Source organism: Leucopleurus acutus (genome assembly GCF_964270905.1).
Source record: "Leucopleurus acutus genome assembly, chromosome: 5".
NCBI lineage: Eukaryota > Metazoa > Chordata > Mammalia > Artiodactyla > Delphinidae > Leucopleurus > Leucopleurus acutus.
The window spans coordinates 36199917-36272005 of record NC_139147.1 but is presented as its reverse complement, the minus strand read 5'-3'; positions in this window follow the sequence as shown (position 1 = coordinate 36272005).

The window sequence follows — 72089 nt, the reverse complement described above, 5'->3', positions numbered from 1 at the left end:
AGAGGATAATTTCAAATAATACATATGAATTTTTGCTTAAAATAAAATTATTGTTTTTCAAGTTGAATCAGAGATCAATGAGAGAAACAAAATCATAGGGATACATGTTAAGAGAATCATTGCATGGGATTGATATATGCAAATGTGAGAGAGGCAAGGTATGTCCAAAATCTGTAGGCCACATCAGCAATCACAGACCAGGACTCTCAGTCATAAGTTGGAGCTACTATCCACAGGGGGAATTTCTTCTTCTGCAGGGAAGCTTCAGCTCTGCTTTTTAAGGCTGTTAAACTAATTGAATCAGACCCATCCAGAATACCTGGAATAATCTCCTTTAAAGTCAGTTGACTGTAAAGTTTAGTCACATCAACAGAACACCTTCACAGCAAAATCTAGATTAGTTTTTGATTGAATAACTGGAGATTATAGCTTACGTAAGTTGATACATAACATTGACCATTACACAGGTTGATGAAAGTGATGGTGTTCATGTCAAATAGTACACAGTGATTAGGAAATGTAAACCAGTTATTTGACATGACAAATCAGAATGTCAAATCATATATAGAACCATCAAATAAATATCTCTTCCACCTAAGATATTATCCAGGTTTAGACAAACTCTTAGTTTTCATTTCGCCAGACTGCCAAGTCTGCCTAAGACTTCTGATACCAACTGCAAGTTGAGAGGTCCATAGGGCCACACTCACTTTGGAGCAACATATTGTTGACATTTGTTTTTCTCTTAAGCGTGTAGGTAGGTCAGCAACCCATTTCCCACTTGATTTCCCTACCTGTAATGACATCCAACTGGAAGCTCTTAATTATGTCCTGAGACTACTTGGGCATGTGACGAGTAAAATTTACCTGATGTCCTAGGGTGTCTCAAAGTTTTTTGTTTTGTTTTTTTTTTTTTTCAGTACGCGGGCCTCTCACTGTTGTGGCCTCTCCCGTTGTGGAGCACAGGCTCCGGACGCTCAGCGGCTCAGCAGGCTCAGCGGCCATGGCTCACTGCCCCAGCTGCTCCGCAGCATGTGGGATCTTCCCGGACTGGGGCACGAACCGTGTCCCCTGCATTGGCAGGCGGACTCTCAACCACTGAGCCACCAGAGAAGCCCTCAAAGTTTTGTTTTGAAACTTTCAGTGACAAACTTCTAACTAAGCAATACTGAACATTCCTGGTTGTCAATAAGAAGGTCTTCTTTGAATCAACCTTTTTGTTTTGAAAACTTTGTAAACTGTATTCCTCAACTATGGACATATTACTATCCTTAAACATTTTGATTTATTCAGCCTTGGTGACCTTTAAACAGGATCAAGTGACTATAAATCTTGTAATTATTTTCTACTAGGAATTGACTAGATCATTTTTACAGCAGAAAATAAGTTGTAATAGAAGTTGAAAAGAATGCTCTTCCCTTCTCTACCATTAATGAAAAAGGTAGGATTTGCACAGTAATCAGCAGAGTATGTCAGCAAACAAGCACTACAAGACCATTAATCCTTTACTATCCCAATGGAACTTTCAGGTCTGGTCATTGAACCTCACTCATAAGATGAAGAAGATTCAATATTGAAGATTGTGTAAGGCTGATGCACTTAGAAAATGACAGACCTGTGAATAGTTATTTTCTATGTTCCTTTCTTTACAAATTCACAGATATTATACAATATACTACTGTGACTTTATTATTAAGTATTTGAAAAGACTTAAAAAATTCCAGAGGTTAGGTTTGCTTTCACATACCACACAACATTATCATCTTAGGTGAAAGGTCATAGCATGTGGATATCTTTCTAAATATTCTGGATATTGTGTTCATCTAACCTTTCATAATTGACATTTTTCTATTTGACCCCAGTGGGAAATATGTCTTCTGCCTTTATACACTAATGTACCTGGAATTAATGTGCTTTGTCAATGACTGAACTGTGTTTTTGGTGATCAGTGTTTGTAAACATAGGCAGCATTAAGACTGCATTTTTAAAAACATATAATGCCACTTTATTTCTGGGTTAACGAGTATAGTACAGAAGTATAGTGGATGACAGAGTGATACTGCTTACAGAATATATGTTTTCATCTTATAGGAGGTAACAATTATATTGAAGAAAATTATCCAATACATAATTGAGACTGTAGAAAGAAAGAAAAGAATATGTTCATATTAAAATAGTGCATTGTTAGAGACCACAAGATAATTGTCAGAGAAAATAGTACATGCCCTACATTCCTTTTTTTTTTTTTTTTTTTCGATACGCGGACCTCTCACTGTTGTGGCCTCTCCCGTTGCAGAGCACAGGCTCTGGACACGCAGGCTCAGCAGCCATGCCTCACGGGCCCAACCGCTCCGCGGCATGTGGGATCTTCCCGGACCAGGACACGAACCCGTGTCCCCTGCATTGGCAGGTGGACTCTCAACCACTGCGCCACCAGGGAAGACCCTATATTCATTTTTTTAAACATCTTTATTGGAGTATAATTGCTTTACGATTGTGTGTTAGTTTCTGCTTTATAACAAAGTGAATCAGCTATATGTATACATATATCCTCTCCCTCTTGGACTTCCATGCCTCCCATCCCACTCATCTAGGTCATCACAGAGCACCGAGCTGAGCCCCCTATACAGCAGGTTCCCGATAGCTATCTATTTTACACATGGTAGTGTATTTACGTCTAATTTTAAAATCCTATGTCCTGCTTGACTCTCACCAGTAAGATTCCAGAGCTTGGATTCCACAATTCTATCCCCTCTATAACAACAGTTATAACAGGCAGTAAAAATAAACCCAGAAGAATTAAAACGTAGAAAGGGACCTGTATTACGCTACTGCTACTGTTGTGAAAAGGGTGGCGATGTTTATCATAATTATACTTATTCTGATGAAATGGCAAATGATGACTTTCATAAAAATATCAATCTTATTCTCCATTTTAATGTGAACATACATAATCTGCTGTTTTCTGTTTTTTATAATTGTTGTTATATTGTTCTCCAGGACTTGGATTTTCATCTTATTAATGATCACTTTCAATGGCCAAAAGTCTAATGTATTAATTATTTCTTTTCTATTGTTGTTCATACTTTTTGTATTCCATCAAAGGAAATTATGCCCAACCCAAGTTTACCAAGATTTTCTCCTAGGTATTTTAGAGTTTCAGCCACTACATGTAGATATTTTATCAAGATTTAGTTAATTTCTGGGCATAGCCTGTTAAGGATCAAGGTATTTCTCTCTATTAAAATCTATAGGGCTTCCCTGGTGGCACAGTGGTTGAGAGTCCGCCTGCCGATGCAGGGGACACGGGTTCCTGCCCCAGTCCGGGAAGATTCCACATGCCGTGGAGCAGCTAGGCCCGTAGCCGTGGCCACTGAGCCTGTGCGTCCGTAGCCTGTGCTCCACAAGGGAGAGGCCACAACAGTGAGAGGCCTGCATACCGCAAAAAAAACCAAAAAACAAACAAAAAAACTATAGTTGTTTCAGCGCCATTTGTTGAAAATAATTTTATTCCCCACTGCATTACATCAGTAACTTTGTCAAAGTCAATCTATCATATATGCATGGGTTTGATTTTAAACTCTTATTATTTCATTGATTTTTATGTGTTCTTAAAGTAAGCCTTGAAATCAGATAGCAAAATCTTACATCTTTTTCTTCTATATCAATTTTGTTTCAGCTATTATAGGCTACTTACATTTTCATAAATATTTTTGAGTCAGTTATCTATTATATGTCCCTGATGGAATTTGATTGGAAATATATTGAATTAACAAATCTACTGTAAAAAATTGATATCTTAGTCATATTGAGTTTTCTATTCTTTGAAAATTACCCATCTCTATTTATTTGGATCCTCTGTAATTTCAACCTGAATGTTGTAGTTTTAGTATTCAGCTCTTAAACATATTTTGTTCAATTTATCTTTAAATATTAAACATTATTATTTTTAGAACTTCATATTCCAAGCTTCTATTGCTAATTTATAGATTTTATTGATTTTGGTAAATTGGCCTTGTATCCTGTGATCATGCTAATTTAAAATATTAGTTGATGGAGTTTTCTTGAAGTCTTTTCCTTTACACATAATTATATGACCTGTGAATTAAAACATATTCTTTCTTTCCAATCTATATACACTTTTTTGTTGTTTTTGTCTTATTGCAATGGCAAGGAATTCCACAAAATGTTGAAGTGAAGAGAGTGGAAATGCATAGCTTAATCACTATCTTATAGGGAACATATAAGTAACTTTTTTAAGCATGATATAAAAATTAGGCAGATTCAATAATTTTATTTATTGGGATGAGGAAGACTTTTTTTTCTAATTGTAATATGCTTTTGGCATCATATCTTGCATCATATCATTATGCAAGACCTTTTTGCATAATTCAAGTTTAAGAAGATTTTCTTCTACGTTTTCTTCCAAAAGTTTCATAGTTATACCTTTCCCACTTAGGTCTATATTAAATCTTAAATGAATTTTTATGTATGTATGTTTTTGTATGCATGTATACAATTATTAAATGTATTTGTTTAAAATATTACCATTTTTCCATTCATATTATTCATACCTTTGTCCAAAATCTGTTATGTTCTGAGGATATATTTCTGGACTCTCAATTCTGTTCCATGTATCTATATGTCTGTTGTTATACCAGTACCACACAGTATTGATTACTGTAGTTTTACACTTTATAGTAAGTTTTGAAATCAGGAAGTGTAAGTCTGAAAAAAACCTGCTGATATGTTGATAGGGATTTCATTGAACATGTAGATCAAACTGAGGAGAATTTCATCTTAACAATATTGAGTTTTCTAATCCGTGAACATGGAATATGTCTCCACTTATTAAGATTTTAAGTTCTGTTAGTAATATTTTATAGTTTTTAGTATACGAGTCTTATACTTCTTTGGTTAAAGTTATTCTTAAGTATCTTATTCTTTGTGAAACTGTTATGACTGGAATTAATTTCTTAAATTCATTTTTAGATTTTATTGCTATTATATAAAAACAAATTCTATATATTAATCTTATATGTGGTAATATTGCTGAATTTGTTTAGTAGTTCTAGTACAGAATACCTTAGGATTTGCTTCATCTAGGATCAAGTTGTCTGTAAACAATGGCATTTTTACTTCTTTCTTCCCAATATGGATGCCTTTAATTCTTTCTTTCTTTTCCCTTTACCTTCACTCCCCTTTCTTACTACCAATTCCTTTGGCTATAGCCTTCTGTACAATGTTGAAGAGGAGTGACAAGCATCACTTGAATAGCTTCTCACCTTAGGGGACAAGCATTCAGTCTTTACTTTTAAGTATGATGTTACCTGTAGAATCTTCATAGATGTCCACTGTAAGGTTGAAAAACATCATCTGAATAACTACATTGTTGAGAGCTTTTCTTAAGAGTAGTTTTAAGTGTACAGCAAAATTGATTGGAAGGTACAGAGATTTCCCATTACCCCCCACCCCCCACACACACACATGCATAACCTCCCTTAATATCAACATTCTCCACCAGAGTAATATATTTGTTACAATTGATGAGCCTACATTGACACATCATTACCACCCAGAATCCTTTGTTTACATTATGGTTCACTCTTGGTGGTGTACATTCTATGAGTTTGAGCAAATGTATAATGACATGCATGCACCATTATAGTGTCATACAGAGTAGTTTCACTGCTCTACAAATTCTTGGGCTCCACCTATTCAGCCCTCCTTAACCTCTAACCCCTGGATTTTATTGTCTCCATAGTTTTCCCTTTTCTAGAATGTCATCTGGTTGGAATCATATGGTATGTTGATTTTTCAGACTGGCTTCTTTCATTTAATAATATGTATTTAAGATTCCCCCATTTTTTTTCATGACTTGATAGCTTTTTTTAAAGTGCTGAATAATATTCCATTGTGCAAATGTACCACCATTTATTTATCCATTTACCTAGTGAAGGACATCTTGGTTGCTTCCAACTTTTAGAAATCATTAAAAATTCTATAGTCATCTGTGTGCAGGTTTTCATGTGGACATAAGTTTTCACTCTTTGGGTAAATACCAAGGAGTAAGATTGCTTCTTCTTACAGTAAGAATATTTTAATTTTGTAAGAAACCACTAAATTATCTTCCATAGTGGCAGTATACAATTTTGCATTCTCACTAGCCGTGAATGAGAGTTTCTATTGCTCCCCATACTCACCAGTGTTTGGTTGTGATATGGATTTTAGCTATTCTAACAGTTTTTGGAGTGGTGAAGGGAGGGCATTTTTTGTATTTTATTCTATTAAGTTTTTTATTAATTTATTTTTGGATGTATACCAACCTTTAATTCTATAATCACTACAGAGATTAAAATATTTTTAATCTCTGTAGTGATTATAATGATATCCAATTTTCAGTTCTTTAATTTCTTAATTTTAATCCTCTCTCTCTTTTTCCTTTTTAGGTTTATTTACAGGTCAATACTTTTCAAAAAAATAACTTTTGGTTTTATTGATTTTTTTCCATTTATTTAATTGATTTCTATTACAATCTTTAATTTTTTTCATTGAAGTATAGTTGATTTACAGTGTTTCAGCTGCACAGCAAAGTGATTCAGTTATACATATACATATAATTTTTCAGATTCTTTTCCATTATAGGTCATTATAAGATATTGAATATAGTTCCCTGTACTGTATAGTAGGTCATTGTTGTTTATCTATTTTATATACAGTAGTGTGTATATGTTAATCCCAAACTTCTAATTTATCCCTCCCCCCTCCCCTTTGGTAACCATAATTTTGTTTTCTATGTCTGTGAGTCTATTTCTGTTTTGCAAATATATTCATTTGTATCATTTTTTTAGATTCCATATATAAGTGATACCATATGATATTTTTCTTTCTCTGTCTGACTTCTTTCACTTAGTATGATAATCTCTACTATAAGCTTTGTTATTTCCTTATGTATCCTTTGGGTAGATCCCTATGATGGAATTTTTGGTTAGTGAATTTAGATCTTTCCTATATTTTAAAAAGTGCTGAAAGTTAAAGTTTCCCTCTAAGTACTGTTTTACCTGCATTTCATAAATGTTGATATGCTGTGTTTTCATTATCCTTTAATTTTTTTCTATATCCCTTCCTTATTATTTCTTCCTTGACCCATGGTTTACTTAGAAGTGTTTATTTTCCCTCAAAATGTGTGTGTGCATTTTCCTAATTTTGTAGTGCCATCAATTTCTGATTGAATTCTGTTTTTATTAGAAAACATATTTTGTATGATTTCCATCCTTTTGAATTTACTAATACTTGTTTTATGGCAGAGCATATGTTTTATTCTGGAGAATATTCTATGTGACCTTAGAAAGAATGTTGATTCTTCTATTGTTTGGAGGAGTATTCTATGGATATAAGTTAGGTGAAGTGGGATAATTATGTTGGGCAAGTATTCTGTATCCTTGTTTATTTTCTGACAAATTGTTCTATCCATTATTAAGAGTGAGGTATTGAGGTCTCCAACTACTATTTTTTGAAATATCTATTTTCCCTTTGGTTATTTTAGTATGTACTTCATATAAAATTTGGGGCTCTGTTGTTGCCTATGTACCTGATTATAACGGTTATTTCTTTTTGATATATTGATCTTTTTATTATAAAATATGTCTCTGTGTATCTAATAACATATTTTGTCTTAAAGTTCATTTTATCTAATATTAGCATAGCCATTTTAGCCCTCTTTGCTACTCTTTTGAATGCTTTATCTTTTCTACCTCCTTTCTTTCAAACTATTTTTGTCTTTGACTCTAAAGCATATAGTTGGATGTTGGGAGGTTGGTTAGTATTTTTTTTTAATTATTAGTCAGAAAATCCCCGCCTTTTCATTGGGATGTTAACCCATTTATAACTAAAATTATTAATATTATAGAATTTATTTCTGCCATTTTGTGATTAGTTTCCTATATGACTGATGCTGATTTTGTTCCTCACCTGTGCGTACTTTTATGTTAAATAGATATTTTGTGGTGTACCTACTCAATTCTTCTGTTTTTTTAAATCATTATTAAGTTATTTTTTTCTTGGTTGCTCTACCAATTACAATATGTATCATAACTTACACAATTTTCTTCAGAATAATACCAACTTAATTCAATAAATTATAGAAACTGCTATAGTTCTAATACCTGTAGTCTGGTTTGACAGAGGTTTATTTTGTTTTCCTTTTTTTACTCTTTCATAACTTTAAATATGTTGTCCTGTTGTCTTCTGGCTTGAATATTTAGTCAAGAACACTTTCATCATTCTCTTTTGGTAATTTAGTCTTGAAATGTATTTTGGACTGTGAGAGAGTATGTGTTTCTGTGTGTGGGTGTCTGTGTTTGTGTATGTATTATGTTCTACTTGGAATTCATTAAATTTTCTGGATTTATATGGTTACCATGTTCATCAATTTTTTATAATTTTGGCCATTTTTCTCAAATGCTTATTCTTCCATTTCCTGGAATTCAAATTATGTGCAATATGATTATAAACATATATATATATATATATATATATATATATATTCTTTTCAGATTCTATTCCATTATAGGTTATTACAAACTATTGAATATAGTTCCCTATACTATACTGTAGGTTCTTGTTTATCTATTTTACATATAGTAATGTGTATCTGTTAATACCAAATTCCCAATTCATCCCTCCCCCCTTTCACCTTTGGTAACCATAAGTTTGTTTTCTATGTCCATGAGACTACTTCTGTTTTGTCAATAAGTTCATTTGTATCATATTTTTAGATTCCACATATAAGTGATATCATATGATATTTGTCTTTGTCTAACTTACTTCACTTAGTATAATAACCTCTAGGTCCATCCATGTTCCTATAAATGACATTACTTTATTCTTTTCTTATGGCTGAATAATATTCCATTGTGTGTGTGTGTGTGTGTATGTATGTGTATATATAGATATTTATAACATCATCTTCATCCATTCCTCTATGTGGATGGACATTTAGCTTGCTTCCATGTCTTGGCTATTGTAAATAGTGATGCTATGAACATTAGGGTGCATGTATCTTTTCAAATTAGAGTTTTCATCTTTGCTGGATATATGCTCAGGAATGGGATAGCTGGAGCATATGGTGACTCTATTTTTAGTTTTTGAAGGAAACTCCATAATGTTTCCCATAGTGGCTGCACCAATATGCATTCCTAGCAACAGTGTGGGAAGGTTCCCAATTCTCCACACCCTCTCCAGCACTTATTATTTACAAACTTTTTGATGATGGCCATTCAGATTGGTGTAAGGTGGTACCTCATGGTAGTTTTGATTTGTATTTCTCCAATACTTAGTGATGTTGAACATCTTTTCATGTGCCTGTTGGCCATCTGCCTGCTTTCTTTGGAGAAATGTGTTTTTAGGTCTTCTGCTCATTTTTTAATTGGGTTGTTTGGGGTTTTTTTGATATTGAGCTGTATAAGCTGTTTGTATATTTTGGAAATTAAGCCTTTGTTGGTCATATCATTTGCAAATATTTTCTCCCATTCTATAGGTTTTCTTTGTTTTGTTTATGGTTTCCTTTGCTGTGAAAACACTTTTAAGTTTAATTAGTTACCATGCATTTATTTTTGCTTTTGTTTACATTACTCTGGGAGACATCAAAAAAAATAATGCTGCAATTTATGTCAAAGAGTGTTTTGCTTATGTTTTCCTCTAGGAATTTTATAGTATCAGGTATTACATTTAGGTCTTTAATCCATTTTGAGTTTATTTTTGTATATGGTGTTAGAGAATGTTCTAATTTCATTCTTTTACATGTAGCTGTCCAATTTTCCCAGAACTATTTATTCGAGAGACTGTCTTTTCTCCATTGCATAGTCTTGCCTCCTTTGTGGTAGATTAATTGACCATAAGTACATGAGTTGATTTATGGCCTTTCTATTCTGTTGCACTGATCTATCTTTGTCTTTTTGTGCAAGTTCCAAACTGGTTTGATGACTGTAGCTTCGTAGTATAGCCTGAAGTCAGGGAGCATGATTCCTCCAGTTCCATCCTTCTTTCTTAAGATTGTTTTGGCTATTCACGATCTTTTGTCTTTCCATACAAATTTTTAAAACTTTTGTTCCAGTTTTTTGAAAAATACTATTGGGAAATTGATAAGGGTTGCACTGAATCTGTAGATCGCCTTGGGTAGTATGATTATTTTAACAATATTTATTCTTCAAATCCAAGAACATGGTATATGTTTCCATCTGTTTGTGTGGTCTTTAAATTTTTTCATCAGTGTCTTCTAGTTTTTGGAGTACAGGTATTTTGCCTCCTTAGGTAGGTAGGTTTATTTCTAGGTATTTTATGTCTTTTGATGCAATGGTAAATGGGATAGTTTCCTTAATTTCTCTTTCTGGTATTTTATTGTTGGTGTTTAGAAATGTAATAGATTTCTGTTTATTAACTTTTTATCCTGTAACATTACCAAATTCATTGATGAGCTCTAGTAGTTTTCTGTTAGCATCATTAGGATTTTCTATGTATAGTATTATGTCATCTGCAAACAGTGACAATTTTTACCTCTTCTTTTCCAGTTTGGATTCCCTTTATTTCTTTTTCTTCTCTGATTGTCATGGCTATGCTTTCCAAAACTATTGAATAAAAGTGGTGGGAGTACACGTGCTTGTCTTGTTCCTGATCTTAGAGGAAATGCTTTCAGCTTTTCACCATTGACTATGATGTTAGCTGTGAGTTTCTCATATGTGGCCTTTGTTATGTTCAGGTAAGTTCCCTCTATGCCCACTTTCTGGAGGGTTTGTATCATAAATGAATGTTGATTTTTTTTTTTTTTTTTTTTTTTTTTGCGGTATATGGGTCTCTCACTGTTGTGGTCTCTCCTGTTGCAGAGCACAGGCTCCGGACATGCAGGCTCAGTGGCCATGGCTCACGGGCCCAGCCGCTCCGCGGCATGTGGGATCTTCCCAGACCAGGGCATGAACCTGTGTACCCTGCATCGACAGGTGGACTCTCAACCACTGTGCCACCAGGGAAGCCCATGGATGTTGAATTTTAACAAAAGCTTTTTCTGCATTTATTGATATGATCAGATGGTTTATATTCTTCAGTTTTTTAATGTGGTCTCTCACATTGATTGAGTTACATATATTGAAAAATTCTTGAATTCCTGGGAGAAGTCCCATTGACCATGGTGTATGATCCTTTTAATGTATTGTTGGCTTTGGTTTGCTAGTATTTTGTTGAGGATTTTTGTGTCTATGTTCATCAGTGTTATTGGCATGTAATTTTCTTTCTTTGTCTGGTTTTGGTATCAGGGTGATAGTGGCCTCATAAAATGAGTTTGGAAATGTTCCTTTTACTGCAGTTTTTTGAATAGTTTCATATGGATAGTGTTAACTCTTCTCTAAATGTTTGGTAGAATTCACCTATGAAACCATCTGGTCTTGGACATTTGTTTGTTGGGAGTTTTTAAATTACAGATTCAGTTTCATTCTTTATGATTGGTTTGCTCATATTTTCTATTTATTCCCAGTTCTGTCACGGGAGATTGTACATTTCTAAGAATTGTCCATTTCTTTTAGGATGTCCATTGCTGTATAATTGCTCATAGTAGTCTCTTATGATCCTTTGTATTTCTGTGGTGTCAGTTGTAACTTTTTTCATTTTTGATTTTATTGATTTGGAGGTCTCCTTTTTTTTCTTGATGAATCTGGCTAAAGGTTTATCAATTTTTTATCTTTTAAAAGAACAAGCTTTTAGTTTTATTTATCTTTTCTATTGCTTTTTTAGTGTCTATTTCATTTATTTCTTCTCTGATCTTTATGATTTCTTTCCTTCTATTAACTTTGAATTGTATTTGTTCTTCTTTCTCTAGGTGCTTTAGATGTAAAGTTAGGCTGTTTATTTGAGATTTTTCTTATTTCCTGAGGTAAGTTTCTATTGCTGTAAACTTCCCTCTTGGAACCACTTTTGCCATATCCCATAGGTTTTGGGTTGTCATACTTTCATTTTCATTTGTCTCTAGGTATTTTTTGATTTCCTCTTTGATATCTTAAGTGATCCATTGGTTGTTTAGCTTTTCATTCTTATGTGAGTCTCAAAAATATTGATGATTTGTATACCATTAAAGTTTAGTCCTTCAAAAAATTTATTACTTTCTACCTTATTTTTATTCTTTTCATATGTAGATTAATTTTTAATATTAGCAATGTTAAAATCTATTGATATTTTTCTTTACAAATGTTTGTTTTATAGCTGTGTGGTCTTAGTTCATAAATTTGAAATTGATATCTATTTCTCTTTAGTTTTATGATTATCTTTGTACCAGTATGTCTTTTAAATTTTTAATTTAAAATTGGAGTACAGTTGATTAAAAATGTTCTGTTAGTTTCAGTTGTACAGCAAAGTGATTCAGTTATACATGTACACGTATCTATTCTTTTTCAAATTCTTCTCCCAAAGTACTGAGTACAGTTCCCTGTGTTATGCTGTATGTCTTTGTGCGTTACCTGTTTTCAATATAGCAGTGTGTACATGTCAATTCCAAACTCCCAGTCTATCCCTCCTCTCCACCATTCCCCTGGTACCCATAAGTTGTCTAAGTTCTCTAAGTCTATGTGTCTGTTTCTCTTTTGTAAATAAGTTCATTTATATCATTTTAATTTAGATTCAACATATAAGTGATATCATATGATATTCATCTTTCTTTGTGTGACTTACTTCACTTAGTATGATAATCTCCAGGTCCATCAATGTTTCTGCAAATGACATTACTTCATTCTTTTTAATAGCTGAGTAATATTCCATTGCATATATATGTACCACATCTTTATCCATTCATTTTTCGATGGACATTTAGGTTCCTTCCATGTCTTGGCTATTGTAAACAGCACTGCAATGAACATCGAGTGCATGTATCCCTTTGAACCATGTTTTTTTTATGGATATGTGCACAGGAGTGGGAAAGCTTGATCATCTGGTAGCTCTATTTTTAGTTTCTTAAGGAAACTCCATAGTGGCTATATCAATTTACATTCCCACCAACAATGTAGGAGGATTCACTTTTCTCCATACCCTCTTCAGCATTTAGTGTTTGTTGACTTTTTGATCATGGCCATTCTGGTTGGTGTGAGGTGATACCTCATTGTAGTTTTGATTTGTTGTGTAAACTTTTGGGTTTAATTAGGTCTCATTTGTTTATTTTTGTTTTTATTTCCATTACTCCAGAGGAAGGATCATAAAAGTTATTGCTGCAATTTATGTCAAGGGGTTTTCCTATGTTTTCCTCTAAAAGTTTTATAATATCAGGTCTTACATTTAGAACTTTAATCCACTTTGAGTTTATTTTTATGTATTTTGAGTGTTCTAATTTCATACTTTTTACATGTAACTGTCCAGTTTTCCAAGCACCATTTATTGAAGAGACTGTCTTTTCTCGGTTTTATAATCTTGCCTTCTTTGTTATAGATTAATTGACCATAGGCGTGTGTGTTTATTTCTGGGCTTTCTATCCTGCTCCATTGATGTATATTTCTGCATTTATGTCAGTACCATAATATATTGATGACTGTAGATTTTTAGTATAGTCTGAAGTCAGGAAGCCTGATTCTTCCAGCTCAGTTTTTCTTTCTCAAGCTTGATTTGGCTACTCATGGTCTTTTGTGTCTCCATACAAATATTAAGATTTTTGTTCTAGTTTTGTGAAAAATGACATTGGTAATTTGATAGGGATTGTATTGAATCTGTAGATTGCCTTAGTACAGTCATTTTGACCATACTAATTTTTTCAATCCAACAACATGGTATAACTTTCCATCTGTTTGTGTCATCTTTGATTTCTTTCATCATCATCACCTTAAAATTTTCAGAGGACAGGACTTTTGCCTCCTTAAGTGTGTTTATTCCTAGGTATTTTATTTTATTGATGTGATGGTAAATGGAATTGTTTCTTTAATTTCTCTTTCTGATCTTTCATTTTTAGGGTACAGAAATGCAAAAGATTTCTGTGTATTAATTTGTGTCCTAAAATTTTACCAAATTCATTGATGGGCTCTAGTAGTTTTCTGGTAGCATCTTTAGGATTTTCTATGTATAGTATCATGTCATCTGCAAACAGTGAGAGTTTTACTTCTTCTTTCCTAATTTGGATTGCTTTTACTTCTTTTTCTTCTCTGATTACCATGGCTAGACCTTCCAAAACTATGTTGAATAAAAGTGGTGGTGAGGGGCTTCCCTGGTGGTGCAGTGGTTGGGGGTCCGCCTGCTGATGCAGGAGGCGCAGGTTCATGACCCGGTCCGGGAGGATCCCACATGCTGTGGGGAGGCTGGACCCATGAGCCATGGCTGCTGAGCCTGTGCTCCGCAACGGGAGAGACCACAGTGGTTAGAGGCCCGCATATCGCAAAAAAAAAAAAAAAAAAGAAAGTGGTGGGAGTGCACACCCTTTTCTTCTTCCTGATCTTGGACGAAATGCTTGCAACTTTTCACTGTTGACTATGATGTTAGCTGTAGGTTTGTCGTATATGGCCTGCATTATGTTGAACTTTCCTCTATGCTTACTTTCTGGAGAGTTTGTATGATAAATGTATATTGAATTTTATCAAAATATTTTTCTGAATATATTGAGATGATCACATGGTTCTTATTCCTCAGTTTGTTAATGTGGTCTCTCACATTGATTGACTTGCATATATTGAAAAATTCTTGAATACCTGAGATAAACTCCATTGACCATGGTGTATGATCCTTTTAATGTATTGTTGGCTTTGGTTTGCTAGTATTTTGTTGAGGATTTTTGTGTCTGTGTTCATCAGTGTTATTGGCATGTAATTTTCTTTTCTGTGGTATCTTTGTCTGGTTTTTGTATCAGGGTGATGGTGGTCTCATAGAATGAGTTTGGGAGTATTCCTTCCTCTGCAATTTTCTGGAATAGTTTCAGAAGGATAGGTGTTAACTCTTCTCTAAATATTTGATAGAATTCACCTGTGGAAAAATCTGGTCCTGGAGTTCTTTTGTTTGGAGTTATTTAATCACAGTCTCAATTTCAGTAGTTGTGATTGATCTGTTCATATTGCTTATTTCTTCTTGGTTCAGTCTTGGGGGTTGTACCTAAGAATTTGTCCATTTCTTTCAGTTTGTCCATTTTATTGGCATATAGTTGCTTGTAGTATTCTTACGATGCTTTGTATTTATGTGGTATCCATTGTAAGTTCTCCTTTTTCATTTATAACATTAACGATTATAGTCCTCTCCCTCTTTTTCTTGATGAGTCTCGTTAAAGCTTTATCAATTTTTTTTTATCTTTTCACAGAACCAGCTTTTAGTTTCATTGATCTTTGCTATTGTTTCCTTCATCTCTATTTCATTTATTTCTGCTCTGATCTTTGATTTCTTTGCTTCTAATAACTATTGGTTTTGTTTCTTCTTCTTTCTGTAGTTGCTTTTGGTGTATGATTAGGTTGTTTATTTGAGATTTTTTCTTGTTTCCTGAGTCAAGATTGTATTGCTATGAACTTTTTCTCTTAGCACTGCTTTTGTCCCATAGGTTTTGGATTGTCCTGCTTTCATTTTCATTTGTTTCTAGGTATTTTTTTTAATTTCCTCTTTGATTTCTTCAGTGATCCCTTGGATATTTAATAGCATATTGTTTAGCTTCCATGTGTTTGTATTTTTTACAGTTTTTTTTCCTGTAATTGATATCTAGTCTCATAGCATTGTGGTTGGAAAAGATACATGATACAATTTCAATTTTCCTAAATTTACCAAGGCTCACTTTGTGGCCCAACATGTTATCAATCCTGGAGAATGTTCCATGTGCACTTGAGAAGAATGTGTATTCTGCTGTTTTTGGATGGGATGCTCTATAAATGTCAATTAAGTCCATCTGGTCTAACGTGTTATTTAAGGTCTGTGTTTCCTTCTTGATTTTCTATCTGGATGATCTGTCCATTGATGAAAGTGGGATGTTTAAATCCCCCATTATTACTGTGTTACTGTCAACTTCTTTTATGGCTCTTAAATTTGCCATATATATTGAGGTGCTCCTATGTTGGGTGTATATATATTTACAATTCTTATATCTTCTTTTTGGCTTGATCCCTTTGCTACTCCAATTTTCTTTTGATTTCCATTTGCATGGAATACCTTTTTTCATCCCCTCACTTTCAGGCTGTATGTGTTCCTAGATCTTAAGTTATCTCTTATAGATAGCTTACATACAGGTCTTGTTTTTGTATACATTCAGGCAGTCTATGTCTTTTGGTTGGAGGATTTACGTTTAAGGTAATTATCAACATGTATGTTCTTATTGCCATTTTGTTAATTGTTTTGGATTTGTTTTTATAGTTGTTTTTTCTGCCCTTCCTCTTTTGTTCTCTTCACTTGTGATTTGATGACTAATTTTAGTGTTGTATTTGGATTCCTTTTTCTTTTTTGTGTGTGTACCTATTGTAGATTTTTGGTTTGCACTTACCATGACATTTTGATATAGCAGTCTATATATAAACGATTGTTTTAAGTTGTTGGTCTTTTAATTTCAAAAACATTTCCAATATCCTGCATTTGTGACTCCTCTTCCCACAATTGCTGGTTTTGATATATCTGTGTGCAGATCATTTCCTACCTTTACTATATGTTTGCCTTTACCAGTGCACTTTTTCATTCCTAATTTTCTTGTTTCTGGTTTTGTCCTTTTCTTTTCCTCCTAGAGAAGTTCCTTTAGTATTTGTTGCAAAGCTGGTCTGGTGGTGCTGTATTCTCTTAGCTTATGCTTGTCTGTAAAGGTTTTGGTTTTTCCATTGAATGTGAATTAGAGCCTTGCTGGTAGAGTATTCTTGGTTGTTGGTTCTTCCTTTTCATCACTTTAAATATATTGTGCCACTCCCTCCTGGCCTGCAGAGTTTCTGCTGAGAAATCAGCTGATAACCTTATGGGAGTTCCCTTGTACATTATTTGTTGCTTTTCCCTTGTTGTTTTTAATATTTTTTCTTTGTCTTTAGTTTATTCAATTTGATTACTATGTGTCTCTGTGTCTTCCTCCTTGGGTTTACTCTTCCTGTCTCTCTGTACTTCCTTTCTGGACTTGGTTGGCTGTTTCCTTTCCCATCTTAGGGAAGTTTTCAGCTATTATCTCTTTGAATATTTTCTCAGGTCCTTTCTCTCTCTCTTCTCCTTCTGGGACCCCAATAAGGTGAATGTTGGTGTGTTTAATGTTGTCCCAGAGGTCTCTGAGACTGTCCTCATTTCTTTTCATTCTTTTTTCTTTATTCTGCTCTGTGGCAGTGATTTCCACCATTCTGTCTTCCAACTCACTTATCTATTCTTATACCTCAGTTATTCTGATATTGATTCCTTCTAGTGTATGTTTCACTTCAGTCATTGTATTGTTCAGCTTTGTTTCTTCTTTAGCTCTTCTCCTCTCAATCTGTGCCTCCATTCTTTTTCTGAGATCTTAGATCATCCTTACTATTATTACTCTGAATTCTTTTTTCAGGTAGACTGCTTATCTCCACCTCATTTGGTTGTTCTTCTGGGGTTTTGTTCCTTTATCTGGGACATATTCCTCTGCTGTCTCATTTTGTCTAACTAACTTTCTGTGATTGCAGTTTCCATTCCACGGGCTGCAGGGTTGTAGTTCTTCTTGTTTCTGCTCTCTGTCCCCTTGTGGTTGAGGCTGTCAAAGAGGCTTGTGCAAGCTTCCTGTTGGGAGGGACTGGTACCTGCCCACTTGTGGGTGTAGCTGGGTCTTGTCCATCTGGTAGGCAGTGCCATGTCAGAGGGTGTTTATCGGGCAGCTGTGTGCTTAAGAAGACTTTAAGCAGCCTGTCTGTTGATTGATGGGGCTGTGTTCCTGACCTGTTGGTTGTTTGGCCTGAGGTGTCCCAGTACTGGAGCCTACAGACTGTTGGGTACGGCTTGGTCTTGATAAGAAAATGGCAGCCTCCAAGAGGGCTTACACCAATGAATACCCACAGAACTACTGCTGCTAGTGTCCTTGTCCCTGCAATGAGCCATAGCTGTCCCCCCACACCTCTGCAGGACACCCTCCAATACTAGCAGGTAATTCTGGCCCAGTCTTTTATGGGGTCACTACTTTTATTCCCTTTGTCCTGGTGCACATGAGACCCTGTGTGTGCCCTCCAAGGGTGGAGTTTCTGTATCACCCAGTCTTGTGGAATTCCTGCAGTCAAACCACATTGGCCTTCAAAGCCATATTCTCTGGGGGCTACTCCTCCCATCTGGGGAGCCTGATGTGGAGCTCTGAACTTTCATTCCTACAGGAGAAATTCTGTGGTATAATTATTGTCCAGTTTTTGGGTAGTCCACCTGGCATGTATAGGATTTTATTTTATTGTGATTGTGTCTCTCCTACCATCTTGTTGTGGCTTCTTTGTCTTTGGATGTAGGGTATCTTTTTTGGTAGGTTTCAGCAGTTTTCTGTTGACGGTTGTTCAGCAGTTAGTTGTGATTTTGGTGTTACTATAATAAGAGTGAGCTCATGTTCTTCTACTCCACCATCTTGTCTAATTGATTATTTAAATTTGATTTTGCTTTATTCCAAATGCATAGAAAACTATCTAGCACTATTCACTGCACAACTCTTTATTTAAAATGTTTGTTTCTATTTACCTGAAACAAAAATTATATATGATATATATTCTTATAAATGTATAACTGCAGCCTGCTACAATTTTAATTGTCTAGTAATGAATTTACTGAAATTCTTTCTACTACTTTAGACCCAACATAAAGTAGCAGCAGTAGACCCTTCATATCACATAGTTATTTAATATTATATCTGGAATTAACCTAGCTCATACAATCTTAGTTATTAATCATGATATATTTTGCCTTTTATGGAATTGAATGTAGGTTTTGCAATTCCACTTGCAGCATATAGTTATTTTACTTCCTTAAATAATTTTTGATCTTGACTGTCAAGAATTTTTTTACCCCGGAGAGACACATATTAATATTTTTCCTATGGTTTGTCCTGAATAATCACAATAATTTTGAACATTTATTCAATGCTAGCTGAGGTATTTCCTGCTTGCCCTGTCCGTATTAAAATATCTCAAAAAAGATAATTCTATTACAAATGTTGATACTTGAAACACTGATTTGTTGGTCAAACTTGACCTTTATTTAAGGAACATATATGAAAATATGTGAAGTATTTTCTTTGATACAGATAAACAAACCCAGACTGTAATAGGATCAAGTTAGTTTTCTAACTTTCTAAGTCTAGGCATCAACTTTCTAAAGATGGCTTCGAAGTACCATGTAAAAATTATTCGGTCATGATGACCAGATAACATGTTGAAAATCACGAGCTCCATAAAATCCTCAAAAAAATTTTTGCCTTATAAATGGATGATTTGCATGGTAAAAACAATTACACAAAAACACACAGAAATGTGGAGAAATGTGGCTGTACTTTAGCACATATCTTTAGGAGATTAAGGAACCTGTCATGAACCTATTTGGGACAGAATTAATTTCTTATTTTAATATAAAACAACAATTGAGTTTTATTTAGGATCTCTATAACAATAAGCAGTGATTCAGTAAGGTACAAAATAGTTTGTTGGTGTTACACTGAAATCCTACTAAATCAGATTACTTAGAGATCCCTAATAGGAGGGAATCACTTGTGTAGCTTATAAGGAAGAATGCACTACTAATGATATGACAGATATTGTCTTGGAAAATTTTTAATATACCTTATAATTCTATATATAATATACATTATATATAAAATACTGAGGATTCAAGGATTCTTTTTATGATAAAATGTTGGCAATGCTTTCACATCTTCCATGCTAATAATTGGACATGGTGAAAATCAGAAATGATAAACAAGAATGGGGTGAATAGTCTATAGAACCCTACTGTTTGATTAATATCATATATTGAGTGGGAATGTGATTTAGTTCAGTGTATGTAGACACTCATCCAGGAGTATAACAAGGTTGTGAAAGATTGGTATGGACTCCTGTTGAGTTTATAATCTGTAAATGTTAAGTGTTCAAGGCACACTACCTAGCTGTTCATAACAAAAGTCAGACAGCTACTAGAATTTAGTTAATTGTACATCATTGAAGTTCAGCAAAAATTTAGTAAGTGCATTATGTTGCAAATATTATGCTAATGGAAAGATACAAAATTATTGTCATAATCAATTTGTGACCTTTTAGAATTTATAGGCTTCTTGATTATTATACCTGGAAATGCAGTATATTTATTTTATTAAGAACCAGACTGTTATCAATGCTTTCTTCTGCTACTTTGTTCACCTATATGCCATGATAAATCCTTATCAATGTAAGGAATGGAAAAAGTGTAAGTATTCCCTGGGATATATCTATTGTGCAAAGAACACTTACATGTGTAAAGCCAATATATTTGCATGTTTGATAGATTTATCCTTCAAAAAATATGCAGCAAGCACTTCATGTTTTAAATAACTTTTCTCCTCTCCCTACTTTTGGGAGACTTACTTATTTTTTTTATTGTATTAGGTACTAAAATGAATCAATTTTTCAGGGATAAATACACAAAATTTCCTCATTATGGTATAAAAGAAATACCAGTTGCTGAATAAAGAATATAATTTTCTAAGAAATATAATAGCTAACTAATCTGTTGACTTAAATCTGCTATAAAATATCTTCAGGTGAGACAAATCATACTTAGATGATTGCTTTGGTATTCCTAGAATTAGAACAAGAACTGTTTACATAATGTATATTGGAGTTATACATTTAATGACTTTTAGTAAAGATAACCTATTTTCATTAAAATATGAAAGGTTGAGTCCTCTGGCTAGGGATAATTCTACAAAAGATACTGTTTTGATGGGTTTTTCTTAGATCTTCTCTTATTCTTTTCCATATTATTTTTATGATTAATCCTTTATTAGAATGGGTACTTTGTGCTTTATATATGTTTAAACTTGTATTGCCAATAACCAAATATTGCCCTGGCCTACTATTTATGTATGTATTGTTATGTTTTTTCCAAACTTTGTGCTACTTAGACATTCTTGTATGAATGTATTGCAAGTAGGCTCTTTACCCTTTATTAAAAACTATATGTCTATTGAAATACCAATTTTATACCATGATACAATAATAGAGAAAAAAATTACCTTTACCCTTCTTCTATTAAGTGTACAGAAATCTGTAAAACAAACATGAAATCATAATTTTAAGAATAGAGAACAGACAGCTCAGAACAATGATTCTGAGTAAAGCGAAACAAAGGGAGGTGAGTGCTATGATTGTTCCAGTATACTGCCTAGAGGGAGATTTCAGGCTACAAGGAAATAGAACCCAGTCAGAGCCCAGTGGTCTCCCTGAATTGAGGAGAGAGACTCCATGCATTAGAGAGCCCAAAGCAGCTACAATTTGTAGGCCAAAGATTACCAGAGGTAAAAGAGCCACAGAATGATGAAGCTCAAAAAGGAGTGCAGAAGAAGTCACTAAAATCTTTGAGGATTTATCAGTATTTGTGTGAGGATGAATTATCTAATACCAGTGAAGGACTACCCGAAAGTTGTAGGTAGAACAATCCCCAGACCTCAAACATGGTTGGTGATTGATTGTTTATATTCCAAACAGCAAGACCTCTTAATGTATACAATGATGAGTAGTGTCTGCATAATGGTGTTGTCTTATTAGTGAGACTGAATTGCTCTTGATGTAGGCTGTCCTAAACCTACTCCAAAAAATTTAAAAGAAACTTCTGGAAGAATCAAAGGAATTCCATAACTTCATCAAAGAAAAAAAAAATCCCAATGTTGTTTAAAGGGATGAAACCAAATCCACGAAAAATTCAGAAAGCACACGACCCAATTTTAAAAAATATGGTAGAAAATGAGTCAACAAAGAAAACTACCTATAGTCAGAAGAAAAAGCAGTCAATAGAAATAATCCCAAAATGACACAGATGATAAAATTGGCAGACAATGATATTGAGTACTATTATAAATATACTGAAAATTATTACCTATAAATATATGCTAAAACTCTCTTATTCATATCATTAGCCTAGGCAACTTCCCTGAGAGCAAAATGTATAATCAGCTGTTACTCAGAGTTTCCACCTAGATGTTTAATAGGCATCCAATTTTAATATGTCAAAATTAAATTCATGATTTCTCAACATCAATCCTGTTACTGATCTGCTCCATCTTAAAAACCAACAATTATATTTTTATCTACAAAATTTTGAGTCAGTGTTAACTTCTCTCTTGTACCCCTACTTTAATCTATCAGGAAATTCTGTCAGGTCTAACTTCAAGTTACATCTTGAACCCTTTTTGTATCATTCCTATTACTATAGCATAAGCTACATTCATGTCTTGCCTTATTTATTGTGATATCCACAATAGTTTTCTACAAAATAGCTTATATTTTACTTTATTAAAAGGCAAAATATACATATAGCTGATTTACTTTGTTATACAGCAGAAACTAACACAACACTGTAAAGCAGTTATACTCCAATAAAGATGTTTAAAAAAAGGGAAAATTACTTTGAAAACATCAAATTTGTTCATAGTTCTAATACTGCTAAAATAGAAATTAGTTCCCCTTTTTATTTGTTCTATACAGTGTCTTTCATAATATGTCTTTCCACATTAAGTGAAATATTTTATGAAAAATTCTTTGGTGGTATTTAATAAGATAAGCTATGATAACATCATTGACATTCTTTGTTCATTAATAATAGAGTAGGGAAAGTCTTTTCTTGAAAGAATAGTTTGATACTCTTTGAAAACACATGCCCCACAACTTCTTAAATTTATTTCTTAAATATTGTATTCCATGGAATGAAAAATAGACATTTGAGTATTTTTCATTTTGGAAAATTTACCTAATGATTATTTGTTACCAAATTTTAAAAAGCATTTTAAAATAGTTACTAATGATTTTCCATTACTTTCACTTCTTATTATAAAGAGGCCCTGAAAAAAATACAAATGTGGGTTCTACACAGATTTGATGGATTTTTCTGAGATCAGAAATATGTTTCTACACATCTGATACATTCATGTGCAGTGGCAGGTTTTATATTATTCTCATTGTTTAGACCCTTTGATATATTGTACACCTATGTACAAGTTTCCTCAACATTAAAAGTATGTCAGTGTTATCAAAACAAACACCTATATTATTAGGTTGGAATTTGTTTAAAGGAATAGCTTCTTGGCATGGTTTAATATTTTAGTAATGTCATGATTTATTTTGATACTCTATATGCAATAGGCATTTTTAAAATGTCAAATTTACAAAAATCCCTATTAATTAATCTATCAACTGGTCAGCAATAAATCCTTGAGTCTATACATATTCCAAAAGTATAGTGGTTCTTCCCTGGTGGTACAGTGGTTAAGAATCCACCTGCCAATTCAGGGAACACAGGTTCGAGCCCTGGTCCGGGAAGATCCCACATACCACAGAGCTACTAAGCCTGAGCGCCACAGTTACTGAGCCTGCACTATAGAGCCCATAAGCCACAACTACTGTACCTCATGCACCGCAACAAGAGAATCCACTGCAGTGAGAAGCCCGCGCACCTCAACAAAGAGTAGTCCCCGCTCGCCGCAAATAGAGAAAGCTCTTGCACAGGAATGAAGACCGAATGCAGCTATAAATAAATAAATAAATAAATTTACAAAAGTATAGTGACTATTTCTTTCTAATAATATATGTTTTGGATGTGAATAGGTGGACTGGTCTGGACATCAGCAAGAAAGAAGAAATGCTATAGAGTGTAACTTGTTTGGGATCACCTGAGAGTATCAGCCATTCAGCTCACTTTAAGTGCTCACTGAAGCACAACATCTGACAATCTGGGACAGTCACCCACTGCTGAGAATCAACAAAAGCAGCAATGTCAGAACTCACCAGTGCAACTGGCAAATCTTTCAGATTGTCATACTCTTTTCCCCTCAGGGAGAGCCCTTAGAGATGGTACATGTTGTCACTTGTAAAATTAGAATTTTCTTATAGAAGTTCATCCTGATGCCATGTCTTTAAGTCAATGTGGAAAAAGAAAAGAAACCAGAAAAAAAAAAAAAACTAATATAAAACCTTACGATTTTCCAGGAGAACAGACAGACACAATTATGAGAGGAAGAAAAACTAAACAAATATAAGAATATTGTATTGATCTGAGGAAAGACATGAGTATGCATTGAAAGGGCTCAGTAAGTTTCAAGATAGATTAATAAGAAAATATATACCTGGGCATTTCTGTTAAAGTTTTATGAACTCTAAGCATAAAGAGTAAATCATATGTTTCTAGAGAGAAAGTAGAAAATTTCTGCAAAGTAAAATGTTTCTTTTATCATTAGACTTCCACCCACAACATTGGGAGGTGAAATTGAAGGAAATGACTTCTGTATTCTAAGATACAGTAACTCACTCTAAAAATTATAAGACTAGCTAAGGTATAGTTATTCTGTTAGAAAGAAATAAAGAAAAGCATCATAGACAAAAATTCAGATTTTTCTGTCACCCAAGTACCTGAACTGAGGCATACATTTCTGAAATAGCTAATAAAACAACAAATGACCTCAAAAGAAATGAAGAACAAAGCATGGAGATAAATGAATCTTGATATACATACATTTGCATATCTCTAGCTCTACAGCTGAAAGATAGATAGATACAGATATAGATATAGGTGAATTTAAAGATATGTCAGAATTATATAAATAGAAGGGACATAGTAAAAATAAAATGATAATAACTGCATAACTGACTTGGCAAAATTTAGGAGGTGAGGAAGGAGGGTTACAGGAAACCTTTCAGGAACCTCATTGAGCAAACAATAAAGGAGGGAAACAGAGGAAGGAAGGTAAATGTCACCTAATCTTTTTATGTGTACATAGTATGTGGGAGCTTGAATAGTATATTGTGTGAAGCAAAGCACCTGAAAGGAAGAAACAGTTCTATCTTGTTTACAAATAATATTAGAATCATCTGTAACTGTTCAAGGGTACAGAGAAAATTATTGTATTCATGAGGAAACAAGGTACAAGGATGGAGAAAAAACAGGAAAATACATCTGAAATTTCACAGGTTTCAGAGTTATTCTAAATATAACCATGATATCCTGCTAAATAAATAAGAACATGCCTAAGGGTACTACTGGTCATGAATTTAAAGGGAGGCTACTCAGCAGGTCTGACTTTCCCTAGTTACATTCAGCTGCAGAGGTACAGATGTGGAATAGACAAGGTTCAGAGTTTACCAAAGGCTAAATTTCCAGGAAAACAAAATAGTCAAAAGAGCTGAAAATATATGTATGGGAGATATTATAATAGGTTGGCTATAAAACAAGAGATGTAAAAGGGGAGAGAAAGAAGGATAAAGTGGTAGAATCACTGAATTTTAAGTCTTGGTAAAGTATAAGTATTAATGGAGTTGAGGCACTGAAGGATGTGTTAGAAAAAACTAGAATATGATCATTAGAGATTGGAGGACCTGAGATAGATTTTTGAGAGTGCTGCTGTTGGTATAAACACAGGTTTGAGGATGACCATAAGAGGTAATGACTAAGGTAAGATGGAAAGATGATTGAAGAAGCGAGGTTCAATAAAATGAAAGTGGATGATTGTAAGCTTTACCTTCATGGATGCTAAAGTAACCAGAAAATAGAAAATAAATAGGCACTTGAAATTAATAGCAGACATTAATATATACTAGAATTTTAAAAAGGCAAAAGAAATGTGACATAAAGCCCTAACTAGAAATTTATATACAGCTTTTTAAGCCAGATACATCAAATGTACAAAGTATGACCAAGTAAATAGAGGAACTGGGTAATAGTCATTCAATTTAATTTACACATATATTAACATACTTACATAGCTCATAGAATATATACACAATTTTGCATGTTTGATAGACTATTACAAAAATGATTATAGAAACGTGACTATTGAATGCTTTTTTTAAAAAATAGTTTTTCAATATTGAGGATTTTCAAAGGAAAATAACATGTTCTGGGGAAATTTCTAAAATACTGCCTGTTAATACATATCATTTTTGTACTTTTCCTCTTGCCTACTTTTATTGTATACCACTTTTAAAACAAAGCCGATTTTTAAAAAAATCCAAACTGGAAAAGAAGTAAAACTGTCACTGTTTGCAGATGACATGATTCTATACATAGAAAATCCTAAAGATGCTACCAGAACGCTACTAGAGCTCATCAGTGAATTTGGTAAAGAGGCAGGATACAATATTAATACACAGAAATCTCTTGCATTTCTATACACTAACAATGAAAGGTCAGAAAGAGAAATTAAGGAAACAATCCCATTTACCATCATATCAAAAAGAATAAATCTACTAAAGGAAGCGAAAGACCTGTACTCAGAAAACTATAAGATACTGATGAAAGAAATCAAAGATGACACAAACAGATGGAAATATATACTATGTTCTTGGATTGGAAGAATCAATATTGTCAAAATGACTATACTACCTAAGGCAATCTACAGATTCAATGCAATCCCTATCAAATTACCAATGACATTTTTCACAGAACTAGAACAAATATTTTTTAACTTTGTATGGAAAGACAAAAGATCCAATAGCTAAAGCAATCCTGAGAAAGAAAAATGGAGCTGGAGGGCTCAGGCTCCCTGACTTCAGACTATACTAAAATCTACAGTAACCAAAACAGTATGGTACTGGCACAAAAACAGAAAGATAGATCAATGGAACAGGATAGAAAGTCCAGAAATAAACCCACACATCTATAGTCAACTAATCTATGACAAGGAGGCAAGTATATACAATAGAGAAAAGACAGTCTCTTTAATAAGTGCTGCTGGGAAAACTGGACAGCTACATGTAAAAGAATAAAATTAGAACATTCTCTAACACCATATACAGAAATAAACTCAAAATGGATTAAAGACCTAAATGTAAGGCCATATACTATAAAACTCTTAGATACAAACATAGGCAGAACACTCTTTGGACTCACCTCCTAGAGTAATGAAAATAAAAACAAAAATAAACTCAGCCATAAGAAAGAACAAATGACATTTTCAGCAACATGGATGAATCTAGAGTTTATCATACTAAGTGAAATACGTCAGACAGACAAAAACAAATATATGATATCACTTATTTGTGGAAACTAAAACAATGATAAAAAAGAACATATTTACAAAACAGATATAGACTCACAGACTTCAAAAACAAGCTTATGGTTCCCAAAGGAGAAAGGCGGAGGGAGGTATAAATTGGGAGCTTGAGATTAACATATACACACTACTATATATAAAATAGATAATCAACAAATATCTACTGTATAGCACAGGGAACTCTACTCAATATTCTGTAATAAACTTTATGGGAATAGAATCTGAAAAAGAATGGATATATGTACATTCATAACTTAATCACTTTGCTGTACACCTGAAACTAACACAAAATTGTAAATCAACTATACTCCAATATTAAATAAAAATTAAATTAAAACCAAAATATCCCTGTAGCTATAAATTTCTATTTTCTTTATATTTCTTGTCTTATCTGCAATCACTTTACTTTCCATGCTTTTCACTCAAGCCAGAGTAATTTTTCTCTAGCCACCTGGCTTCTCTTTTTACTTTAGTATACAAATTATTAAAGTCCTTATTTATTAACAGTTTCTTCTAACGTAAGTAATTTACTCATCAATGTCATATCTCTGATGATTGTCTGTCATTTTATTTTGTAGTTCTAGATACCTTGTTCAAATTTAAAATTAAGACGTCATCCCAGAAGTGGCTGCCTGTATTCATTGTTTTCTTTTTTTGAAGTACAATAGCACTACAGCTCTAGATTACAGTTCTTCCAGTTATGGCTGCTTTAACTCTTAAGCAGCAATATCTAGGAAATAGATATACTCTTGATGGTGAGAAGTATAATTTACAAATTTACCATTTTCATTTGATTCATACATAAAAATTTTGTTGCAATTTCCTTCTCCATTTTTCCTGATTTTCTGAAAATCAGGAGTTCTTCTTCCTGATCTTTTCTCTCTCTACTCAGTATATGATGTGTTAGCTTTTAATTCCCTATCTATATCCCTTCCTTCTAGAACACCTAGAGTCTTTTCTGTTTCATTGAAAAAATTCTTACTAATATGGTATTTAAGTCATCTCATTTTAGGTTACACTCATCGAATCACCTTTTATCTGAGGTACATGTCACTTAAAGCTCATAGTCTCCTTTGTCATTTAAAGGTGTGGAATAAGGGATATTAATACATGGTTGCTCTTGGAATAAAAGGAAGAGAAAGAGAAATTTAATTCACCTAGACATGGAACAGTCTAAAATGGCTTAAAGACAAAAAGGTTACCAGGTTACAAAATCACAAAATACTTTATATATAAACCTATTATTTGTACTGATTGGTGAAAAACATCTTTGATGACCTAATGTACTTATATGCTTAATAAATGTATTCGTTGCTACTTAATTATAATCATTTCTAAGGCACCAGCTAAAAACACTATCCTAGATAATGTAAATTATAATAAACAAACATTAATCCAAGCTGGGCATGATGCCCAGAGAACCAGCTTAGTGAAAATTGTCAATGAGCTCCAAAAAAGGGAAGCTAGTGAAAAAAGGCTGCTACATATGAAATATAAACAGGTATACACACAATCTTTTCATTTTACTAATAAACAAGAAGCATTTTTGCACACTATGGAGCCCAGCAACTGCTTGTTTAAAACTGGCTTTGTCCTTGACTAAGTTTATAAACCCTTTATAAGAATGAAAACTGGGCTTCCCTGGTGGCGCAGTGGTTGAGAGTCCACCTGCCGATGCAGGGGACACGGGTTCTGTGCCCCGGTCTGTGAGGATCCCACATGTCGCGGAGCGGCTAGGCCCGTGAGCCATTGCCTCTGAGCCTGTGCGTCCGGAACCTGTGCTCCACGACGGGAGAAGCCACAACAGCGAGAGGCCCACGTACCGCAAAAAAAAAAAAAAAGAAAGAAAGCTAAAATTTAAATTACTATAAATCTGGGGAGATAAAAGTACAATTTTACAAGAACTGCAGTTTCAATTGAAACCTTATAATAGTGGAAAACAGGACTTTATAGGGAACCATAGCTAGCACTATCAGCAACCAGTAGCAAAGAATATCATAGAGAAATTTAATTTCCCTCCAGAATCTTAAGGTATCAGGGTGATCTTGTCATTGCTTTTCTTTCCTCACACACTTTGAGTGATAGTAGCCTTATTATCAGTGAAATATCTTCCAGAAACCACTTGAGAACAAAGGTTAATCTGAAATGTAATATAAAGGGGGAAATTACAAGAGAGAAACATGAAGTTACTATTATTCATTCTACATGGAGCTGAATACTCTCGTATCAAAAACAATGTTTTAAAACTTAGTACATTGTTAAAATCATAAAAATCTGATGTAATGCACAAATGAAGACTTTCTGATATAAGCCATAACTCTAATATGTTTGCAATATGCAAAAAAAGAAAGGTGGAGAGAGGAAAGAATGGGGAGGAGGAGGGGAAGGGAGAATGGTAGAGTAAAAAGAAAAAAAAGAAGATACAAGGAAAAAGGAAGGAAGGGAGGGAGAGAGGGAAGGAAGGAGTGAGGAAGGAAGAAGGGAAGGGGAGAGAGAAATTAAAACAGTTAAAAAGTACTGAAGACTAGAAATACTAACTATAGGAAGTAACTCAAATAAAAGGCAGAGACTAGGAAAGGACTATAAGATCAAAATTGCCACTAATAACCCCACTGGTTACTAGTGAAAAAAATAACCTGATTTATGATGCCACAATTTTTAAACAAAAAACTTAATACAGATGCAGGATAAAATTATATCCATATATGCCTGAACCTGCTACAGATTCTTCAGAGTGAGGGAATTTGTACAAGTTAGTATGTCATGTATAGGGTTATATCCTTGTAGATATTAAACTTAAGTAACCAATGAAAGGCTTTATAGCAAATGCTATGTGAATAATTTTAAATATGTTATTTATTATTCATTTTATTAGTGAAACAATAATTTTCTTATTATATTATATTTTAATTATATTTTCACTAAAATAAAGCAAGCCATGATAAGTAAAAGTTTGAAAAATAAAAGCACACCCACAAAACTGTGAATTGTTTATATGTGAGACTGTTTTAATGAGGTATTAAATATCTCATAGTGATGTAGAAAACTATGCTAAAATTCCATTGGATCTTTCAGGTTTCATCAGCCTTTATTCCATTAGTGATTTATAGACACTAGTGCCTGATAACTCTGTGTCCATTCCTCTATATGATCGCACAAGAACATGTCTAGCTATGCAAATTTGAGAATAATCTTTCTGAAATGTCTGCAATCATCAAATAAACTAATGAAGTTCTAATATTTTTAGATTAGGTGAGCATTATGAGATTGTGATTAAGAAAAATATATTGCTAAAATAATCAATACAAGACAAAATAGTTTTTACACAAAGTTTTACTTTGTATAGAACCTGTAACACCAACAATTTTTTTTAATTGAAATATAGTTGATTTATAACATCATATTTGTTTCAGGTATACAACATAGCAATTCAACATTTTTGTAGATTGTATTTCATTTAAAGTCACCACAAAGTAATGGCTATATTTCTCTGTGTTGTATAATACATCCCTGTAACCTATCAATTTTATATATACTAGTTTATACCTCTCAATCACCTACCCTCATTCTGTGTCTTCCCTTCTTCTCTCTTCCCACTAGTAACCATGAGTCTGTTCTCTATACCTGTGAGTCTCTTGTTGTTTTGTTATATTCATTTGTTTTATTTTTTAGATTTTACAAATAAGTGATAACATATAGTATTTGTCTTTCTCTGTCTGGCTTATTTCACTAAGCATAAAAGTCTCTAGGTCCATCCATGTTGTTTCATTCTTATGGCTGAGTAATATACCATAGTGAGAAATATATATATACATACATACATATATATATATATACACACACATACATACCTCGCAATTATGTAGCAAACTGCTAAAATTATATACTGGAATATATATATATATATATATATATATATATATATATATATATATATTATATATCACATCTTCTTTATTCAGCAGTTGATGGGCACTTAGGTTCTTCCATATCTTGGCTATTTAAGCAATGCTACTATGAACGTTGGGGTGCATGTATCTTTTTTTTTAAATTTTATTGGAGTATAGTTGATTTACAATGTTGTTACTTTCTGCTGTACAGCAAAGTGAATCAGTTATACATATATCCAGGCTTTTTTGGATTCTTTTCTCATATAGATCATTACAAAGTATTGAGTAGAGCTCCCTGTGCTATACAGTAGTCCTTATTATTTATCTATTTTATATGTAGTAGTGTGTATATGTCAATCCCAATCTCTCAATTTATCCCTTTCCCCCTTTCCCCCCAGTAACCATAAGATTGTTTTCTATGTCTGTAACTCTGTTTCTGTTTGGTAAATAATTTCATTTGTACCAATATTTTTAGATTCCACATAAAAGCGGTATCATATGATATTTGTCCTCCTCTGACTGACTTGCATGTATCTTTTTGAATTAGTGTTTTCATTTTCTTTGGATATATACCCAGGTGTGGAACTGCCAGGTCATATGGTAGATTTATTTTTGTGTTTTTGAGGAACCTCCATACTGTTTTCCACAATGGCTGCACCAATTTACATTTCCACCAACTGTGTAGTAAAGTTTACTTTTCTTCACATCCTCACCAACATTTGTTATTTGTAAACTTTTTCATGCTAGCCATTCTGACAGGTGTGAGATAATATCTCATTATGGTTTTGATTTGCATTTCTCTGATGATTAGGTATGTTGAGAATTTTTTATGTGCCCCTTGGCCATCTGTACATCTTCTTTGGAAAAATGTCTATTCAGGTATTCTGCCTGTTTTTGAATTGGGTTGTTTGTTTTTTTTTTGATATTGAGCTGTATAAGCTGTTTATATATTTTTGGATAGTAACCCCTTATCAGTCATATCATTTGCAATGACAAATTTCTTTATTTCTCCTTATATTGAATCTCTAAATAGTTGAAGTTTTTAAGCATTACTTCATATCAGTGGCTTTTTCTAAATAAAATTAGTTGTAGATTTTATTTTTTTATAATAACATTATGTAGGTGATACACATATATTTAGTGAATTAATAGTAAATCCTAACTAAAATATGTATTTTATGCAGTTTTTCTGACAAATTAGGAAAAACCATATCCAAATTGCTAACCTAATTCTTTTCAGAATTATTTTCCTCCAAATTTAAAATATTCGATTGGAAATGTATAGAATTTTTTTGACAAATTAATTGACTGTGCCCAAAATACATTTGAAATATATTCTCCAGAAAATAAATACACTGATTATTTCTTCTATCTACTAAAGAAGCAATATTTTGGACTGGTTACAAGGATGAGTGGTAAAATCTTATTTCTGGGGTTCATCTCTCAGCATTGCCATTTATTAACCATGGAAATTTAAACAAGTGATCTATCCACATTAAGCCTCATTTTCTTCATCTGTAAAATGGAACAAATAACAATACTTATCTCATAAAATTATTGTGGATACTGAGTCAGAAAACTCATATCAGTTCTTATCACACTATGGGACATGTAGAAACATTCTCCTACTGTTAGCCATCCTCATAATCTATATTGAATAATGCTAGTTTAGTAATAGTAGTTACAGTTTTTTTAAGTATTACTTTCTGAAACACTAGATATTTGAAAAACACAAACTTCAAGTTTGGAAACCAATTTTGATAAAACCATTTGAATCCTTGACTGCCTATGATTTTGAGTAATCATTTGATAGAACTTCCAATCTCAAAATAACCTTCAGAAGCTCACCTATCATCATTAATAGTGCACAATGATGTATTGGCTAACACTTTAAAAAATTAACTACATCATCTTCTTCATACTATTCCTTTCTGAACTTAGTGATATTTCTAAAATGTTCCACTCAATCTAAAATGCATGAACAACACATACAATAAAAGGACATACTACTTCAGAAATCTTTTACTTTCTCACAAAATAATTAAATCCAAAAAAAGGACATAAATGTCCTGTCTCACCCCAAATTTTACTGCAGCTACATCAAATTTTCCATGAGTTTCAGCTTCACCCTTAATACAAATCAAAAGAGATTCTATTCAGGGAATTTTTTAAAATGATGGTGAAATTAGACTTAGTTCTGCTTTAAATATCAAAGAAAATCAAGGATCCATCTTAAATTTAGACAATGTCCAAGTTATCTGTTCTTTAATTGCCTTCACATATGCAAAGTTTCGCACACCAATGTGATAAATTACCACAGATTTAGAGGTTTAAACATTAATTTATTACCAAATAGTATCAGAATTTAGAAGTCAGAAATTATCACACTGGGCTTCAAAATCAAGGTTTCATCATGATGTGCTCCTTCTAGATGCTCTGAGGGGAAAAAACAAAACAAAACAAAACCTTTCCTTGACTCTTCCACCCTTTAGAGTCTGCCTGTACTCCTTGGCTTATGTCCACCTTCCATCTTCCAAGTTAGCTATTTTCATCCCTCCATCCTCTGCTTCCCTGTCACATCTTCTCTGCCTCTGATCCTCCTGCCTTCTTCCACCTGCAAGGACACCTGTGATTATACTGGGCCCACCCAGGTCACCCAGAATAATCTCTCCATCTCAAATTTCTTAACTTAACTACATCTGCAAATTTCCTTTTTCCATGTAAGTCAAAAGATTAACTGTATTCCAGTGTTAGGATATGGACAATATTGGAAGGTCATTCTGCCTAACAGGATTGTTTTCCAGCTATTAAATTTAAACTTTGTAACTATTGATGCAAATTAACTCATAATATTGATTCCTGAAAGATATATACTCCTTTATTTTCTGATTTCAAACTATTTTTTTGTTCACAAGTAAAACTGATTAACCCTGTCTTATAACAGAAAACAGTGTCTTATAAGAAATTTAAAATTTTATTTGGTATTATCTATGAATTTAATATTTTCAACTCATTTCAAATAAGCAAATTAATCAGCCAGTTCATAGGAAAATCAATATTCATACCATATTTTCAACTATTTAAAATGCATTTTTTTCTTTCTGAATTTTACCAGAGTTTTTTGCAAATAGAAATTTCTTGAGCTATTAAAGTCATTTCAATAACTAAACTTTGATTTATTACCTTCCATATGAATTCAAGTGTTTCATCATTTATAACAGTATACTCCAGCCATATATTTTATGTACTTAGAAGGTTGATATTGTTTGATAGTCACTTATATTCACAAATTTAAAAGGGGTCAGAATTCTGGCTTTGAACTGTATCATATGCTATATCTAAATTGGGGATAAAACTATACTGATTAATTTTTCATAATAATAAAACATTTCAGCTTCTGCATTCAAATACCATAATGTTTAGGAAACTCATGGGCATCCTGTGACAAAACATCATAACACAGATGTTTATTATAACATAATTTTGAATAACTGTTGTTATCAATGCAATGGAAACATTAATAGCATGATAAGTAGGAAATGACTAAAATGGAGTAGTAATTTTAGTATCAAATGATAAAGAGATTGCTATTGTCTGAATGCTTCTGTCCCCCCAAATTCATATGTTGGAACCCTAACACCCCATATGATGGTGTTAGGAGGTGGGTGCTTTGTGTGGTGGTTAGGTCATGAGGGTGGAGTCTTCATGAATGGGATTAGTGCTCTTATAAAAGAGAACCCTCAAAGCTCCCTAGCCCCTTCTGTCATGTGAGGTTACAATGAGAAATCTGCAACCTGGAAGAGTACCTTCACTCAACCATGCTGGCACCCTGATCTCAGACTTCCAGCCTCCAGAACTGTGAGAAATAAATTTCTGCTGCTTATAAGCTACCCAGTTTGTGGTATTTTGTTATAGCAGCCTGAACTAATACAGACATACTTACATGAACAAACAAGACAGGAGAGGAGACAAAACAATATCAAGCAAATATATCATAAATGAACAGTTATTTTTCAAATAAGTTATACCAATGAACTCAGGGTTTTCTTTAAAGTTTGAAGTTCCATATTTGAAAGCTTTCTATATTTACCTTGTTACACAATCAAGAATTATGGCTTATATTTTCCAGTTTACATAAATGATTTCATACATTCTTTGACAGCTTTACTGCATTGTTTCTTCACACAGGACATTTCCTCCTATTTGGGAATTGAGGGGCAGGATGCCTCTGTTCCTACACTAAGACTGTAGTCATGATGATGGACTGTATACATTCATTTTAAATCCTGAAGCACCGGACACTTGTCAGAGACTGAAGGATATGGTCCTTACAAGACTATGTAATGGTATGTATGAAATCAGTTCATAGCCACAGACGGTGAGAGGACATTTAGCTAATTCAAGGGTGGCCCAGGGCAGAACTGCCCAATAAGCATGAACATGAAAAACCCAGAGGGGAAACATATTTCTGGCCAGAGCACTTTGGAAAGCAGCTTGTACAAGGAAGAGAGTATAAGGGGAAACTCCCCCACCCCTCTTTCTCTTTCTATCTTTTATCCACACACACTTAAAGTATTCTTGACAAAAATATCACAGTGACTTACCTAAAATACTGTATTTTAAACTCTAATAATTATAATAAAACCTTCCCAAAAGTTCAGCCATGAAGTTGGCATGCTTTTATTGCTACAAACTATGAGATTGGCTAAAGTAATGAGTAGCTTTTCTGACATAATTCTTTAGGGTGTCAGCCCTCTGAACAACTGGAATATGGTAACATGGATTCTGTCAGCTAGCTATTGCTGTGTAACAAACCTGTCCATAACTCAATGACTGGCTTAAAGTAACACCTGTTTTACTTTAATTACTGAGCTGCCAAAGGCCAAAGCTATAATAATTTCGAAAAGAACAAAATAATGTATCAGACTCTAACCTAAAAAGTAAAATAAGAATCTGTGACCCCCATGCTGATATATCATGGTTACTTTTAAGCAAAACTATTCTCAGTCTTTAAGCTATATTAAAGGGGAACATTTTGTGTAATTTTATTATTTTTCTTCTTGTTATGTATTGTTTTTTGAGAAAATGGACACTAGGAGAGAGAACAGCTGCTATAAATAATTAAAGTGTGATTCTTCTGGGCCAAGATGGCAAAAGTTGTTAAAGCTAATGTGACATCTGTGCTCAATGATTTTAATAGGAAACATTGTTTTCAAGTGCAGCTTCTTAAGATACTGTTCAAATCAGCACAGCCCCCAAATCATATGCTTAGAACTTTTGCAAATAGACTTATAAAATGAGAATTTATGAAACATACTCTGGCTTCTCTCTTCTCATTATGTCAAGTGTTACCCACTAGTGGCTGTCACACCTATATGCCCAACCTTATATGGGTATCATGAAAAAAAAATCCTCTGTTTATGGGTTTCCTGCCTACATTGATTCATATCAAGGGAGAGAATTTGAAAGTCGGTTGCTAAATGAATTACTTCAATTTTCAGGGAAAATTGATTTACAATGAGGTCTGTAACCAGAGAGATTTAACAGAACTATATTACACATGCTGAGAACTCTGCGTTTTGAGTGAGAGGGGCAATGCGACCAACACAATTTCCTTCTGATCCATATCTAAAATGCTTCCAGGAATAATGACACTAGGTTTCTTTTTATTTTATTTTTTTTCAAAGAAGTGATATGTACATGTGGGCAAAAGATCATTTTTATCTTTTTCTGAGACTAAAGAAAAAAATACTAAAACTATTCCTCTTTATCCTCTAGCAGTTTCCCCTAGGTATACCGCTGATAACAGATTTTTTTTTAGATTCCTCCTGCAATATGTATACACATGTACACATGTGTGTGTACCTAGTTAAACATAAACATACTTTAAATATGGTTCTTCATGTTTTTTTAAAACTTTTTAACATACCTTGGAGATTCTTCCATATGAACACATATATATTCATTGATAGAATGTAATTTTTAACATCTGAAACTAAATGAAACCTCACAGATTTCTTGGTATAGTTTTGTGATCACTATAAATAGAATGTTGACAGTTCAATTGCAGTATCAAACGGCAAGCATGGAGCGCCACTGTAGAGATGGGGTACAAATCAACATATTGGATTTATAAATCATATCAGGGCAACAAAGAGTATGAGAAACAAAAATAAAAACTTTGTTATAAGTGAGAAACGTGGCAGTCAAATCTTAAATGATAAAATAGAAGCATTTATGAAAGGAATGAAGATTGAGCAACTGTGTTTTGGAGGCAACAGGTAGAAACTGCTGTGCCTCTGGATCTCATAAAGAGCCTACAAAGTCCATCTTTTTTAGCTAAAACTCATATCCTAAAGTACAACACCTATATCCCATGTTAACAACAATAGGAATGAGACATATGGACAGCTAGTGGAGATTCCCTAGACTTGCTTTGGGTCTGACAATCAGAAGAGGAGTTAAGTGAGGAATCATGAAAACAAAGCACGTATTCTAGAAACAATATTTCTCTGTAGCGGTAGGAAAAATATTGTTTTTTTATGGGAAACCTCTCAACTGCTTGTCTCAATTTGCTGGGAAGAAGTTAAAGAAAATGAGCTCAAACATTAATTACTAGTTTATAAGAAAAATATTACATAGCCATCTTGACCCTCTCTCTCTAAACTTTCTTGAGTTAGGCAAAAAAAAAAAAAAAAAATGGCCATCCAAAAATATCTACACCCTAAACCCTAGGACCTGTGAATATATTACTTTACATGGCAGCAGGAACACTGCAGATATGATTAGTGTTACAGATGTTGAGATGGGAATATATGAATTAACCAAAGTGGGCCCAATTTTGTCACATGAGCTCTTTAAAGTGGAGAACATTTTTTTCAGTGAGAGATGTGATATAGCAGAAGAATTTTTAAAAAAATGATAGAGGACTCAACCAGACATTTCTGGCTTTGAAGATGGAGAAGGGACACAAGCCAAAGAATATGGTGACCTCTAGTATCGTAAAATACAAGGAAGATTTCCCCTTTAAGTCTCTAGAAAGGTCTACTGACATTATGATTTTTGTCCAATAAGACCTGATTTCTAACTTGTAAATCTACACAATAAGAAACAAATTTGCATTGTTTTAAGCCACTAACTTTGTGGTCACTTTTTACATCAGCAATAGGAAACCAAACAGCCTGCAAGAGCTGAATCATACTGAACTTAATTGGATTCCACAAATCACTGCTTCCTTTTCTAGTAGTTCACAATTCCATAAGCCTTAAAGATTTTGGAACAAAACTATGCCATCTTCTATAGGTGATTAGTCTATTTTTGAGAAACAGCTTTTAGCTACTAATTGAGGGTTAGTAGATTGAATATGTGGTCATTAACTGCCAAGTTACTATACAACTTTAGTTGCCCATCGTAAACTGTGTGTGCTTTCACCTACTAAGCCATAAAGATGGACATGCAGAGCAGCCATACAGAACAACTTCCATGAAATGGAAGCAGTGTATACAAAGTCAGGCTTAAGCAGGTGCTGACATTATGAATAAGTTACTTGAACAAGTGGTGCTAATGTCCATGACACTTATTCCTAATATGTTGCTTTTTCTTTCTCAACCTGAATGTATTGCTTTAAGGAAATTTACTATAAACAAATTATGGAAGAGGAAATAGTTTAAGCCTAATTTCTTAATGGCCCTGAACAATATGGTGAAACTAACAAAAAGATCCACTGTAGCATTACAATCTTAGTCCATGGTGACCCTTAAAGGCAGTAGTGAAGGAAAATCCACTTCATGGGCAGATGTTTTTCCATTTAACCTGAAAATTCAGATCTATAATTATTCATGGACAGTGGCTAATTGTACGGCTGGATGAGGGAGTTTAAAGGAAAATGATTGGAAGTTTGGTGGGATGATATATGTGGTTAGACAGCAAAATGTTAAAAAATGTGAATATAGAGGTGTTCCAAAGTATTTGTTGAATATTAGGTGAATGATTAACAAAAAGCACCTCAGCAGAAGAGAATCTACAGAACCAGGTAGATCAGATAATCTACTATGTGGACATCAATCTACCTTTTTCCCTAACCACCCATTCTCGTCAATAAATTCATTAAAAATGGCAGAAATGCAGAGCCTGGTCAAATACATGGACATCCATTCATTAAGGGCTACTTTCTGGTTACAGTCACTGTTGAATGTCCATTACTGATTACCTGATAGGCACTGTTCTCTAGTGAGATCAATCAACCACCTGGAAGCAGCTGTATTACATTAAGATTATATTGAAGTAACCTAAGTTTTGTTCTTTATAATGGTTGTTTTAACACTAGTGAGAAGATGAATTGAAGGCATATAGGATTTTCAGAGATGAAACTGTAATACATGCTACATGTTTACTATCACTTGGTAAATGTTCTATAACCACCACTTTCACCGCTTGTTCATTCACAAAGTTGACTTTTCCAACTAAAATTAAAATGTGTATTTCCATTCTAACTAATACAGTTGTTTGCACTTGTTTGACACTTGACTCAATTAGTTATTTACCACTGACTATTAAAAGGAATTAATGTCAATCATTTAGCCAACAATATTTCTGAAGGATCCCTCATTTTATTTCTCATTCACTTTACTTTCCTTAATCCTCTTCTATTCTGCCTTCTATGAATATTTTAACAACATGAAAAATGGTCAGAAGTTAAAAATGAAGGACTGAATGATAGCCATCATCTGGAAGACAATGTAAAGCAGATAAATCAAAATGAAGAACTAGATTAATGGGAATGGTAAGGCAGAATAATGAAGTATAAGTAGGAGAGTAAAAAAAACACTCAAAGATACTCAATTTGAACAATAAACAAAGACACAATCTAGCAGTAGATAATCATGAGAAAGACTTGCTTAGGTTTTATTTAAAGGCAGAGAATAGAAGACACTGAAGAAAAATAGAAGGGTACTTAAATACATTCAGAGCAAGAGCGTAGAAAGACTAGGATTATGTATTCTGATCTAAAGACTATGTTATATAAGGAAGTAAGGAAGGTATTGATGGAATTATTTTCTTAGCAAACAAGGTAGTCTAACAACAATGGCAGCAAAGTGTTAAAAGAGAAAGCATGGACAATTTTAATTTACAATATAGTTTCTTTATATTTGAACTTCAGAATTTCTCTTTCAGTTGAACAACAGTCACAAAGATGTGGCCATCATCTGCCCTTGTACATATTCACAGTACAAATCATCAGAATTATCAATCCCAGAATTTCCTGGGTTTGGTAATTTATATGTGGTTTTCTTATGTTTCCCTTTCCGTTATTTTCTTCCACAGTTTTGCATTATTTGGGATGGAGGATGGATCCATTTCTCTTTATTAGTTTTGTACTTGAGTAGCTATTAGTGAATAATTTTTAACCACAATTAAAAACTGATCTACAGATGGCCAATAGGCACATGAAAAAATACTCATCATAGCTAATTATTATAGAAATGAAAATCAAAACTACAATGAGGTACCACCTCACACCAATCAGAATGGTCATCATTAAAAAGTTTACATATAATAAATGCTGGAGAGTGTGTGAAGAAAAAGGAACCATCCTACACTGTTGGTGGGAATGTAAATTGGTGCAGTCACTATGGAGAACAGTATGGAGGTTCCTCAAAAAACTAAAAATAGAGCTGCCATATGATCCAGCAACCTCACTCCTGGGCATATACCCAGAAAAAACTGTAATTGGAAAAGATACATATATCCCTATGTTCATAGCAGCACTGTTTACAATAGCCAAGTCATGGAAGCAACCTAAATGTCCAACAACAGGTGAATGGATAAAGAAGATGTGGTGTGTATATACAAAGGAATATTACTCAGCCATAAAACAGAATGAAATAATGCCATTTGCAGCAACATGGATAGAGATAGAGATTATCATACTAAGTGAAGTGAATCAGAAAAAGAAAGACAAATACCATATGATATCACTTATATGTGGAATCTAAAATATGAGACAAATCAACATATCTATGAAAAAAAAACAGACTCACAGATATAGAGAACAGAATTGTGGTTGCCAAAGTGGAGGAGGGAAGGACTGGGAGTTTGGGGTTAGCAGAGGTAAACTATTATATATAGGATGTATAAAGACAAGGTCCTACTGTATAGCACAGAAGTGTATATTCAATACCCTGTGATAAACCATAATAGAAAAGATTATGAAAAAGAATATATATATATATATATATATATATAATTGAGTCACTTTGCTGTACAGCAGAAATTAACACAACATTTTAAATCAACCATACTTCAATAAAATTAAAAAAAATGATCTGAGGTATCATTGGTTTGTACTTCTGCTAACATTACAATATAAATGGTTACTCTAGTAAGACTATGTTCTCTGCCATGAGAGCCTTAGTATTTTTCTTAGACAAAGCAAAACAAGCTTTACAATTCCTTATTGTTTTCAAAATCAGGTTTTCAGGCTTCCTACAGGGAAAACAAGGACTTGTGAAGGCATGTTGTTTGAAGTTTATATATTTTTTCATGTGAATATGTTAGCTAAAATATTTCAAAGATTGCTTAGAAGAGAAATTAAACTCAGCTATCATAAAGGCTGAGTTCTGGGGGTTTCCCTGGTGGTGCAGTGGTTGAGAGTCTGCCTGCTAGTGCAGGGGACACGGGTTCGAGCCCTGGTCTGGGAAGATCCCACATGCTGTGGAGCAACTAGGCCCGTGAGCCACAACTACTGAGCCTGCGTGTCCGGAGCCTGTGCTCTGCAACGAGAGGCCGCGATAGTGAGAGGCCCGCGCACCGCGATGAAGAGTGGCCCCCGCTTGCCACAACTAGAGAAAGCCCTCACACAGAAACGAAGACCCAACACAGCCAAAAATAAATTAATTAATTAATAAACTCCTACCTCCAACATCTTCAAAAAAAAAAAAAAAGGCTGAGTTCTGAAATGCATTTATTTTTATAGAAAAAAGTTGTTAGTCTCAAAAGCTAAATTATAATGCAATATTCTATTTCTTGACCTGGGTGATGGTTATATGGGGGTTCAATTCAAAATAATGCATTAAGCTATTCATCAATTTTTAGAAAAATTCTGCATGTTTGTTACATTATATGGTAATTTAAAATATGTTATAATATTACTTGCTTATAACACAGTATCATTTAAATATAGAAATTATTGAAATTTTCTTATTGTTAGTGGTGTTTTCAACTTAGAGATACAGATAAATATATTCTAAAGTCTCTTTATGATAATGACTGAATGCAGGCAAAAATCAATTTGAAGGAACATAAAGAAGTGTAGAAATATATTAAAAATGTCTTGATATTAAAATATTTTAGTAACATTCTTCTTTTGCAATATTGTATTTTGCTTATTAAATTATGAGAGGAATTCACATCAGCATTCAATTGACCATGATCTTTTAAAACATATGAAAATGTGAATTCTATATATTAAATAAATACACAAATAATTAAAAGCACATAAAATAACTTAATTCTTGACTTTATAGAATCCAAATTTTAAAAAAACCCAAAAACATATGTACAAGTTTGTATGTTCTCCCTTTTGAAGTTCTATTTCTGAAAAGTGAGAATAAAGACACATATTAAAAAAAAATAGAGGAATCAATTTTAAAGACAAATGAGAGGTCGCATTGAGGAGTAACCAAGGAGTTGCAAGAACAATTTGGAGATGTTGATTATGTAATGAAACAAACTTTTCAAAACAACAGATCAAATATTAGAGATGTGTCTTCAGAATTTTTCATTTTTTTTATTCTTTGATTTATAAAAGTTGATGGTTTATTTAAGTAAATAATGACACTCAAGATACTTCTCATTTGCTTTTTGAAATTTTGTGAACATATAACCTAACCCCCTTATATTTTAACAGAAATTTTCAAGTTACTCAATCTTCTAAGTTTATGTCTTTTAACATAAAATGTTTTTAGAGAAGTTTGGATCACATAATTGAAAAAGTCATTGTTGAATTGCCATCACCATATATTTTCTCAATTTCTATAAAGAGTTAACTAAGAAGCTTCTGCACAGCAAAGAAAACAATCAACAAAATGAAAAGGCAATCTACCAAATGGGAGAAAAGATTTGCAAATCATATATATATATAAGTGATTAATATCAAAAATATATTAACAACTCATACAACTCAATAGCAACAAGACAAACAGAAACAATCTGATAAAAAAATGGATAGAAGTTCTGAATAGACAATTTTTCAAAGAAGACACACAGGTGGCCAACATGTACATTAAAAAAGTGCTCAATAACATTAATCATCAGGGAAATGCAAATCAAAGTCACAGCACAATCATATCTCATACTTGTTAGAATGGCTATTGTCAAAATGACAAAAATTAGGAAGTCTTGGAAAAGATATAGAGAAAAGGAAACTCTCTGCATTTTGGTTCATCCACTATGGAAAACAGTATGGAGGTTACTCAAAAAATTAAAAATACAGCCATCAAATTACCCAGCAATTCCATTTCTGGGTATTTTTCCAAAGAAAACAAAACCACTAAATCAAAAAGGTATATACACCCCCATAATCATGCAGCACTGTTTACAGTAGACAAGATATTGAAGCAACCTAACTGCCATCGATAGAAGAATGGTAAAGAAGTTGTGATATATACTAATTGTTAGATAAATGCGAATCAAAACTACAATGAGGTATCACCTCTCACCAATCAGAATGGCCTTCATTAAAAAATCTACAAATAATAAATGCTGTAGAGGGTGTAAAGATAAAGGATCCCTCTTACACTGTTGGTAGGAATGTTAATTGGCGCAGCCACTATAGAAAACAGTATGGAAGTTCCTTAAAAAAACTAAAAGTAGAGCTACCATATGATGTTGCAATCCCACTCCTGGGCATATATCCAGAGAAAACTATAATTCGAAAATATACACGCACCCCAATATTCATAGTAGCACTATTTACAATAACCAAGACATTGAAGCAATCTAAATATCCATTTTCAGATGAATGGATAAAGAAGATGTGGTATATATATATATATATATATATATATATATATATATATGCAATGGAATATTACTCAGCCATAAAAAACAATGAAATAATGCCATTTGCAGCAACACAGATGGACCTAGAGATTATTATACTACGCTAAGTAAGTCAGAGAAAGACAAATATCATATCACTTTATGTAGAATCTAAAAAAATGATACAAATGAACATATTTGCAAAACAGAAATAGACTCACAGACATAGGAAACAAACTTATGATTACCAAAGGGAATAGCAGTAGGGGGAGATAAATTAGGATTTTGGAGTTAACAGATACATACTACCATATATGAAATAGATAAACAACAAGGACCTAGTATATAGCACAGGATACTATATTCAATATCTTGTAATAACGTACAATGGAAAAGATCTGAAAAAGTATATATGTATATGTATATTTATATGTATATAAGTATTTAAAACTGAATTACTTTACTGTACGTACACCTGAAACTAACACAACATTGTAAATTAACTATACTTCAATAAAAATGGTTAAAAAATTGTGAATATATATATCACACATACACACAAATACGTACATGCAGTATAATATTATTCAGCCAATTTCACCATTTGTGACAACATGGATGGACCTTGAGGGCATTATGCTAAGTGAAATAAGTCAGACAAGGACAAATACCTTATAATCTGTCTTATATGTGAAATCCATAAAAGAAAAAAAAAATGAACAAACTCATAAATACAGAGAACAGACTGGCGGTTGTCAGAGATGATGGTGGGGGTTGAGGGGTAAGCAAAAGGGACCAAAGGGATCAAACTTCCAGTTATAAAATAAGTTAGTCATGGGGATATAATGTATAGCCTGGTGACTTTAGTTAATAATACTGTATTGCATATTTGAAAGTTTCTAAGAGATCTTCAAAGTTCCCATCACAAGAAAAAAAACATTACAACCAAATAAAAAAATAAGTCATCCCCCCCTTTAGCATTCTTTTTACATGGAAGAGGAGGGCCATTGAAATTTGTTAACTCATGCTTATTTATTTACAAAATCAAAACTGTCAAGCAGTTGAGTTTCTGTTTGAGAAAAAAATGCCAAAATGTCTTATACCTCTCATTCCAACCCCCACGCATATTTTTTTAAAAAATCAAAATATGATAAAATAAATGCATATATGGAATTTAAATCATCTGTTACTTCTTTTAAAAATCAGAAATACTAGCTAATGATCCCATAGACTACTGCTCTCTCTGTGTGTGTTTGACACCACACAACATAAAGTACTGGATTCAGCCAGGCTGAACACATGGTAAGAAATTTTATCTAGAAGAATGGAGCATAAATCTTCAGCACAAAAGCACCAAATATTCTCTAGAATTAAAGTTATTATACCAAATCATTTACACAAGGTTTAATTATGATCAGTATTCTTCTTTAGAGTTAAAATTATAAAGGTAGTGACTCAATGTACAGCCCTTTGTTTCAATATTATTTTTACCTTAAAGCCATCTTAGATAAGCAAATTCACAAATTGAGAAAATAACTACAAAGGAAAATATTTTTCACACACTTTCCTCACACTCACACACAATCACTAACAATAAGATGTCACAATAATGTCAGAAATTGTGAGCAAATTGTGAATAAAGAAGCTTTTATCAACCTTGTCTAAAAATGCAAGGGTTAATAATATAAACAATGACTTTTGAGCTATGCTTTACATATATATATATATATTTACATAGAATAATGTTTTTTATTGATTTATTATTTCTTCTTTTGTTTTCTACTCAGGTTGTATAGACCCAAGAAAGTAAAATTTCTGTATTTATACATTTTAGGACATGCTGGGGAGTAGGCCTACCTAGAGTTTCTTTCCAAAATTTTACACACACCAGTTAAGAACAAAGTTTAAGGAGAAAGGCATTAGAGGCAGATTGTGTTTGCACAAAAGACATTTCCCTTAAATTAGAAATCTTTATTTCCCTGGGTTTGGGGTCAGACAAGCACTCCTTGGCACCTAAAGTTGGGGACCCTGAGTTCTGCTTTCAGGCAGTATCATGATGATGGGGCATGAACTCAGAATCACCCTGCTTTGTATCAGGAATGCTGGATTTAGCTACAAAAGATTCTTGTGACACATGCATGGCTCAAAATGAAGAAACACCTGTATAAAAGAACTTAGGTAATGATAAGAAGTCCGTTGACTTAAGGCCAAAGTCCAGGGCACTTGAAAGAAACCCTGGGTACACAGCTTAAGGTTGAATTTATCATAAGAGTGGTATGAAAGAAGCTCAAAGCCAACATTACAATAGATTTATTTGTAAGAAATAAAAACAAAATCTTTCATTCACTCCTAACTTTCTGGACTGAGATCAAGCACACATAAAAATGGTGCTTCAGAAAAAAAAAAAAAAAAAAAGGAAATATTTGTCAATCAGATGTATTGGATTATCTAATGCCCCCACAAATATTAGAAACAGATCTATAGTGATGATTAAGTTAGAAAATGCATAAGAATTATTTATCAAAGTCTGAGCATTACTTGTCAGCCTCCTTTTCTTTTTTCTTGCCTTGGCTATGTAGGTAGGCAGAATTGGAAAACCCACCTCCACCATCCACCCCAAGACTTCCTCTTCTTAACCTCACAACCTTGAATACAATGAAATGTCACCCCTTGATTATGCTACAATATATTACATGTGAAAGTGGATTTGGGGGCAAGAAATTAAGATCACTAATCAGTTCACCTTAAAATGGGAAGATTATCAAGGTGGGCCCAATCCAATAACATGAACACTGTAAAAGCAAAGAGTTTTCTCTGTCTGATAACAGAAGGAGAATTCAGAGAGATTTGAAGCAGGAGTATAATGTACCACTAGCTTGAAGGTGGAAACAGCCATATGCAAGGACTGGAAATCAGCCTATAGGAGCTGAGAAAGGCCTCCAGATAACACTCAGCAAGGAAACTAGAACCTTCGTCTTACAGCAGAACAGAAATGTATTCTGCCAACAACCTGAATGAGCATGGAAGTGAATTCTCCCCCAAAATCTCCAGATACGAGGTCAGTTCAGTTGACACCATGAGTTTAGCTTTTTGAGACCATGGGTAGTGGACTCAGTCAAATCCCCCCAGACTTCTGACCTATAGAACCATGAGATAATAAATGGATGTTGTTTTAGGGTGCTAAATCTGTGATAATTTGTTATATACTAATAGAAAACTAACACAAATATTGCCAGATATTTTCAGATACCATCTGCTTTTTCCATTCTGATGAAATCAGTTTATGAGTGCAGTTCCAGTAAGTATGATTGAACCCGGTATTAATGAACTATCCTACCTAGCCTGTATTTTCAATGATGCAGCATAATCCTAGTATTCATACACACTGACTTTTTGTTCCATTTATTGTGGCTGCTTTAAAAATATTGTTAAAAAATAAAACACATAACATAAAATTTTCCATCTTACCATTTTTATGTGTACATTTCAGTATTAAGTATATTCACATTGTTGTGTGACCAATCTCCAGAACGTTTTCATCTTGAAAAACTGAAATTCTATATCCATTAAACAACAATTTCCCATTTCCCCCTCCCTGAATCCCCTGACAACCACCATTCTACTTTCTATTTCTATGACTACTCTAAATACCTCATATGACTACTCTAAATGGAATCATGCAGTATTTGTCCTTCTGTGACTGGTTTATTTTACTTAACATAATGTCCTCAAGATTCATCCATGTTGTAATTTATGTCAGGGTTTCCTTCCTGTTAAAGGATGAATTATATTCCATTGTATGGATATAACACATTTCATTTATTTGTTCATCCATCAATGGACATATTTAGTGCTTTCATGCTTCTACCCCTTGGCTCTTGTGAATCGAGCTGCTATGAACATGGGTATGCAAATATCTCTTCAAGATTCTGCTTTCAATTCTTTTGGATATATACCAAGAAGTGGAATTGCTAGATCATATGGTAATTCTATTTTTAATTTTTTGAGGAGCCATCATCCTGTTTTTCATAGCAGCTCTACCATTTTACATTCTCACCAACAGTGAAAAAGGGTTCCAAACAATTTCCCCATATCCTCACCAACAGTTGTTATCTGCCTTTTTCTTTTTTCTAATAGCCATCCTAATGGGTATGAGGTGATATCTCATTCTGGTTTTGATTTGTATTTCCCTAATGCTTAGTGATGCTGGGCATCATTTCATGGGCTCATTGGCCATTTGTATATCATCTTTGGAGATGGTTCTTTTTTAAGACCTTACCCTTGAATGCATAAAGTCTTCCTCTACCATAATCACTCTCAACAGATGGCACTACAACTTTAGTCTTTACCTAAAAATCTTTCTGTGGTCTTATTCTCTCATTTGCTCATTCATTCGATACTTGAGGGGGAAAAAAAAAATATATATATATATATATATATATATACACCTCATTTTTATAAGAATCCTCGCCTTTATAAATAATTATCCTACACTTTCAATCCTATTTTCATTTTATCTTTGTTGCTACTTTCCCTTTACCAAGCTCATGTACTCCAAAGGCATCAGATAAAATCTATATCATAATATCTTTGCAGACACATTTTTCAAGCTCTAAATTTCAGAGGCATAATGATCAAGATATTTTGGAGCTTAATAGCCTAACTTCAAATCCTAGTTTTGCTCCTTACTATTTACATAATCTTGGACACTTTACTGTTCTCTATCTAATATAACGTTACTATGAGAATACTATGAGATTGTACCTATTTTATAGAGGTGCTATGAGGATGAGATGACTTAGTTGTATAATTATTAGAACATAGCACACCTGAATAGAGAAAGAATCATACATATGTTATTGAAAGTAAATAATATTTAGCTACTCTTTCTCTTCTCCTAAGTATTTATGTGTCATATCAAACTCAATTCAAACCAATTTCATTATTTGTTCACAAACTAGGAACATTATTTAGGACTCTTCATTTCAACTATTTTTATACCTTTTCTTCTACCAAACACGGTAAGTTCTTTATAAAAGCCAAAGTGGACCTGGCACTGTTTAATATTTAATCAACTTCTACTTTTATGCCTTTGAACATGAATTTTCCCTGTCCAAAATCATATTGAAACCACATACATCCAAGACTTTAAGAAGACATTTCTACTTTTAAGTCTGTACTACTTTCTACATTTAGATGAACAAATTTGTTCATTTTGAAACCCAATTATGCTTTAATTATTAAAATAAAATATATTATGAACTTTTGTTATTATACATATGCTTAGTTTAGAAGTTTTAAGAATACTGAAAAGCATGAGAAAATAAATAAAAGTCATCTTTATTTCAACCAGACAGATTTAATCACTGTTAATATTTTATTTGTTTCCAGATTTTTCTCTGCATATTGAGGTTTTATCAGAGGTAGTAACGCACACCAAATATTCCACTTCCTATCCTGTGTTTCCCAGACCCTTCACAATTATGAGAGGTCATGTAACTATCCCTGACCAATGATATACAATGGCGGGGAAGGGAAGAGGGGGAGATGTTAGTCAAGGATTCAAAGTTTCAGTTATGTAAGATGAATACATTCTGGACATCTAATGTAGAGTAAATACCAAATTGTATACTTGAAATCTGCTAAGTAGATAGATCTTAAGTATTATCAGTGGTGCACACACATACACACACACACACACACACACAAACAAGAAAATGGTAACTATGGGAAGTTATGTATATGTTAATTAGATTGACTATAGAGATTATTTCACAATGTATACATATGTCAAAACATCTAGTTGTACATCATACTTATATACAATTTTCATTTCTCAATTATACCTCAATAAACCTGGATAAAAATGTACCACCTGTAACTACTGGACTGAGAAATTGTAAAGCCCATGAGTTTTTATCCACTGTATTCCTGTGTTGTAATATGTGAAGCCTTTGTATTCCAGAGTATATGAATACAAAGATACTTTATGAGTTTCTGTGTGAAGTGAAGTGTCCCACCCCCATTCATATTCAATGTACTAACAGTAAAAATATAAATATTTACTTGGGATACTTTGTTCTGGTGTGTGTGTGTGTGTGTGTGTGTGTGTGTGTGTGTGTGTAGTTTTATGACATTGTTTGCTTTAACATTTTATTTAAAATTTCTATATCATGAATAATTTCTTAAAAGCATACTTTTATGATTTCTACTGCAAATACCACCAGTTGAATTCAAGTGAATTTATATAATTCAGAGCTATATATTATTACATGTTTCATTAAGTCATTCTCTCATGAATTAAAATATATCCAGATAAAGTAAGAAGGTACAAGAAATATATTTGATGTCTAGTGGTCTCTTATGCAAGAGGTAGAATTATGTTGCTCTTATGTATAGACATAGGGCTCTGTGTCCCTCCTAGCTTTATTTATGTCCCTCAGAAGTAAAACCATTTTTCAACCTTCTTGACATACAGTGGCAAATTTGAGAGTACATTTACATTTTAAAATATATAAATATATTTTCTTGTGTTTTTTCCACATTAAAAAATAAGGAACTGATCCTGCAACTTTACTGAATTCTTGATGAGCTCTAGTAGTTTTCCAGTAGCATCTTTAGTATTTTCTATGTATACTGTCATGTCATCTGCAGACAATGACAGATTTACCTCTTCCTTTCCAATTTGGATTCCTTTTATTTCTTTTTCTTTTCTGATTGTGGTGGCTAGGCCTTCAAAAATTATGTTGAATTAAAAGAGCAAGAGTAGGCTTCCTTGTCTTGTTCCTGATCTTAGAGGAAATGATTTCAGCTTTTCACCATTGAGTATGATGTTAGCTGTGGGTGTGTCATATATGGCCTTTATTATGTTGTTATGTTCCCTCTATGCCCACTTTCTGGAGAGATTTTATCATAAATGGATGTTGAATTTGTCAAAATATTTTCTGCATCTATTGAAATGCTCAAATGTTTTTTTTATTCTTCAGTTTTTTAATATGTGTATTACATTGATTGATTTGTGGATATTGAAAAATCCTTGCATCCCTGGGATAAATCCTACTTTATCATGATGAATGATCATTTTAATATATTTTTGGATTTGGTTTGCTAGTATTCTGTTGAGAATTTTTGAGTCTATGTTCATCAGTGGTATTGACCTCTAATTTTCTTTTTTTGTGATATCTTTGTTTGGTTTTGGTATCAGGGTGATGCTGGCCAATTAGAATGAGTTTGGAAGTGTTCTTTCCTCTGCAATTTTTTGGAATAGTTTCAGAAGGATAGGTGTTAACTCTTTTCTAAATGTTTGGTAGAATTCACCTGTGAAGCCATCTGGTCCTGGACTTTTGTTTTGGGGAGTTTTAAAATCACTGATACAATTTCATTACTGGTAATTGGTATGTTCATACTTTCTATTTCTTCCTGGTTCATTCTTTGGATACTGTACCTTTTAAAAATTTTGTCTATTTCTTCTAGATTATCCATTTTATTGGCATATAGTTTTTTGTAATAGTCTCTTATGATCCTTTGTATTTTTGTGGTGTCAATTGTAACTTCCACTTTTTCATTCTGATTTTATTGACTTGGGCTCTCTCCCATTTTTTCTTGAAGAGTGTGGCTAAAGGTTTATCAATTTTGTTTATCTTTTCAAAAAGCCAAGCTTTAGTTTCATTGATCTATTCTGTTATTTTCTTACCCTCTATTTCATTTATTTCTGTTCTGATATTTATCATTTATTTCTGTTCTGATATTTATCTTTTATTTCCTTCTACTAAATTTGGGTTTAGTTTGTTCTTATTTCTTTAGTTGCTTTAGGTCTAAGGTTAGGTTGTTTATTTGAGCTTTTTCTTGTTTCCTGAGGTAAGCTTGTATCACTATAAACTGCCCTCTTAGAACTGCTTTTGGTACATCCCATAGGTTTTGGATTATTTTCTTTTCACTTTCATTTGCCTTTAGGTATTTCTTTGATATCCTCTTTGATTTCTTCAGTGATCCATTGGTTATTTAGTAGCATATTCTTTAGCCTCCACATGTTTTTGTCTTTTGCAGTTTTATTTTTCTTGTAGTTGATTTCTAGTCTTATAGATTGGTGGTCAGAAAAGATGCTTGATGTGATTTCAATATTCTTAAATTTTCCAAGGCTTGTTTTGTGGCCTAGGATCTGATCTAATCTGGAGAGTATTCTATGTGCACTTGAAAATAATGTGTATTTTGCTGCTTTCTGATGGACTGCTCTCTCTCTATATATATATCAATTATTACACAGAAATCTGCTGCATTTCTATACACTAAAAATGAGGTATCAGAAAGAGAAATTAAGGAAACAATCCTATTTACCATTGCATCAAGAAGAATAAACTACCTAGGAATAAATCTACCTAAGGAGGCAAAGGTCTGTACTCCCAAAATTATAGTACTCTGATGAAAGTAATTGAAGGTGACACAAACAGATGGAAAGATATACTGTGTTCTTCGATTGGAAGAATGAATATTGTTAAAATGGTCACAGTAGCCAAGGCAATCTACAGATTCAATGCAATCCCTATCAAATTACTGGCATTTTTCACAGAACTAGAACAAATTTTAGAATAATTTAAAATTTTTTATGGAAACACAAAGCCAAAACAACTTGAAATAAAGAACAGACCTGGAGGAATCACGCTCCCTGTCTTCAGACTATACTACAAAGCCACAGTAATCAAAAGAGTATGGTACTAACACAAAAACGGACATGTATATTAGTGGAAGAGGATCAAGAGCCCAGAAATAAATTCAAGCACTTATGGTAAATTAATCTACAACAAAGGAGGCAAGAATATACAATGGAGAAAAGCAGCCTCTTCAATAAATTGTGCTGGGAAAATTGGACAGCTACATGAAAAAGAATTCAATTAGAACATTGTCTAACACTATATACAAAAATAAACTCAAAATGGATTCAAGAGCATGTAAGATCAGATACCATAATATTCCTAGAGGAAAACATAGGCAGAACAATCTTTGATATAAATCACAATATTATTTTTTTGGATCCATCTCCTGAAGTAAAGGAAATAAAAGCAAAAATAAACAAATGGTACCTAATTAAACTTAAAAACGTTTGCACCACAAAGGAAACCATTGGCAAAATGAAAAAACAACCTACTGAATGGGAGGAAATATTAGAAAATGATATAACCAATAGGGATTAATATCCAACGTATATAAACAGCTCATACAATTCAACATCAAAAAAATCAAACATACCAAATTAAAAATAAGAAATGATTACACATTCTTCTAAAGAAGGCATGCAGGTGGACAACAGACACATGAAAAGATGCTCATCACTAATCATCAGGTAAATAAAAATCAAAACCACAATGGGATCCCACCTCACACCTGTCAGAATGGCTATCATCAAAAATAACACAAAGAACAACTATTGGCAGGCATGTGGAGAAAAGGGAAACTTCCTACACTGTTGGTGGGAATGTAAATTAGTGCAGCCACTGTGGAAAATGTTATGGAAATGTCACAAAAAAACTAAATTAGAACAGCCATATGACCCAGCAATTCTACTCTTGGGTATATATCCAGAAAAAAGCAAAAACACTAATTTGAAAAGGTACATGCTCCCTAATGTTCATAGTAGCACTGTTTACAATTGCCAAGGTATGAATACAACCTAAATGTCCATCAACAGAAGAATAGATAAGGAAGATGTGGTATGTATATACAATGGAATACTACTCATCCATAAAAAAGAATGAAATTTTGCTATTTGTGGCAACATTGATGAACTTGGAGGACATTATGCTAAGTAAAATACATCAGAGAAATACAAATACTGTATGATATCACTTATGTATGGAATCTAAAAAATACAACAAAATAGTGAATATATCAAAGAAGAAGCAGACTCACGTATATGGAGAACAAACTAGTGTTTACCAGTAGAGAGGTGAGTAGCAATATAGGAGTGGGGTAGTGGGAGTTACAAACTATTGTTTGTAAGACAGGCTACAAGAATTATTTTACAACATGGTGAATATAGCCAATATTTTGTAATAACTGTAAATGGAGTGTAAACTTAAAAAAATGTGTAAAATAAAATAAAATTTAAAAATCACAGAAAAAATAAATAAAATAGAATTTCCAGGCAAACAATGAAATTATAATTGGTAAAGGTATGTAGCACCCTAGACTAAAGAATACTAACTAGCTTTCTTCCTTACTGAGTACCTTTCATTCTTCCTAGGAAGTGAGAAAAAATGAGAGACTTGTGTGTTTATCTGCCTAGGGATTTGTAAAGAATGGGAGATGAAGCCAAACATAGAAGTAGTTCTCATATCTCAGGAGGAGAGAGAGATAGAGAGAGGGGGTGAGGAGGAAGTGGAGAGCAGTGGAGAGGTAGCTATTGGAAATATCTCTATGAATGAAAGAGTTAATTAATTTGCTCTTAAAACTTTGCTTTTGAAAAAGTTAAGGAACTGAGTAACTGATTTTCAGCAAGTACAGAGATTTTGGAAGTAATGACAATTTCTTTGAAATTTGACATTTTAATGAGTTCTGGAAATCTCAAACTGTAGACCCCAAAGATTGACAATAGATGAGATAAATCTCCATATGTTCTTAGAAATTTGAACTCTGATACATCTCTTGAGGCGAGGTGTCATAACACTATAAGTCCTTTTTTTCTCTTTCACAGTTTTTGAAACAGGAAAATCAAGTTTGTAAGATGGACATAATTAATTTAAACACAATTTACCACATACTAAAACTATTCTACAATGCCAGCTTACTTATTGGTGAGGATGGGGACATAATCTCAAGCTTTACTCAGAAATGGTCCTCTTCCAAGATAATTTTACCTCCATGAAATCTCTGAAACTTATTTAGACCTCAGATAACAATTATATTTACAGCAATGAATTTGTTTTTGATCCCTTCTATTGAGACTAACAAAAGACCAATGGAACATCCTCTGTATTCTTGTCACTTTGTAAGACTTTGGCTGTAGATTATATCTGGACTAGTCATTATTATTGTCCTACCTTAATTATTACTATGTTTTTCTCCAATAAAATACCCATTTTTTTAAGTGCAAGAAGTGCTGTTTTCACATTGGCAGTTTGGATAAAATTTCAGTATTATGCTCAAGTTCTAAATTTAGCAATCTATTAGTAATACAATAACCATTATCAATAATAACTTTATCAACATCACTTACTGACTGCATACTTTGTAGAACTTAGGTATAAGTAATGTAAAGCAGAACCATGACTTGAAAGCACTTACAATCTAGTAAGAGAACCAGGAAAAAATTAAAAAAACAAAAAAGATCAATTACAGCACATAGTAAATATTAAAAAACATAATAGAAATATAAGGATATGTTTTTATTTTATAAAAAATTCATTTATAATCATATTGTAATTGTATAAATTTGTTCTTTCACAAATAACTTGTATTCATAAATTACAACTTTACTTATCTGTGTTTTTGTATAATTCAAAAATACTGTTATTCATGATACAGAGAAATATTGATAAATTCTTTAAATCAGTAAATAAATATTGCCTTATATCCAGAATGAGTAAATAATTATTTTCATTAACAAAGCATAGTTTGTATAAATTTTTTACTTATTAATCCCAAAACTATCAGAGAAATCTGAAAGCAAATTACTTTATACCTCAAACAACTGCTGTGAATAATATAATCCATTTCCCTTATGAAGGCATTTTTAATAGCTATAAAGTCAAAATTCAAATAATGAGAATCTTGCCCTGTACTTGGCAGTTCTTCAAGGCTGTGAGTCAGAATATATTATGTGTCTTTATTACTATTACATGAAGCCACTGTAACTGCACATGCACAGTAGCTATGACTGGCTGTACCATATAGGTAGAAGAGCTGGTTGCCTGGGGCAGCAAAATATTAGAAGAGTAAAGTGTTTTGTGACTGTTTATTATGTGAGTGATTATTTGCTAGAAGGAGGAGACATTTTTCAGATTGCCTGGGGCAGTAAAAATCCTCAAGTTGACATTAGTTTTGTTCCTTTAGTAAGAGACACAAGGCATACAATACATAAACAAACATCTCAATTTGACATTAACCGTTAGTATTGTATGTATGTTAACTCTAGGTCTTCCTGGGTGTGATAAATGGCCTCTGCATAATCTTAATTTTTTTTAAATTTATCTAGTTACCATGTGATTAGTTAATGTTAATGTAAGAAGTATTACTGTAAAATACAGGACTTCCAAGATGTCTTTCAGGGTCACATTGCTTAATAAGTTGACTCACACTGATGTCACTTTTGAAACTCTGTTCTAATATACTGTAAAACCCATACAGCAACATGAATTTAGTCCATAAAAGCACTACAAAGGGAATATGCTTGAGACTGATTTTTAAGCATCTTCTATGTAAGAATTAATCTTTCTATTTATAATCCCCACAAACATTGCCCAGATTTGTTTCTTACAGTGAAATATGCTGACTCATGAGTAAAAAGTCACTGACATCAAAGCCTGCTTCAAAAGGTGGAAATAACTGCAAGTGAATGCTTTTGATTACTACGTTGGAGCTAAAAGATCACTTTCCCACAAAAACAAGATGATTGGACAAGAAACGTTTCCTGAGAATACTTACAGTAAGAAAAAGATGACTTTGTCCACAGATGAAATGCAAGAGGAAAACCTAGTTCAGGCCATGACTCTCTTAACATAGAATGAATTTAAATCTCCAGAGGAAAGATACTATGTAAGAGTACAATGTTCACGTCAGTTAGGTAACTATGGAAAGTGTTGAGAAATTATATTTGAAAAATGGAATTTAAGAAATTTGGTTTCACCTTTCATTTTATTACATATAAATATAAACACATTAATGCCAGTATTATTAACTAAACAAAAAAAATAAAAACCTTAGATTTTATTTTGAAAAATATCTTTTGGCACTTACCAATAAAAAAGAGCCAAAGTGCTATACAGGTGATAGACATATGCAGAAGACATTAAAATATATATAGAATTATAATCCTAATAATTTTAGTGAGCATATATAAAATATTTTACCTATCTTGCAGGGTTTGTAATTCATAAGGACAAAATACAAGTTACCTTTCAAATATGCATTTTGAAAATGCAGATTAATGAGAAGACTGACAATAGTTCATATAAATAGGTCAACAAAAACTGAAGAAAACAACCATTGAAATTCCTACTATGACAGATGCTGACCTGACTGTACATTCTATTTCTGATGAGTACCATGATGATGTTGATAGACAATCAATTCTGTCAGTCATCATGGAAGTGATTGCTGATAGATTTTATTGTCTTGGACTCAGAGACATCATCTTGAAAGAAACGTTTCTCCAGACTGAAATTCTTGACATGCAATCAAAGTTGTGAGAACACCTAAGACTACTGAAAAAACTATCACTAAAGAACAATTGGTACAGAGCAATCCACAGGGTTTGTGAAATGTTTACACGAGATGAAATGTCAGGGTTCTAAAAGTATTTGTGTGTAGCTGAGAAATTTTATTCCCCAAGTACCATTTATGTTTGTGTTGAGATAGAAATTAAAATTCTGAATTTTGTTTGTCAATATCTATCATTTAAATAAAACACTACCATAATAAATTCAAAGTTCAGCAATGCTATGACATATTAATTATTATTTGTTTAATAAATATGCTAGGTATTTGAGAGCAAAATAAGTATTGCATAATTTATATATTCAAATTTGCTAATTATCTAATTATAGAGAAATGATATATATACATATATAAAACATATATAAATATAAGTATAAAATGTAAACAGATATTCCTGAAGCCCTTGACAATATGCTGGACACACTACTAGATAATTGGAATATGGATATGGATAAGACATATTCCCTGTCATAAAAAAACTAATGTTATAGATTATAGATATTTAATAAAATAATTTTGATATATTGTTATAAGTATTTGATAATTAACTGGAGATATGCACTGGGGCAATTGCTCTCATACCTTAGAGGCTTGAGGGATCATGGCTAACTTAAAGACTGCTGGGTCATACACAGATAATCTTGATTTAGCATACATGTGGGGACAGGATATTTTTCAGATATCCCATGTTAATCTGATGCAAATTGTTCCTACAATGAATTTGCCAAACTTAAGGTTTAGGGCATAGTCTTCTAAAAGACTGCCCTCACTTCAAATACCAGCCACAGGTTTGAATGTCCCTAGGGCCACCCTCACTTCTGACCAGCTGGCTACAAATTTGAGGGTCCTCATGGACTATATCAAGTTTTGTAATTCACTAGAACAACTCATAGAACTCAGAAAAGTGGCTATAATTATGGCTATAGTTATAGCAAAGGATACAAATCAAATCCTATCAAAGTGAGAGATAGAGGATGAGGTCTGAGAAGGTTTTAAATGTGAAGTTCCCATCCTCCTAAGAGATGTGTTATCCTCCCAGTACACTGATATGTGACAATACACAAGGATTGCCAACCAAGGAAATTCATCCAAGTTTCAGTGTTCATAATTTTTATTGGGGCTTCATCACTAGGCATGACTGATCGAATCATCACTATGTGGTTTAACTCAGTCTCTGCCTAGTGCCCTCACATGGCTCAAAGCTCCAACCTTCTATTAACATGAATGGTCTCTCTGCCATTGCCTGACCCATCCTGAGTCATCTCTTTAGCATAAACCATCTAGGTGCCACCATGACACAGGTTTTTGGTGTAAACCATCTTCTGTGGTTTGGTCTAAGGGGGCCCACCATGACTAATAAAGAGACTCACTACTCTGTAAATTTAAAAGGTTTGGAGGTTACCTTCTAGAAACCAGAGACAAAGGCCAGGCAAGTTCTTTATTACACCATCTACAAACCAAGTTTTGAGAAGCAGAGGTCCCATTATAAGGATGACATAAATGAAGAGATTTCTCTTATACAGGGCTTATATAGGCAATATTTAATATGGCTCTTGGTTTATGAGTAAGAATTCAGTAGTTGTATTTAGAAAAATTCCAATGAACTGAAAGTAATTTGGACCGAGATAAAGTGTTTCTGTTTGTAACTAGATAATAGAGACAATGGAGGAAGAATAGCAAAAAATAATAGAATGTTATGTAGGTCAGAATTCATGTACAATTCTACAAGACAAAATAAAAATGGAGGGTTGTAGAAATATGCTTACATAACAAATCTGCGTTAGCCATCTGTTTTCACTATGTTGCCGTGAAAACCATTGTAGCCCATAAGCTTTGATTTTTACAAAAGAAAGCTAATTATCAGGGTTTACATTTCTACATTTTTCTCCCTTATGATTAACATTGTGTTTTTCTGTTTGTTTTATACTTTTCACAGGAAGACTCACAAAGGCTTAGATGTTCCAAAAACATCCTATCGTGCAATAGGAGGTGTTTCACAGTCTCCAAATTCTGAAACAACTGTTTACCTCCCAAATTTCCTAGAAGACAGAACTTCTAATATTTGTTAGGAAGTAGAGCACCATTAAGTTTGATGGAGATAAGATGTGTTAAATATTTTGAAACCAATCTTTTCAGATTCAGATGTGGATGAAATATTTTTTTTTAAAGGGAACAGCAAAAATAGTACCCACACATAAACATGACTGGGATAGGAGGTTTAAAAAAAAAAGAGGCAAAATAGTGACAGTAGGAGAGTAGTACAGGGGATTAGTAGATAGGCAAATATTTTGGAGTTTATTTTGCCAGAAATATAGGAGTAACTTATTTGGGGAAGATACTTGTTCAATTCTGAAATCATCTTCTAAAGATATTTGTATGATGTCAAAGTAGAGAGGTCAAGTAAAACAGTAAAGCATGATGGCTAAGGATGCAGTCACTAGAGTAAGAATTATTTGAAATTAAATTTTGCTTGCATTCACTTAATGGCTATGTGACTTAAGATAAGTTACTGCTTTTTTACAGCCTCCATTTTCTCATCTATAAAATGGGAATTTTATTAATATTTATTGGGTTATTTTAAGGAAAAAAATTGAATTCATGTATTTCAAATGCTTAGCAGAGTGCATTATGCTATCCAAAACGCTATCTGCTGTAATATAGTCCAAAAGTAAATTTTTTAATAATAGGATATGATAAACAGTGTCAAGTTTATCATAAATTCAAGTTCTTTGAATTGGTCTTAGTTTTGCATTTGTAGCAAGACTTATTTCAAGCAAATATCTCAGGAAGTATTGTGTTCAAGGCCAGCCTACAGTATGATAAAGTGTGAATAGATCATATTAGAAAATTATTAATAATGGGGGCTGAAGAGATAACATAGTGATTGCATCCACATTAAGGTGAAGAGGACCATAGTATCTGGTACTTTTCACTGTGTATTTCTGATACAATCAGAAAGTCATTAATTTTGAAATCCCCGTTGTAAGAATTAATTCAAGCAGGGAGTATTAATAGATTTTCAAATAAAATGGGTGAAAGTCTTTTGAATAACAAGATATTCAGAAAGTTTCAAATCACTACTATATAGATTATTATACTCTTCACAAAGTGAAAAAAAGAAACATACTGGAGAATTGGTGGTTATCATTTAACCAAATGATCAAACTTAGAATTATCAGTATTAGAGCATCCTGGCATTATGTGCATCCTGATTAACATGAAACTTACATCACCTATAAAGTATCCTTGCCAAAATTAAGAGATACAATGAGAAAAATTTCAGACAGTGGAATATTCTACAAGAAAATTGTCCTAGATTCTTAAAGTGTCAGTGAAATAAAATATGTAAGGGATGGGAATGTTCTAGATTAAAAGCAACTATGAAGACATTAACCCCCAAAAATGCAACTCTTGAACCTTGATCAAATCCTGAATTAGGGGAAATAAACATTTCACAGACTTTTGGGGAAAATCCGTTGCTGAAATGTCAATATAAAATGGATATTACATGATATTATGTAATTATTTTAAATTTTCCTATGTGTGAAAATGGCATGGTAAGTATGTATGCCTGTTCATATGGGGTGTGTGCTAAATTATCTAGTGGTAGATTATGATGATTTCTATAACTGATTTTCAAATAATGTAGAAAAACAAAAAGAGGAGAAACAAAAATAGCAAATATTAATAATTGTTAAATCTATTAGTGTTTACTATTTTTAAATTTCAATTACCTATATTTTTGAACAAGATGAATTTTGGAAAAAATAATCCCTAAAATTAACATACCACAAGATGGAAGAGGTCACTTAAGGAAGAATGATCAGGACCAAACCCTGTGTTGTTCTAACTTTCCTGACATTTAAGATTCAAGGAGAGGATGAGGATTCACACACACCAAAAAAAAAAAAAAAATTAAAAAACTAAAGGAGACACAGTGAGGAATGTGATGGCACTCGGGTGAAAAGAAGAAAATATCAGATACTACTGTGAGGATAAGAGGCAAGAAAACAGTAAAAGGAAAATAATTTTAGGATTTTTGAAGACTATCCTACGAGGATATTTGTTAAATATATAGATTTAATTATCAGCCAAATTATGAGAACCTTCTGATTTACTAGGTTTAGTCTAAAACTGAAAAAGCTGTGTGTGTCAAAAAACTGCAGGTACTTCTTATCTCCAAAGAAATTTAAGAGGCTGTTTTCCAAGATGGTGATTTTCAAAGTAGGTTCCCTGGACCAACAACAGCAGTATCAAATGAAAACTTTTAGAAATGAACATTTATGATCCCACTCTACACAGTCAGAACAATCTGCTCTTACAAGCCTGACAAGTGATACTCACGGATACCAAACTTTAAGAAATTTCTTAAAGTAGTGGAATTTGAATTAAAACTTACAGAAAGATAAAAATTATATAAGTAGGAAGCACAAGAAAGCATACATGTCTGTAAGAATAGGCCAGAATCCAGATGCTGAATCAGAAATCACACTGATTAAATCAATCCCATTCAGACCAGTCTAATTTAATATTTTATTTCTCTGAAGTCCTAAAGAATTTGTAGTCCACATCACATCCCTTGCAATGTAGTGTGTATTACATCTGCCTACATTATCTTTACTCCCACTGTCAACCACCTTATCCCACCATACACACACACACACAGATATACAGAGACACAGCCACACATTTTTTTTTTTTTTTTTTTTTGCGGTACGCTGGGGGGCCTCTCACTGTTGTGGCCTCTCCCGTTGCAGAGCACAGGCCCCGGACGCGCAGGCTCAGCGGCCATGGGTCACGGGCCCAGCCGCTCCGCGGCATGCGGGATCCTCCCGGACCGGGGCACGAACCCACGTCCCCTGCATCGGCAGGCAGACTGTCAACCACTGCGCCACCAGGGAAGCCCCACACACATACTCTTTATGAAGCCTGTGGTAGGTTGCTGTTCCTTTCCCCAAAGCAGCATCTGGGATCAACTATTATAATTCATAATAGTCCCATAAAACTATGAACTTTTTCAGGGTTGCAATATGTCTTGTTCATCAATACTATTACAATGCATAGCAGAGCACCTAAGGCATAACTGTATTAAATAAATGCTTGATGAAAGAAGGGAAGCCATATAATTTATCAATTAAGTGTATGTTGACTTGCATGATAATTTTGATATTGATTCCTCCCACCCTCTGATCATTTCTAGGTAACTTGAGGGCTTTTGATTAGACAGATACTAAGTAAAAATGAATTTATTTTGCATTTATTTATTTTTAACTATTTATTTCCTCAGCCTATCTATCAAGAAAGTGTAGATGGATAAAAAATTTCAGTTCTTGGTTCACTGATTGAGTTATTGAACTTCAACCAAACACAGCATGACCGATGACCTATGAAGACTAAGGAAGTTATTTAAGAAAACAGCAATCATAAGTATATCAAAATTTAAGTTGTTATTTTATCACCAAGTTTCAAGGTCATATGCTTGGCTCTGACTGAGGTGATATGGCATAGAGATAGGAGAAAAAGTCATACTAGAGGCAGTATGGTCAAGGAGAGAGATTACCAAATATTCACTTTGTAAATTCATTCCTCCTTACTTTTTCTAAGACAACAGTTGAAATGTCATTAACAGTGATAGTGGTAGTGAGAAAGAGTTTAGAATGGAGAGTGTTAGGGCTAACATTCTTCTCTTCCATGCCTTGAAGGGATCAACTAGTGACTCAATGACTGCAGAGAGAAAACTAAGACCCTTGAAATAGTAGGACAGTTCTGAATATCTAACGTAAAGTCATGTAGTTGAATTAATCTGCCGAAGCAATTTGTTTAGTTTGGAGAAACTGCATGAAACATTCAAATTAAACACTTGAATGACTTATATGGGCTATCCCTGATTTAAAATTTTATGCATTGTAAGGGCTTTTTGACATTTCCTGTTCTCTTTTTCTGACCTTGATTGACTGAAGTTAAAAATTATACCATCAGAATATTTTCTCTTGATTGTAATCACAGAAACTATTATTCTGTAATTTTAAAACGACCTATTTTGATTTTAATATTTTATATTTATTGTCCACTTACTGAATATAAAAATATAAAATCAATATAAAATCACCCTTAATATAAAATCAATCTCACCCTTAATATAAAATCAATCTCCTTACCACCCACCCTACCTTTGTATATAATCAAGTTCCTCTTAGTAATTTTCCATCCACTGACCCCTTCATTCTGCCCTTTTGCTGCAAATCCCCACCTGTCCTGGCCATAATCAGAGTTGAGCTATGTTCTATACTGAAGTTTCTCTCTCCCACTGCAGTATCTCAAACAAAATTTGTCTTGCCATTTTTAACAAGTGTGGTGCAATTTCTCTTTGACTTCAACCAATTTAGCTTTGTTCATGTTATTTTTTTCTATTTTAACCCACACAGGTTAAATGCCATAGAAATGTTCAGCTTTATAAGGAGATAGTAAAGTTATTTAGGAATCAAATTTAAAAAAGAAGACATCCTTCTCTGATCCAGATAGAAGAAATGAGGTCCGTCAGTTACTCTCTCTGATTAGTCTGTAAAGACATGGTATAGAAATAACAGTAATAATTTAAGAGAAAGAAGAAAGAATTAATTAAATAGAGCAGACAAATGCAGTGACTTAACCTGGTAGAACATTTGCATGTTTCTCTGAAATGACCCCTACAGCATTTTCATGTAGCTTTTTCCTGACTCAAGCAAGATTACATGATTATCACTTGCAATAAGTTTTAGTCTTAAAAGAAGATTTCCCTTAATTCACTGTAATAAAAGAAATAAATGCAAAAATTTGGGATAAACTTGATTTTTAAACTTTTAAGACTCTATTTTATTTTATTCTTTTTTTATTAACATCTTTATTGGAATATAATTGCTTTACAATTGTGTGTTAGTTTCTGTTGTATAACAAAGTGCATCAGCTATACATATAAATACATCCCCATATCTCCTCCCTCTTGCATCTCCCTCCCACCCTCCCTATCCCACCCCTCTAGGTGGTCACAAAGCACCGAGTTGATCTCCCTGTGCTATGCGGCTGCTTACCACTAGCTATCTATTTTACATTTGGTAGTGTATATATGTCCATGCCACTCTTTCACTTCGTTCCAGTTTACCCTTCCCACTCCCCGTGTCCTCAAGTCCATTCTCTATGTAAGACACAATTTTAAAATAAATTGAGTATCTGATATACCATTTTTAAGAATAAAATATCTTAGGAAGAGTTTTAGAGTAAATTCCTTACCTTTTCCTATTTTTTCTGTTTTGACTGCTCATTAAGATATTTACTTTTTCTCACTGTTAAGCTGCTTTTTACTTTCTAATTTTTGCTTCTCTACACACCTGTCTCTCTCCTTCCTTTTGTTAAACAAAACTTCAAACCACAAAAGCAGCTGCTGAAATGCAAATGGATAAAATGTTGTAGGCAGGTGTTTTTATTTATCCCACTAACTGCATTGAATGTCTAAGACGAAAAAATTCCACCTTGTATCCTAGATACAGTGATGTTATGTAATATGTAATGCTACTTATAATTTGAAAGAAATTGCCCAGCTATTATGCAGTAAGTCCTTTTGAAATTGTGGTAATTATGAAGTACAGGAACCTTCACTATTACTTCACTATATAAGGCAGATTTACCGTAGTATATTTAGATAATAGTTGTCACACATTTACCTGTGTAGTCATGTTTACCCTCATGAGATAATAGTGATTATTGAAAATGTTTACATCAAAGTTACTATCTAATTTCTCTATAATTTTATGTTTTTCAGAACTTTGTGCTGAATATCTCCATATAATGAACATAAGAGAATATGGTTAAAATATTTTATTTTGAAATTATGAATTATAATGTCAAAATTAATCATAAAACATACAAGATCAATGTTTATATTTAGACTCAATAAGAATACGGACAAAGATGTCATCTATTATATTTCTTTATATACTATTATCTTCTCTCTTCTCTCACCTTGTATTAACCTCCTTTGCTGACTTTTTATCTACTCTCATTATAAACATAGGAGACTCAGGACTCAATCTTAGGCCTCCGTTCTTCTTTCTCCTACATGCCCTCTGTAATGACTTTCATTCATTCCATTGACCTCAATTACCATGCATATGATTATCACTCCCAAATTTTAATCTCTGGCTCAGGCTTCTTTTAGCTCCATTACTGTATATCCTATTACCTTCCTAACATCTCTACTTAGAAGTTTTACAGGCACTTCATCTTCACCCACATTCAAAATTAGATGCATTGATAAATTGTTTCCCCTGAATACTCTTCCTCCCTATGCTTCCCATCTCAGTAAAGAAGGTGTTAGCTGACTGCTGGGTACACAGTAGACAGATACTCAGGAAAAATCTGTAGACTGAATGAATTATTGCATTGGACCTGCTTCCCATTTATCCAAAGTCTGATTGACTTGAAATCATTCCTATTTAAAAAATGGTCTTATTGTTGTTAGATAAGAGAAAAAAATAGCTTTTCAAAGAGTCAGGCAGCATCCATATAAGAGGCAAGAGTGTTAGAATTTTTTGTGTGTATTTTCTACAAGAAGCAAACTCCTATGACATTTATCATTTGAAATGGTAAAGACCATTTATACTCTTTTACACACTTTACTGCTCATGTATCTGAGTCTGCTGGTCTCAGTGTAAAAATTTGGGGCCTGGAATATATTATAAAGCATAGATGAGGAATGGTTTCCTATTCCAGCCTAGTGAGAAGCTGATAGACTCTAGAATCAGATAATTTTTTCTTTGAATTTGTCTTCACATTACTAATTTTATTATATTCAACAAGTAACTATGCTTCTGAACATTACTTTTCCTACTTCAAAAACCTCCTACCTCATAACTTAATTGGGAGGTACTATAAGATTCAATAAGTAATTTCATAAGCATAAATATATTATTGCAAAAAATGTGGTCAATGAAAGTACTTCTGGAGCCCAAATATATTAACAACAACAACAAGTAATTTTAGGATAGAGAGCCTCTAAGAATAACAGTACTTTGTTGTTAAAATTGTTTTAAACTTTCTAATGACTGCACTTTGCAGAGGTGTTTATGGAAATTATGAAAGTTAAGATACCACACTCAGCAGAACACTCTTTATAAAAGGCACAAATTAAAGTGAACCAGAAGAATTATAAAACATCTTTAAAAATCAAAATGGTATACTCACAGTGGAAAAGCTGAATACCTGGATTTTCATGACTAAGTGACAAGATTTAGTGGGATTCACTCAAAGTGCATTTTCTAGTCTGCTCCTGGTCTAGAAAATTTCAAACAGACTAATTGGGAAGCATATAAAGCATTTATGCAGACTAAATGCATATGTTCAGGTAATCTGAACATATAACACCAGTGTCACTGTACCACTGTTATCATGCTTAAGAAAATAGAAAACAGACTGCAATGGAGTAAGAAATGTTATATATTTTTTAAAAATATATTTTCACATTTTTAAGTTGAGCTTTTGATTGTTTTTGGTTTTATTTTTAATTCTCTCTCTTTCTTTCTTTTAATAACTTGCTATCTTTATGACATTTTTCCATGTATTAAAAAAGCAAACTACATTTTAAAACTCACACTATGAGAAACATTATTCAGGAGAACAGAGTGAGAGGTTTGCTTTTTAAACAAAACAAAACCCTGCAGGCAGTCCCAGGCATGCAACCAATTACTTATCTGCTTTTCCATATATCTTTTGTTATATGAATATTTTTCACAGTGTGAATATCTTTAAGACTCACAAAGATGCTTTTGGCAGATCATCAAATATCTGTTCCATTTTGTAAAAAGTGATAGCTACTTATAATAAGGGCATTGCAATGTCTATCACTGTACAGGACCCACTGTGCAGTACAAAAGGGGATAGGTGGATATCTATGGCAATTATTTCTGCTTTAAGTATAATAAACTTTAGGATAATCTGGAGGAAGCATGTGCAGAGTGCATTTGAGTTTCCACATTTTAGCCATGTGCTCTGTAAACTAAGCAGAAAGCACAGGTCCTAAGTGGCAAGGCGCAAAAGGAATTTACTTAGACCACTAGAGGAAAAATCTTGACATTAAAGGAAAAGAAAAATGCATAATTAATAATATCTATTTCTTCAATTAATATGAGTGACATATTTTCATATTGTTTGTACTCCAATCTAGTTGTCTAAGAGATAAACTTCTCCATCTAGTCTCTGTTTGTACTCCAATCTAGTTGTCTGAGAGATACACTTCTCTATCTAGTCTCTGTCAAAATTATCTTTTAGGTGAATAAATTCATGTACTTTTTTTCTCCTTTTATAGAGTTTCTCTCTGTCTCTCTGTCTCAACTCACACACACACACACACAAACATACAAACACACACAGAGCCATTGGACAGGCTGATAAAATCCTGTCTTGTTTTAATGGCTACAAGAGAGATGTCTTTAAAAATATGACTGTTTATGAAATTTTCAGATTCTCCTGCATAAATTCGGTCTTAGTTCTCATATTCACCTATGGTCATTTGTTATAGTAGACTTAGCACTTTTAAAAATACGAATGGGGTCACTGGAGCATTTCCCAATAGCTTAATAGAATCATATTCTCTCCCTTCCCCTTCTTTTAGCAAATAATTTAGACCTAATACCCATTTCTTGGGTTTTACCTGTACATGATCCTTTCTAAAATATGCAAATAATCCTTCCTCCAAAAGCAGGTTGTCTGATTATGCTGTATTGCCAAGGGCAAAATAAAAACAAAGGCTAAAGTAGTTTAAGGGATTTTTAACTAATTCTGTAACTTTTGCTCAGGTTGAAATTATTCAGTTTTCTCAAATTACTGAAATAGCTTAACTCATTTTTCATAGGGAACTAATTCAGGAAAGAATTTTCTTAGACAGCTTAACTTTGCCATCAAAAAAGCTTGTGGTGGTAAATACCTTTCCTTGTCTCTGATGCCAGGCCATGGTCTCCTATAATGTATCAAATATGGAGTGGAGATTTAACTAATCTCAAGATGCTTTTAAAAATCTGTTTTTTTAAATCAATTTGCATTGTGGTAAAATATATATAGCATATAACTTACTATCTAACACTTTTTAAGTGTGCAGTTCAGTGGCATTAAGTACGTTCATATTGTTGTGCAACCATAACCATGATCCATCTTCAGAACTTTTTTCATCTCCCTGAGCTGAAACTTTGTATCCACTAAAAAATAAATCCCCTATGACTCTCTCCCCCTAGACCCTGGCAATCACCATTCTCATTCTGTCTCTATGAATTTGGCTACTCTAGGTGATTCACATAAGTAGAGACATACAGTATTTGTCCTTTTGTGACTGTCTTATTACACTTAGCATAATGTCCTCAAGTTTCATTCATCTTGTAGTGTTTGTTAGAATTTATTTCTTTTTTAAAGCTGAATGATATTCTATTATATTTATATACTACATTTGGCTTATGCATTCATCTGTCAAATGGATATGCTATTGTATTTCAAACTCAGTTTCAGGATTATAAACTTGAAATCTTGCAAAATGTATAGCATTCCTGTCCCCCACATGCACTGTATCCAAATTGTTTTAACTTTGAAGCATTTCTACTTTTTTAAAGTACAATTTATATGCAAATCAAGGATATAAGTAGGTAATTAGAAATTATAGGTCACATTACTTTGTAATAAGGACAATCAGAAATCTTATATACAAAACAGCAAGATTCATGTAGCAGCAAATAATATGTATTAAATGAACACGTAGTTCTTGTTTTTATTAGGCAAATTAAACTGACTTGTCCCTCTTCTGTAGGAATTTTCATATTGCAGCAGAATTTACACACTATATTCGGATGTGTAAATAGGTGATGTGATCTGCCTAAGGAAACTTCAATCAAGCTAGAGGGACAGAGTGGGGGGGGTGTTGGATTTAATCCAGTTTGATAAATTCAGACCAATCCAATAATTTGCGTGAACAGTCTCTTTAGAGAATACTTTTCTTTTTCTTTGGAGCAAAATTGCTTCACAAGTTGTTTTTTCAGGCTATGTGTATGTGTTTTATTAAATACTTTTTATATGTTAGATTTAGGCTATTAGCACAATGACCTCATTGCTCCCCAATGATATTTCCAGATCATATCTGCTGTTCTTTTTTCAAATACCCTTCTTCAGGAATGATTCTTCTATTTCTATTATCCCTTTCTTCCTCTTTTATTCTGTCAATGACTGACATCTCATTGAGGACATTAGAGTATGGTTCCATTTCTCTTTTTCCATTCTTATTCCTGTCATCCTTGTCTGAATTTGTTCTATCTTCTGACTTTCTATTTTGCACTGCAGGATTTCATGATGGTGATCATTGCTTTCATTGAAGGTTGAGGAATGCCCAGGAGCTTGTGACTGGTGTATCTTGTGGTGATCTGATCAGCAATGATCTTTCCTCTTTTTATGAGAGGATACTAGTATGTCAGAGCATTTCATTGGCGCCTTTCAGTTTTTAGGCCAACAATCCTCCATTTGTCCCAACAGCATATATCTGGATGTCGATACATTAGCAGCTGAGCTGAAGAAATTGAAAGTTTGGCTCACCACTGCCCTCAGGGACCCAGCAGCCCCTCCATACTCATGGGAGACATTGAGCTGGATGGTTCTCTCCATGGTCACCTGAGCACCTGACATGTGAGGTTGGTGCCCTGGTCCTAGGGCCTCAGGGTGAGGGTGAGCACCGAGGAGTGGAGGGTCTCTGGGTCCATGGTGTCAAGGGCATCCCCACCCAGGAGAACATGAGAGATTGTCCCTCATCAGAGACTAGTGACAGGCAGCAGGTCAAGTTTGTGGGGCGGTTGGACTTCAGAGGCTCCAGAAAGTGCATGTCGGGTTTCTATGCTGGGGCTGAGGAGGAGAGAGAGAGATGCCTGGGCCCCAGGGGGGTGGGGGCCCTGAGTGGGACCCTGAAAGGGACAAAAAATAAAAAGAAAGTTTGGCTCATTGGCATGCATTTTTTATTTTGTCTTCCAGCTCTCATCCTGACCTCTGCTCTGCCTGGCTGTCTCATTCGAGAGTCTCTCTGGGTCTGTGTTAATGAAGACCTGCATCCAGTTTTCTTGAAGAGAATGGGAAGCCTCAATTTTGTGGCTTCACATACTGAAGGAGAAAACTTGGTGTTATAGTAATTTTACATGTAGACAGTTACTCAGACTCATCGTTTTAGCCCCATGAGTCATCCCAATTTTCCATGATGATTAGTGATTTCAGACTCTCATGGCTCCATGAGGTGAGTCCACACACTTCTTATTTCAGCAAGTACTTTATGTTTTAGCCCCTCTGCCCTTCCAATCAGTTATAGCCTCTTGGCTTTCCTTCCTCAAAATACATTTTGTTGTCATTTAACCACACCCTTTTTTGTTCATATGTATTTATAGGAACTTAATTAATGTGTGATTTATTTAGTGTGGATGGGGAGATGAGAATGATATTTGATTAATCTGTCATATTTACTAAGAGCCTGGTCAATGGTTGGCCAATGGTTCAGTAAGATTTTAATTTGAGGAAATAGAATAGTTTCATACTTTCTAGTACCTTATTATACCACCAGAGAAGTCCAATATATGGATCAACAATAACTATTTATGGAAATATTGTTGTATTAATAATGCAATTATTAAAGAAAATTTCTCCACGTTAATAATTCTCGGGACATTTAATATACAATTTGACTTTCTGTAATTTTTTCAGAGTTTTTTTTATTATTTGCTGAAAAATTTCCCCCAAATTCAGATGCAGATATTTAAATATCATTTCATTACTTCAAAAATAAAATGTTTTTCTATGAAAACAGAGGCATTTTATTCTTCTAAAATTTAACAAAAAATGTATTTCCTCACCTTTTGTACCCACACCATTGTTGATAGTAGAAATTATAGTTTTCAGTTATTTGGAGCAAATTACAAACAAGAAGTACCAAAGAAATTTTAACCCTGAGTGTGGAGGACAGAAAGCACATTTACTTTGGATTAAATTAATGAATACATATTATCACTAAATACTTATCACTAAAATACTTCCTACAACTGGTGATTTTAATAACTCTAGTTTTGGATCCATTTCTTACTAAAATCATGACTCAGCTCTTATACTTTAAGATACCTTATATCAAATGAAGCATTATTTCAACTACTCATCAATTCCAGCGCTAAAGATGCCACTTGTAATGAAAAGAAAAAATAAAACTTTATTATCTTGATCATCTTTCTTTCATTTCATAAAACAGACATCATCTGAAACCCAAAGCTATATGTATATTTTACAAAGGATCATATAGAGTATATTTTATATATCCAAATAATCTCTAAACTACTCTCTTTGGACACATTTCTCATTAAAATGATTTAAATATAAAGTGTATTATATAAAAGATATCAGGGTCCTCTCACTTTCAATATTTATAAAACAAGAAAGTAAAAATTTCCAAATCTGGCATATGGATTGTTAAGGATTATATTGCTCTGTGTCTGTTCTCAGGTCCTGTCAACATTAAGCTTTTGGATCTGTAATTTTAT